General features: G+C 33.0%; 5 protein-coding genes across 5 annotated transcripts; 3 read left to right on the top strand and 2 right to left on the bottom strand.

Annotated features, from left to right (window-relative positions):
- The first annotated feature begins 13,174 nt into the window (after positions 1-13,174).
- On the top strand, positions 13,175-20,167 carry LOC139892635 (uncharacterized). Its single transcript, XM_071875742.1, has 9 exons — positions 13,175-13,426; positions 18,068-18,152; positions 18,255-18,329; positions 18,425-18,461; positions 18,568-18,651; positions 18,751-18,811; positions 18,921-19,027; positions 19,646-19,711; positions 19,813-20,167. Exons 1-9 carry the CDS (start codon positions 13,342-13,344, stop codon positions 19,906-19,908), a joined length of 696 nt encoding a protein of 231 aa, XP_071731843.1. The 5' UTR covers positions 13,175-13,341; the 3' UTR covers positions 19,909-20,167.
- A 1,696-nt stretch (positions 20,168-21,863) lies between these two features.
- LOC139892633 (deSI-like protein At4g17486) lies at positions 21,864-22,893 on the bottom strand. The gene is made up of 3 exons (XM_071875741.1): positions 22,744-22,893; positions 22,306-22,593; positions 21,864-22,211 (listed from the first exon to the last, which is right to left on the bottom strand). Exons 1-3 carry the CDS (start codon positions 22,877-22,879, stop codon positions 21,955-21,957), a joined length of 681 nt encoding a protein of 226 aa, XP_071731842.1. The 5' UTR covers positions 22,880-22,893; the 3' UTR covers positions 21,864-21,954.
- Positions 22,894-56,297: 33,404 nt separating this feature from the next.
- Positions 56,298-61,106, bottom strand: LOC139892632 (inositol transporter 4-like). Its single transcript, XM_071875740.1, has 6 exons — positions 60,903-61,106; positions 60,724-60,794; positions 58,435-58,770; positions 58,246-58,353; positions 56,869-57,480; positions 56,298-56,778 (listed from the first exon to the last, which is right to left on the bottom strand). The coding sequence occupies exons 1-6, from the start codon at positions 61,036-61,038 to the stop codon at positions 56,305-56,307; spliced, it is 1,737 nt and encodes a 578-aa protein (XP_071731841.1). The 5' UTR covers positions 61,039-61,106; the 3' UTR covers positions 56,298-56,304.
- A 920-nt stretch (positions 61,107-62,026) lies between these two features.
- On the top strand, positions 62,027-64,531 carry LOC139892631 (uncharacterized). Its single transcript, XM_071875739.1, has 4 exons — positions 62,027-62,304; positions 63,562-63,611; positions 63,706-63,758; positions 63,838-64,531. Exons 1-4 carry the CDS (start codon positions 62,051-62,053, stop codon positions 64,156-64,158), a joined length of 678 nt encoding a protein of 225 aa, XP_071731840.1. The 5' UTR covers positions 62,027-62,050; the 3' UTR covers positions 64,159-64,531.
- A 4,238-nt stretch (positions 64,532-68,769) lies between these two features.
- Positions 68,770-70,448, top strand: LOC139889425 (uncharacterized). The gene is made up of 2 exons (XM_071872379.1): positions 68,770-69,138; positions 69,436-70,448. The coding sequence occupies exon 1, from the start codon at positions 68,770-68,772 to the stop codon at positions 69,097-69,099; it is 330 nt and encodes a 109-aa protein (XP_071728480.1). The 3' UTR covers positions 69,100-69,138; positions 69,436-70,448.
- The last annotated feature ends 1,641 nt before the right edge of the window (positions 70,449-72,089 follow it).

Below are 72,089 nucleotides of genomic sequence, written 5' to 3'. Positions count from 1 at the left end.
GCTATTTTTAATCATTGTAAGTTATGTTCAACCTTTTTACATTAATGTCTCGTAGCTAAGTTATTATTATGCTTATTTAAAACGAAGTAATCATGATGTTGGGCTAATTACTAAAATTGGGTAATTGGGCTTTGTACCATAATTGGGGTTTGGACAAAAGAACGACACTTGTGGAAACTAGACTATGGGCTATTAATGGGCTTTATATTTGTTTAACTAAATGAAAGTTTGTTAATGTTAATATAAAGATTTACAATTGGGCGTCCCTATAAATTACCATATACACTCGATCGGACACGATGGGCGGGGTATTTATTTGTACGAATAATCGTTCATTTAACCGGACACGGGAATGGATTAATAGCCACTAGAATAATTAAAACAGGGGTGAAATTACATTCAAGGGTAATTGGTGTAATTGTTAACAAAGTAGTAAAACCTTGGTTTACACGCAGTCGATAACCTGGTGTATTCATTAAACAAAGTATTAAAACCTTGTTACAATTCGAATCCCCAATTAGTTGGAATATTTAACTTCGGGTATAATAATAATTTGACAAGGACACTTGCAATTTATATTTATGACTGATGGACTGTTATGGACAAAAACCAGACGGACATATTGAATAATCCAGGGCAAAGGACAATTAACCCATGGGCATAAAACTAAAATCAACACGTCAAACATCATGATTACGGAAGTTTAAATAAGCATAATTCTTTTATTTCATATTTAATTTCCTTTATTTTATATTTAATTGCACTTCTAATTATCGCACTTTTATTTATTGTTATTTAATCGCATTTTTAATTATCGTACTTTTTAATTATCGCAATTTTATTTTATCGCACTTTTATTATTCGCAATTTCATTATCGTTATTTACTTTACGCTTTAATTTTAGTCTTGTATTTATATTTTACATTAGGTTTTAACTGCGACTAAAGTTTTAAAATTGACAAACCGGTCATTAAACGGTAAAAACCCCCCTTTATAATAATAATATTACCTATATATATATTTGTATTTTTATAAAAGTAAACTAATATAGCGTTGAGCTTTGTTTAAAGATTTCCCTGTGGAACGAACCGGACTTACTAAAAACTACACTACTGTACGATTAGGTACACTGCCTATAAGTGTTGTAGCAAGGTTTAAGTATATCCATTCTATAAATAAATAAATATCTTGTGTAAAATTTTATCGTATTTAATAGTATTTCCTAGTAAAATAATAACTATTTTATATACACCTCGCTTCGCATCACCTTTATTGATGAAATAAATGTTATGGTTTGTTTTAAAATGAATGCAGTCTTTGAAAAACGTCTCATATAGAGGTCAAAACCTCGCAACGAAATCAATTAATATGGAACGTTTTTAATCAATAAGAATGGGACATTTCATTTTAGGGCTCCAAAACGGCCTAAGAAAGCAGCTCTCTCCACCAAAAACCTCAAAAATCATTTAAATAGTCGAGCTGAGTTTTTAGCTGAATACAGGCCTGGAACGACGTTCCGGAAGGTGGAACGACGTTCCGGATAGTGGAACTATGTTCCTGAAACCCTCCAGAAAGTCTGAAAACTTTATGACTTTGATTTCCCAATTTCTAGTGCTGCGGAACGACGTTCTGGCCATTTGAAACGCCGTTCTTGCTTGAAACTTGGCCTTTTAACCCCAAAACTTCACTTGATTCATTCCTTAACCCTAATAGTTGATTTCTCATGTATAAATATGATCTTTTAGACCACTTATGCCCCGAAATGACCATATACCATAAACCGCTCACTAGTCATCGCAAATTGTATCGAAACGCCACGAATGTAAGGAGATATTGCGAAGATAAATATGTATATTTTGAACAATATCACGGATCTCCACCGGGTTTGAGAAACTTAGTGAAGAAAACTCTTGATAAGGTGTATTGAGGAGTGGATTAAGGAGGATTAGTTAATATCCTCCCGAACCACTATAAATCCTTATGTTTGTGAACTTACATTCTTTACATACTTGCATTAACAAACACAAATGCTTCCACACTTAAAACATACATTTTGATTGTTAAATATTTCGAAAAAGTTTTAAGAAACCACTAAGTAACTATTCACCCCCATCTAGTTACTTAAAATTTGTATCAGAGCGGTTGCTCTAATCTTTGCTCAAAAAACGTTTTTGTCATGTCGAGAAACTATTTTGTGCAAAAACCCGAGTTAAAGATCTTGGAACTAAGCTCTACTTCTTTGGAGAACTCAAAAGAGATTTTGGATGAGTTAGTTTTGAATCACGATGAAAATTTTCATATAAGAAGTAACTTCAAGACACTCGCTTGATGTGGAGTCAAGGATCGAACCCGAATGTTCAAACTTACATCCATTACATTGAGGAAAAAAATACAACCATTCACATGGTGAGGTAAGCTTGCTTGTTTTTAGTAAAAGTTTATTTAACATTTGCACTCTAAATTTTGTGATAATTAACAAAACATTGATTGAAAAGAAAAGCTTTAACAAAGAAACATTCTTTGAATAAACCAAGTTAATTTTTGAAAAGTAACGTATGTAAAGAAAAATGTGGGGTTGGGTCAAAATCACAACTATAGTGTACACAATAGAAGCACCTTGAAACTTGCCATGAAACTTAGGTTAATGCAATGTATGTGATAATTGAAATTACTTGTGCCTTGAATCCTTGCATAAAAAATGACACGAGTTATTGTTTGATGTGTGCTTGATTAATTGATCTTACATGCTAGAATACGTAGGTTGTCATACATCTTAGCCTTAAGTGATAGACATAATATCTAAGATTAGACTCTAAGCATCTAAATAAGTATTCTCGAAACTCATATAGTCAAACAAAAAGATACTTATGGTTAATAATAACTTGAAACCAAAAATCACTAGCTTGTGACTATTTTGAACAAGAAAAAGAATTATCTTACTTCGAAAATGATAAAAAGTGGTGATATAGTAAAATTGATTTTTAAAGTCAAAGATACCAAATGATAAACCAATACTTGGCTATAAAAAACACCTTGAGTAAATCTATCACAAGCTTTTCGAAAACACACTTTATAAAAATCAACATAGTACCAAATATGTTGGCGGTCGAACCTACGGTCGACCATGGATCAACCGCATAGGCTCTGATCAAAATGTGTTTTTGCAATTTTAATATCGGCCGTGGTTTGACACTTTTAGATTTTGAATCATTTTAAAATGTTTGTAATATTAGTTTTACAATGTTTATTGGGAAAAAATTAAACATTTTCTAATGTGAAGCTAATTATTGTCTTTAAAAGACACTCGTTTAAAAGGTACAAAGATGAGTTATGGTGAGAATATTTGATACTAACAATCTCGGACCCAACAAACATTAGCTACCATGTTTTGTGTCTTTAACAAGTTGTAGGTTTGTTAACAAGTGTGGTAGAAGATGATGTAATCACAAGTACTCAAAACACATGTCCATGATAAATATATCACATCGAGCATAAAGAACATGATGACGGTGATGTAATGTTTGATGGACATATTTGAAGGACCATTATCGGTAGAGGTAACATTTCTTGCAAATAATTGTGCTACTTGAATTCTAGCTTGTTATGTGCATATATCTTAACATGCTAGTTATGTCACAACTTATTTGAAAGTAAAAACATGTTATGCATACAATTAGATAGAATGTCTTATATGCTTGAAAGCGAAATTGGTGAAAAGATAAGAACATGTCAATATGTGCGTTGCATCAATACATGTTTTTTTAATTTGATGGCATATAAGATTAGATCACACGACCATGAAACTAATCATTAGAGATCTACCTAAAAGTAATATATGATGATCACTAAGTGAGCTAAAGTGTTTCAATAAAGTAAATATTTGAGAAACGATGGTAAAAAAGAGAGTTTGAATGAAATAATCACGAAGAGAATCATGTCAAACATTTCTTATTAGACATCAATAGGATACAAATTAGAATTTAAGTGTGTAGTCTAAGTTCTCCGTTTTCTAGGTATAGTATAGATTTTCAAAGTTCAACTTTGTAGTCTTACTAAAGGGGTTGTATGTGATTTTCATTATCTATGCTTAAGGAGATATATTTGTGATGATAGAACTCATTCTAGGCTCATACCTAAATTACAAAAAGAAAATGATATGATTCTTGTCTAAATTGCTAGAGTAGTAGTCATTAATAAAAATTGTGAGTTAAACGCAATAGCGTTTGTTGAGTTGTTAAATTGTCTAAAACACACTTAGACATATTAGGATGGATGATTGTTAATCTTTGAGGTTAGAAAACTTTAAGAATAACTAATGCTCTTAACTTCTAAACTAGGATTAGATTTGCGTTAAACGAACGCCTAGAAGTGAAAAGTTTCACTAACCTTTTAGATAAGTGCTAAGGCATTAGACACACCTATGGAAATCAATGCTAGATTATCACTCAAATGTGTAGGTGTGACTCTAAAGGTAGGTACGTCTCTAGGATACTCTTTAGAAATCAAAACCTTAAAAGGTCTCAATAGACATCCTAGTAGGCTAAAGGAATAATCAAACATAACACATGAAAAATTCAACACAATGTGATTAATAGTTAAGAATGTCCTTAAACTAGAAACTAGAACTAAACCATTTCAATTATGTAGTTTAATAAAAGCTAATCACATTGAAAAGAAAAAGGAAGTTGTTGAAACTAATTATAATAAAAGAATCTCAAGAATGCAAGATATCATCTTATGTATGATCTTAACATAAGAATAAATGTCAAGAATGCATATCTACCACCACAACTTGAAATTTTTGATAGACTTAGGGCATTGTTACTTGGTCATGCATAAAAAATGGTAAAAAGTTTACAATACATTATTTTCTAAGAAGTATTAGAATGAAATCTTAATTATGCAAATAGATGTTCATGACTTGGTTATTGATCCAATTAACCATTTTTCTTGTGAAAAGTTCTTTGCACTCGTGAATGATAAGTTTGAAATATACTTGATAGAGAAATTTGAATGCTTTATGTATGCCTTACACTCTAGGATTCCGCTCATTATACACTAGGTGTAAACTGCATAATCTTTCTCTTTATCTCTCATATGTGCCATATATGTGTTCATTGCTTGTATAAGTGTGTGTGCAACATCAACCTGCCATATTTGTATGCTTATATGTTCTTATATGTGCAAATCACATGTCATACTCGCATGCTCATATGATCCTCATGCTTGACAACTTGAGTTATCTCTTTCGAACCTATATTGCTTAAAATCACCTTGAAAGATGTTACCCTACACACTTAAGGATCATTAAATTGCTAATTAAATTTTATTTGTGAGGGCATTATGCTTATATTTACGACATCCAACATGCCATATACTTTTCATCATGCTTATGTGCTTACATGCTTATGATTTATTAACATGTTGAAAATTATGCTAAAATGTTTTTATGCTCGTGATCTAATAGTATGTTGACATGATGATAATTGTCTTAGATCATAATTGTTGAGTACCTGATAAGTAATTTGATATTAGCTTGCTTACCATGAGTTCTGTGATTGCTTGTTACGTTATATCATTTAAGTGCACTCTGGGGCTATATTTAAAAAGATAACTAAATAAGTAGTGATTTAACGTATATCATATTTTGATATTAATTTGGGAGTTAAATGCCTACATGATCTAGCTATTTAGGACATGCTCATCAATATGCATGTCATGGAACATGCCTTTCTTTGATTATAATGATTACCTGCGTATTATAATTGAGTTTATTATGCATGATTGCTTGTTTTGATGTGATATATGCTTACCATAATGAAAATTATTCTTAAGTTCTATGTATGCATGTATTTCTAACAATGCATGTGAGACTTCAAACGCACTGTTATGCTCATCACCCATGCAAAGGAAAGTCCAATTATGTCACACTTTCGAGCTGTTAAAAGGATCTTTCGAGAAATCTAAAGGGCTCTATCCATCATGTATATCATGTGCCTTGGAGATTTGGATGATGGTGGATCGCTACTGTTTAGAAGAGTGGTGTATGTGCATTAGTTGGTTAATGCATAACCTCATGGTTCCTAAAAGAACAAACACATGTAGCTCTCTCTACTACCAAAGTTGAGTATATAGCGATTGAAAGATCATGTGCTCAAGGCTTATGGATGAAACAAAATTTCCGCGATTAAGGTACCACTTCTTCCGAAACTCATATATATGCATTTCCTTGCTAAAATTGGACTAGTCAACCTACTAAGTGATTTTTTGAACACCAATTTTGCCTTAATCATTACATGATAAGTGAAATATTAACATGCTTTATCTGTTTAGGTTATACATATGTTCATCACTAAGTATGCAAAGAGATATGCTCTTAATTGAATAACCTGAAACTTAGTGTATGATTTTTCATGTGGATAACGTTTCAACTTATCATATCTGCCTTATTGATCACTATCACTTGACATGCTTCGACTAGTATGCTCATAATGTTGAATAGATGTGCCTCATGCATGTTTTAAGCTTATATATAATTTAGATCGTTATGCGTGATTACGTATAATAGCTTCGGCATGCTACTCTTACTTGTATTCTTACATGTATGCTTATATTATGTGCAATATGTTTGACATGCTATGCTTATGATATGTGCCATATGTATGTCATACTTGCGTCCTTACATGCTTGTTTAAAAATACTATGATGGTATCTATAGTGTTGCATGATATTATTACGTGAGCTACTCTTACTTGTTTGCCATGCTATGTTATGCTTGTATTTTAACATGCTTGTTTGAACCTACTTTCTTTCATACATGCTCTAGAATCTAAGCTTATAAATATGATTGTTATGCATGAATATTTGATTGATAATTGATCTCATGTATATTAGCTTTTGCATGCTACTACTCAGTTATGTTTCCATATTGTGCTATGTGCAATATGTATACCATGCTATGCTATGTGGTTCTACATGCTTGTTTAAACCTACTTGCTTCTATACGTGCCTGAAATTTGTAGAACTAGTAGAGTAATGTTGATGCTTTATGATAATGTTGCATTATATACTAAGGCATCTGCTCACTACATGTTATATCGCACATTCATGCTATAATATTCTTTAACTCTGATATGTGGTGGTTCATACGCACTTTTAATCTTACATGCTCTCTAACGATCACATATATTGGTCAAAGTGCTCGGTCCACTATCTTAGTTATGTATGACACACAATGATTTTTATGCTTGCCATATATTATTATGTGTATGCACTAACCCTTGATTAAAGGTTTATTAAGTGTATGACACACAAGGGAGAGCATTACTCTAGGGCACGCTTAGTTCCAGTGGGAGCTAACCTTTTTGCTTCGACAAAAGGGCGAGAAAGTGTATGGTAAGTGACGTTAGCACATGTGTTGTATTGTACGCTTAAGCACACTTACGTAGGTTTGTCATTATCAAAAAGGGGGAGAATATTGGTTAGTGATCCAATGATAATATTCCAAATATTAAACCACTTTGTTTTGATGATGACAACAAGTTTTATGTGCTTAAACAACGTATAGAACAACACAAGTTCGCAAGCCTACACAATCTATAGCAAACGACCACTACACAAAATAGACAAGTCAAAAGAGTCATTTGAAAAATACTGGAGGAGCACGGTTGGGTCCACGGTCGACCGCGGCTGAGACCGTGGATGCCCTGTATCTTGGTTCTACGAAACAAGGTACACGGTCGACTCCACGATCAGCCGTGGGTCGACTACAGTTTTCACTGTTTGAATTTTTGATCGAAAAATGTTTGACTACTTCGGGGCATCTATAATTTACAAAACTCTTTTAAACATGCTTAGAATAGTTGCCTCCTTCATATCAAAATGAGTTTTGGTCACTAAAATACTAATCTTGGTTAATCACACTTAATAACGCCGTAATGACACTTTTAGCTTGTGATTAATGTTAAACACACAAGTATGGCTAAAAGTTCTTTTGTCAAAAGTTATCTTGTTAAATGTAAATTAAAAGTAATGAAATACTTAAGATGGTCATTAAGTCCCAATGATTAACCATTAAGCATTACTTACATGCTTAAGTATGTTTATCTCTTTATGATTAATGTAATTCCCTAGAAGTCTTCATGTAAATCAAATGGGTCTTAGTTGGAGGGTTGCAAGTAACCAATGAATGCATATACTTGCAATCAAATATTGACAAATAGTTTAAAGACATGGGATATGGTGTTTGGCTTGTTGTGGTTTGTCAAAGGATATATGCAACTCCCAAAGAGTCTTTACAAGATTCAAATTAGTCTCATTTGACTTGTTGCAAGCAACAAATGAGGTAAGATACATCCATCAAAGTATTAACAAATTGTTAAAGACATGGGGTATGGTGTTTGGAGTGTTGTGGGTTGTCAAAGCATAAAAAATCTGCATTTTCCATAATGAGAAATCAATGACACAAAAGAATACTATGTGACTTTCCTCTTTAGCAAGCTCATGTCCACTTCAATGAATGCATCCAAAAGTATAAAATGAAGGTTAAGGACTTCTAGGTGTATTAAGCATCTTTTGAAAGCTCTATATTGGGTAAAGAAGCCAAAATTTCAAAGAAAAAATAGCTCCAACTGATATATTGAAAAACTGTCCAGCAGGAGCACGGTCGATGCACGGTCGACCGTGAAGTCATCCGTGCACCATCTGAGAGAAATGTTACTTTCCTATAAATACCAACATTTGTCAAACTTGAAGACCACCTCTTTTCAACATTCTTTCAAAGTCATATCAACTGATCTCCCAAGCCTCAACCACATATCTATGGAGAGATTATAAGAGAGAAAGAGAGATTCTACTTACACTAAGTAGAATTACATTGTAAACTTTATGCTTATCATTTATATCTTCAAGTTTACTTTGTAAGATACTTCCTTAGGGGGTCAAGGAAGTTAAATAGTTCTTGTGATAGGAAACACCATCTTACTTTGTGATTCAACTTCCTTAAATGGATCTCGGAAGTTGATTAATTCCAATTGGAATTAATACTTATCCAAGGTGAATACAAGTTTGATCTAAGTAAGGTTGGTGTGACCTATTGAAGAACTATGGGAGTTTGAGTTAGTAGAATCATTGTGTAAACTTAATTGTAAGTTTATTTGCGCTCTATCTTCTTAAAGGGGTCCAGAAGGTAGTTGTTGTTCTTGTGGTAAGAACATTTGGTGATTGTGAATTCTTCAAAAGGATGTAAGAATTCACAAGAGCGGCTTATTGAAGATCAATTGATATAAACGAAACTCCACCGAGTTTGAAGAAACTTAGTGAAGAAAACTCTTGATAAGGTGTATCGAGGAGTGGATTAAGGAGGATTAGTTAACATCCTCCCGAACCACTATAAATCCTTGTGTTTGTGCACTTACATTCTTTACATACTTGCATTAACAAACACAAACGCTTCCACACTTAAAACTTACGTTTTGATTGTTAAAGATTTCGAAAAAGTTTTAAGAAATCACTAAGTAACTATTCACCCCCTCTAGTTACTTACAATATCTAAAGCTGAGATTGATAACCTTGCTAAATGGCTTGGATGTGTGGTGGGATCCCTCTCGTTATCTTACATGGAACTCCCTATTGGTGCATATATGAAAAATTCTAAAGAATGGTCCCCGATATTTGAGAAATTTCAAAAAAGGCTCGTGGATTGGAAAGCAATATCGCTGTCTTACGGTGGCAGGCTAACGCTCATAAAATCGGTATTATCTAGTCTACCTCCTTGTTTTATTTCCCTTTTTATCGCTCAATCTTGTGTTATTAATAATCTAGAGGGTCTTAAACGTCAACTCTTTTGGAGTGGGATGAACGATTCATCCAAAATTTCTAGGATTAAGTGGGACACCACTATTCTTCATTATGATCAGTTTGGTTTGAATATCGGATCATTAGTGTCCAAAAACCAGGCAATTTTGGGAAAATGGTATTGGAGATTATAATTCGAAACTAACTTGTAATGAGTCGGGTCATAAAGAGTATATATGGACCAGGAGTTGGACTCGAATCGAATTACCAAATTAACCAAAAATATAAAAATACATCTTGGTCAAATATAATTAAATCGGGTCAAATCATAAATGTTCATGGATTAACTTTTGCTAATTCATTCATTAAATAGATTGTGGATGGTAAATCCACACATTTTTGGGAAGAAGCTTCGTTGAACATTTTAAAACTTAAAGAAAATACAACATGCTATATAGGCTAGATTTGATCAAATGCTCTCATCCATGATTTGGCTCGTTGGAATAATGATGTTCTTGTTTTTTATTAGTGTTGGTCCCATGAAATCTCTGGGAGATTATCCGGTGACCTCGCCAATCTCACTAAAGATTTATATATATTAGTGTTAAGTAACATGAACATAGAAGAATAGACTTGGGCTGGGGATGCTAATAGATTGTTCTCGGATAAAAAGATGGCGAGCATATTGGATCAAGCAAAATATACCAACGATGTCAACAACCTTACAACTTTAACCAATAAATTTATCCCACTTAAAGTGGGCTTGTTTATTTGGAAAGCAAGAAGAAAAAGGCTTCTGGTTCGTGTTATAAAGGATTTGATTTTTTTAAGCTTGCATAATTTTTATTTATAACATCATTATTATAGAAATTTATTATATACTATAAATTTAGTAATATTAAATAGAGCTAGAATTAAATTCACGTATATATGAACTTTATATTTTTCGAAAAAGTAAATATAAACTTTATAACATACAAGTATGAATGGTTCAACATTGAATGATAAACCCTGCAGAACTAGCTATGAACGTTAAATCCTTTAGCACTATATGTCATTCTAAGATTAGAAACAAACATGCTTAATGTCAAATAATTCGACATTCAGTGATAAACCATTCAGTTAAGAACTAATCAAACGAACCCCAATTCTTATTAATACTTAATGAAACAGACATTTAATGTGTTTATTTTGCTACTTATTTTAAATTTATTTACATTTGTACTTAAAATCTTTAACTTAAATAACACTAATATAGTAAATCATAGCTAATTGTTTAATTATTTTTATTGGCCATATATTGTACGGGCTTAATGATTTAATGAATGTGATTTATCGTAACTAATAAAGCGATAATAATCAATACGGATCAACTGATTAAAACATTTACAACATAAAAAGAAGATTAATTGATAGTTACGTATCAGTCATTCATAGAGCAGTGACGAAGGTTTTTCTGTATCAAGCGTTATAATTATAGCCCATATTAAACAACACAACAAACAAAATATACATTTAATTAGTAGAAGATACATGCTTTTATAATGTCATACCTGGTGAGAAGTATGTGAAGACCTGTGAAATGAAGTCTTTAATTCTTTCTTTTTCAATTACTCATCATAATCTCTCGTTATTAAAGAATCGGAAGGAACCTGAAAATAGTCAAAAAAATACATGTTTTATTAAAGTAATAGCAGTAGTTCTACTGCAAAAAAAAAAAAAATTGATGAAAAGATTGTTTTTTCAATTTCGTACCAATTAACATAAAAGATTTCAAAGATCCCAATAATATGACAGTCCTCTACATAGAGTATCATTAGGAAACATCCAGTAATATTAATTTGAAATAAAAGTGGATCAAACATAAAATAATAATGCCAGGTCTTAAACTCACAAATGACAACTCTAGTAATTCAATCATGTTGTGTTTTCTGCTCCCCAAAACTTGAAATAAACATACTAACAAACAATTCGTATGAAAATCTGAGACAAATTGAAAGAACCACTTACTAATAGAGCAATCAGACAGTGGAAATAATGGCAAGCTTAACCATGGCGGCTACAATTGCGTCGGTCGTCGGCAACCCTAGGGCCACCAGCAACGAAGCTGACAAAAATAGCCACCGGAGGTACCGGTTGTCTCAACAATGATAAGGCGACGATGGAGAAGAGCAATGCCAAAACCCTCAGCAAATGGAGGGGTGGAAATCGAGAACCGCTACCATCGCCACAACTTACCGTGAAAAAGCCCTAGGCAAGATGGAGTTGATAAGGCGACGATGGAGAAAGCGGTGGAAATCGCCACATCTTACCATCCCAAAAACCCAGGTAAAATGGATAGGTAGACAATTTCCAGAAATTAAGCAGCTAATATACCAAAGGTGCAAAAAGATGAAACTACCCTTTTAGCATTTAAATATTCTCGTGAACACTAAAACAAATTTGCTCAAATGTAATAGTATTAATTCTTTTTATTGATTTTTTCACGATCTCGCATCTAATCTATAGTTTATATTAAAATCCTATAATGATGATGTCATTATTAGGCTAATTTTTTTGTTAAAAATAAATTAAAAAAAATAAAAGAAAAAAATCTAAGCATGGTGGGTGATGTCATTAATCTAAATAATTTTAAATTAAAATTAAATCTTATTAATTAATTATTTTTTATTAATCTATAGTTTCTATTAAAATCCTATAATGATGATTTCATTATTAGACTAATTCTTTTGTTAAAAAGAAATTAAAAAAATAAAAGAGAAAAAATCTAAGCATTGTGGGTGATGTCATTAATTTAAATAATTTTAAATTAAAATTAAATCTTATTAATTAATTATTTTTTATTAAATTATATTAATAATAATTATTTTAATTATTAAAATTAAATAATTTTGAATTATTTTAATTAATAACGAACTTGTCCAGATATGGCTTGCATACACGATTCATGAGATCCATGAGTACGAGAATGTATAAAAGCTAGGAAGAAAACTAATTCTAAATTTATATTTTAATTTACAATTTTAAAATAATATAACAACCAATATTATCTCTTACTATTATTTAATTTGAACTGTTTAATATGCATTTTAGGTGTTTGATGAAATGTTCAGCTGACGAGTTTCTTAGTCGAACTGTGTGGTTCCATGGGTCATTAAACTAAATGACTTTAGCATTTACGTTCACTTAATACCTAAAACATATCATTAAACTGTTACGTTTAAAAAACTCGTGATTTTACGGGTCATTTCACTATCTAATATCTCATTTCACTAGTATCTAATATCTAATATCTAATATAACTTATAAATCCAAAAAAATAAAAATAAATAAATAATACTGATGCAGTGAGTAATTTTCAAAACCTTGACAACGACCATCGTATCTCACCAGTCAAAACCATCCGCACCCATCGATCTTCGTTATCCCGATCATCTCCTTATTCAACAATCCCTTCTTTTTTTTCTTATCAAATTTATCGATTTCAATTATATTTAATATTCCCCTGACTGATTACTCCAACCTCAATTTATATTGAAGAAGAAGATGCGTCGTGGTTCTTCCAAAAGAGGCCCTGCTAATTCTACCACCTCCTCCACCAATTCCTCCGCCATGGATCTCTTCCGCTCTGGTATTTGTCTAATTTCAGTTTTACGATAACTAGGTTATTATATGCTATTGTTATTACTGTTATTTTATAACTGTATTTTTAAATTTAATTTGATTTGATTTGATGATTTCATACGGTTTGAAGTAAAATTAAGGTGCATGTTATCTTTAAAAACCCTTTAGTTAAGTTATAATGGAGCTTTTGTCTTTAATTCAATGATTTACCGCCTGAGTAAGTGATAATTATATTTCGAACTTACTTATGTAACTAAAGCTAGGTCTTTGTTGAGATTTTAATTAAACTGCTCTTCTATAAGCTCAATTTGATATTTAAAAAATATATATTTAAATATGTGTATTCGAAAACAACAACAATACCAAATCCCACCTATAATAAAAAGAGAAGTCCTTTCTCCACAAGCAAGAGGAGAATCACGTTTCTCCACCCATGGTTTAAAAAAGTCACCCCTCCCTCTATTCCCTCTATTCGAGAATAGAGAGACTGCTTAGAGAAGGACCTCCGACCAAAGTAGCAAAACAGAAACGTGGAAAAAAGTGTGAGAGAAATCGATACATATATGTAAGATGTTGTTCAAGCTTCATAGAAGATATATATAACGCATAGCATTAAGATAAGTACAGTAAGGGTAGAAGAACACGATCAAAAATATAATTTGAGACCTAAGAACCCTAGACTTCTATATAAAAGGCTACCTAACACACTCATCTACTCTAAAACTACCGAAGACACCAAGCCTACCTGCCAGAACGAATGTACCTATAAATCCAAAAGAAACTAGACTAGTCAAAGAAACATATATATATATATATATATATATATATATATATATATATATATATATATATATATAGGGGCAGGATCAATGGGGAAGTAACCAATCGGGGGGAAGCAAATTTTTTTTATTTTTTTCGTTTTTTTTGAAATTTTTTTTTTCCGGCATCAAGATCACACGAAAATATGAACATTTAGAAGAGACACTTCGTGATGAATGTTATTATTTAGGCGGAAAAATGATCGACAAAAATAACATTCAAGATAATATTGTTCGTGAAGAATATGAACGTTTTTTTTTTTTTCATGTTTTGTGAAGTAAACCAAACCCTAAACCCTAAACTCTAAACCGTTCGTGTTAAAAACTCAATCTAAATCCTAAATCTAAACCCTAAATCTAAACCCTAAACCCTAAATTTCTAAACCCTAATATCTAAACCCTATAAACCCTAATATCTAAACCCTAATATCTAAACCCCAATAGCTAAAACCTCAAAATACGCTCGAAAAACACGATAATTGTTATATATTACTTCTTCGAGCGTTTTCCCGCCAAAATAAAAACATTTATCACAAAGTGTCTCTACTAAATGTTCATATTTTCATCTCATCTATAATGTTCCTGAACAAAGTTTTTTCAAAATACGAAAAAGAAAAAAAAAGTTTTTGCTTCCCCCCGCTTCCCCCCGAATGGTTACTTCCCTCTTGATCCTACCACTATATATATATATATATATATATATATATATATATAGTGGTAGGATCAAGGGGAAGTAACCAATCGGGGGGAAGCAAAAACTTTTTTTTTTCTTTTCGTTTTTTGAAAAAACTTTGTTCACGAACATTATAGATTGGATGAAAATATGAACATTTAGTAGAGACACTTTGTGATAAATGTTTTTATTTTGGCTGAAAAACGCCCGAAGAAGTAATATATAACAATTATCGTGTTTTTCGAGCGTATGTTGAGGTTTTAGATATTAGGGTTTAGATATTAGGGTTTAGGGTTTAGATTTAGGGTTCTTTTTTTTGGGGGGGGGGGGGGGGGGGGGGGGTAATCAAGCCCCCCGAGCGCGAGACCTGGTACCGGGTGAATTGCGCATTATGTGCACCCTCTAGTCACACTCCCTTTATGAACAATTTGGCATAGCCAGGAATTGAACCCGGGTGATGTGCTTCATTGGGCAACTCGGTGGCCACTCAGGCAAGCCTGAATGGTTAAAAAAGGATTTAGATTGAGTTTTCAACACGAACGGTTTGGGGTTTTGGGTTTAAGGACTAAACCCAAAACCCTAAACTCTAAATCGGGCTAAATTTTACTTCACAAAACATGAAGAAAAAAAACGTTAACATTCTTCACGATCAATATTATCTTGAATGTTATTTTTGTCGATCTTTTTCCCGCCTAAATAATAACATTCATCACGAAGTGTCTTTTTTAAATGTTCATATTTTCGTGTGATCTTGATGCCTGAAAAAAAATTCCAAAAAAATGAATTTTTGTTTTTTTTTTGCTTCCCCCGCTTCCCCCGATTGGTTACTTCCCCCATTGATCCTGCCCATATATATATATATATATATATATATATATATATATATATATATATATATATATATATATATATGGGCAGGATCAATGGGGAAGTAACCAATCGGGGGGAAGCAAAAACTTTTTTTTTTTCTTCATTTTTTGAAAAAACTTTGTTCACGAACATTATAGATGAGATGAAAATATGAACATTTAGTAGAGACACTTTGTGATAAATGTTTTTATTTTGGCGGAAAAACGTTCGAAGAAGTAATATATAACAATTATCGTGTTTTTCGAGCGTATTTTGAGGTTTTAGCTATTGGGGTTTATATATTAGGGTTTAGATATTAGGGTTTAGATATTAGGGTTTAGATTTAGAATTTAGATTGAGTTTTTAACACGAACGGTTTAGAGTTTAGGGTTTAGGGTTTAGGGTTTGGTGTTTTGGGTTTATGGAATAAACCCAAAACACCAAACCCTAAACCCTAAACTCTAAATCGGGCTAAATTTTACTTCACAAAACATGAAGAAAAAAAAACGTTCATATTCTTCACGAACAATATTATCTTGAATGTTATTTTTGTCGATCGTTTTCCCGCCTAAATAATAACATTCATCACGAAGTTTCTCTTCTAAATGTTCATATTTTCGTGTGATCTTGATGCCGGAAAAAAAAATTTCATAAAAAAAACGGAAAAAAAAAAAAAATTTGCTTCCCCCCGCTTCCCCCCGATTGGTTACTTCCCCATTGATCTTGCCCCTATATATATATATATATATATATATATATATATATATATATATATATATATATATATATACACACACACACGTGTGTACATAAAACAAGGGGATTATAAATGACCATATACATACGTATGTACATAACTATGTGCAATTTAAAAGTAAGCAAAAAGTACATATAAATACATATACTATGAGCATGCTAGTAAATATGAATAAAAAAAGCGTAAAATGTGATATATGAATAGTAACTAACAAGTAATAAGGGGACAAACAAATAAACACAAAAAAAAAAAAGACAATCTAACTATAACTAAAATATTTAAAACCAAAGACAAGCTCCATATAGATAGATAGGTAGGTAGAAGTGAGGGAAAAAAACAAAAACTTTCTACATAAAAAAAAAAAAAAATCCTATTCGTCCTAATTCTAGTCCTCATGCATTCCTATTAGAAGTCATGTCCTCGGTTAATAAAAGTTACCTCATGTCGAGCTTTAGTCTACCCGCCCACCTACGTGTAGACCTACCCTTTCTCTTTACGCCGTCTACCCCTTCTCCTTATGCGTCAACCGTGAGTGTGTCGACTTTCTTAACAGGAGCTATACGTGGCTGTCTCATCACATGCCCAAACCATCGAAACCGTTCTTCTCTAAGCTTGTCGATGATGCTTCTAACTCCAAGGTACTCCCTAAAAATACCATTTGGTATCATCTCTAATATGGTTTTACCACACATCCACCTAAGCATCCTTATTTCCGCTACCTCCATTCTTCTCTCTTAAGCCTTCTTCATTGGCCAACATTCTGATCCGTACAACATGGCAGGTCTAATTGCCCGCTTATAGAATTTCCCTAGTTTAAGGGGTATCATGTCGCACAAGACCATATCGCTGCTCTCCACTTCAACCAACCTACTTTAATACGGTGAGTCACGTCCTCATCTATCCTCAAAGATTTGTGGAGCATTGAGCCTAGGTATCTAAACGAATCTTGTGTCTGGTCCCCAATGCATGGTCCCCAATGCAGATATTCACTCCATCATCTTGTACATCTCCGTTCCGGTTGAAATCACACCTAAGATATTATGTCTTTTTGTCTAATGATCTGCTGCAGACTATTTCATTCTAGGGTCTGCTCTAGTCTTCTATTAAGCTTCTCCTTGGATTCTGATACAACCACAATATCATCGGCGAAAATCAAGCACCAACGGACTCTCCCGTATCCCTCGAGACAGCTCGTCCAGATCAAAGCGTAAGACTATTTAAATACGTGTATGTGTATGTATAATTAATTCAGAATATGCATGCTACTGATCCCTCCCTCACAAGACATGCAAGTATCAGTTGACCATAAAGTACGTAAATTAGTTTGTTACAACTTGTATCTAAATTGTATTCAGGCACCGAAACAATATTGAATAAGGTCTCAACTCATTGTATATGATAGTTTAATATGCATCATATAATGTGCAATGTATCATATATGTGCAATGCATCAATGTTTGATTGTTTTGTATTTTTATCATATAATTATTATCAGTAGCCATTGATATCTGATTCAACCTTTACTTCTAGAATTAATCATTTTTTCTTCAGCTTCAGGTAAAGCTGCGACTAAGGAGTTGGAACGCATTGATCAGCTATTCTATTCATATGCAAATGAGTCTTCTGGAATGATTGAGTAGTCTATTTATTTATTTATTTATTTACGGATTATTTCAATATTTCTTTCTTTTACGTAAATATCATTTTGTATCTGACACATTCGTCTTTCTGTGAACAGCCCTGAAGGAATAGAGTTTCTCTGTTCTGACTTAGAAGTCAAACATACAGATGTACGAATATTGATGCTTGCTTGGTATGTTATGTCGACGATAAGTTTACAACAGTTATTATCATTTTTAATAATAACAAACCGTCACTTATGTTACTGGTTTGTTTTGTAACTTCCAGGAAAATGCAGTCAGAAAGGCAGGGATACTTCACCCTGGTAATATGATATTCCTAGCTATTATAATTATAATTTTAGTAGTGGCATAAAATAAATACATAAGAGTTGGCAATCAATGAATTTGTAAATGGGTAACGATTTATAGGAAGAGTGGCGGAAAGGTCTTAAAGCATTGCGGGCTGATACTATAGTTAAATTAAAGAAGGCATTACCTGAGCTGGAGAACGAGGTATTTTGAGATATAGTTCATTTTATGCAAGCTTTTTGGGTAAAAATAAGATGTATGCTTGTATTTTTAACATGTTTGTTTGTTTACTTTTCTTTAAAGGTCCGCAGGCCGTCAAATTATGTCGAGTTTTATTCTTATGCATTTCGATATTGCCTAACAGGTATAATAAGTGTATGATAACATTTTGTCTAATGTTTTATATAAACTTGTCAACATCGAGTTTTATCGCTTATGGATATTGCTTATTTTTTATTTTTATGTTTATGTAGAGGAGAAGCAAAAGAGCATAGATATTGAAAGCATATGTGAATTATTAGAACTTGTTTTGGGCTCGCAGTTTCCTCAACAGGTTGATTTGTTCGTTCACTATTTAAAGGTGAGACTTAAGTTCCTTTAATATCTTATGAATGTATATGTCTATGATCCAATAAGTCGGCTATAAGAACACACTTTTTTTGGTCATTTTCATTTACTCGACGAACCGGCACAAAAAGATGATTAAGATGGTTTTTTTGATTAGGTGGATTTTTGATTTTTCATTCTGGAATTAATTATCTGATTATTGCCTCCTGAAGTTGCAATAATCAGTTATCATGTTTGGATAAACGAATTCTGTTTGTGACTATCGTATTATTTAGGGGTCAAATAATTACTTTCGGTCCATTTGCATTCATCGGCAACTCAACTGTTTACACACTATACATATTGTTTCCCCCAAAAATTATACTTTTTGGTCATATATCTAATTGTGGCTTAAATTACCCTAAGTTGCTATATATTAAAACATTTGATTAATACAACTTCTCAATAGATGCACTTCTACATACCACTATCTTTTATAGCGTATTTCATATCACATAAAATGCTAGACTTTTAAATATTACCGTGAGAACAGGAGGATTAAAAAGGATAGTAGCATGAAGGCAAGTGTAGCAAATATGAAATTACGAAGTATGAACCATGACATGTGTTGTCTTCGAGTCATTTTTTGCAGACACAGATTGATTACAAGGTCATAAACATGGATCAGTGGATGGGGTTCTATAGATTTTGCCATGAGGTAATCAAACCGTAGGTTACAATTTGGTCGTTTGTGTTTTATAGTTTTTTAGTACATGTTGATTAAGGTAAAGGTTGAGCCGAATCTCATCTGTTTTACAGATAAGTTTTCCAGATTTCAGCAATTATGACGAAGAACTTGCTTGGCCGTTGATCCTAGACAACTTTGTTGAATGGGTGAAGTCGAAACATCGCTGATCAAGTTTTGTCAGACAAACATGGGCCTGCTATCTCAGCGTTCAGATATAAAGTCGAATACTTGTGCAGGTATTTTTGTTGTTGCAAAGGGAAGCTGACTTCTTTTGACGGCTTCATTAATTTTATCGTCTCAATTATTGTCAGTATTCTGCTGAAACAAGTAAACAACACATATGTTGCATGAAAAACATCCCCTGTGTTTATCAACATTTTGTATTTTTTTACATTTAGAGGTAAAGAGTGTTCTTTTATACACAAATATTGAGTACAAGAATCAACAATTACCCATTTACTTGTGTATAGATAGATTCTAGTTATGTTTTACCTTCAAACACATGAAACAAGTAAAAATCATAAGAACTAGATGAAAATAAAATGGTACAAAAAATCTATAATTTCTACCGAAAATCTCTATAGATTTTTGCCAAAATCTATAATTTCTACCGAAAACCTCATACGTCATTTTATATTAAATATTATATCTAATGATATAGTCGTTCCATGCCCCGTATGGGATTGGTGCGGGTTTCCTCTTGGGCACATAGCTGGGGGCGGGTATAGCAACTGCGGGAGATGATCGCGTGGGTGGTTAAGCTCTCTGGGTGATCCCAACTAACTGCTGTCCAAAATAAATGGGACTTGTACATTCAGCATGTGTAGTCTATTTAGAATTGAATTAATATTGACTGTATCTTGCAAGACAACCCTCAATTTGTTTTAGTGACTTGCCATTGATCATGACTCATGAGGCATGTGGACCAAAAGAATCCTATGTTGAATACAATTAGGAGTGGAGTGGGTCCTGTTGCAGGTATTGCTGGGGACCTCCAGGCTCTAGTGGGGCCAGTTACATATAGTATTTGAATTTGCAGAACAATTAAAAGCAAGAAAAAAAGGAGCCAAATCAGTTAAGTGGTGGGTAACCTAAAAAACATGTTATCTTTCATGATCAAATATTGTTCTTTCTTAAAAGCTCTTATTCTCTGCTATTATTATGTCCTTTGTCCCTGCCTGAAGGAATAACATCCATTCTTCATGATTCTTTCCAATAGTGGGTGAAATTCATTGTTTTTTTTTTAACAGTAGTTCACCTAAGAGGACTACACCACCCACACGATCATCTCCTGCAGTTGCATAATCCGCCCTCAAGTGTTGCCCCGGAGGAATAATCCGCCCTCAAGTGTTGCCCCGGAAGAAACCCGGATCAATCCGAGGGCATTGCTTGTAGTTATATATATATATATATATATATATATATATATATATATATATATATATATATATATATATACCCAAAATTCCGTATTTTAGTATCATCAATGAAGAATGACCAAACGACAATGCGCACCGTTAAAGGAGACCATCTAAATAGGTCTAGTTTCTTAAAAGTAGTTAGTCGTCTAGCCAAAGTTGACATTAAAATCGACGTGTCAACTTGTGAAACTTTATACAAGAGTCTATCATACACGTTAACATGTTTAAACTTGTATTCGAAGTCACATTTGTTACTGGTGCACCATAACTAGATTGGACCTACATTTCTTTTCGAAACACAACTAACCCATCACAACAATAATGCCTGACCATATGACATGGGCTAATGAACAACCCAAGAGAGTTGAGTCGACGTAAAGCCGTAAAGGGCAATCTAGTCCAAATCATGTGTCTTGTTTGCCGTAAAGGGCAATCTAGTCCAAATCATGTGTCTTGTTTCGTCATTTTTCGCTTCATGTGCCTTCCCAACGACATTCACGCAAGTTGTCAATAGGATAATGAGACATCTACCTAAGGATCAGGTAAACTGAACTACCACACAATATGCATAGCAAAATTAGGCACATTAAATAGTGCAAACATCAATGCTTAACTAAAATTCTTGAAACAAATTGAAACTTCAACTCTTGTTAGGTGAGGCATTTGCAATAAATGATTATTACACACAACTAGAAAGCCTTTTTGTGAGAACCAAATTAATACATCACAAGAGTATGCCAAAGACTCAAATAAACAACAATTTAGTTGCATAAAAAAAGCATTAAAATTTTGCTATGATGTAAAAGAATCAAGAATCAAAGGTGAAGGTGGAGGTAGAGAACTTGTGGCCTTATGACCTTTAGGCCGACCAACCGTAGGTGATGTCAATGACGATTTCTCATAATCCGGTGAACCACTAGACGATGAGGTTGACCTGCTTGACCGACTAGTCAACTTCTTCATCTCACCTTCATTATGCACCGTGTTATCTTCAATTCCAACTTTAATTGAACTTATACTCGCCGGAATTATACAATTGCACAAAAAACCTACATACATCATAAAAGCCTTTTTAATTTTAAAAAACTTAATGACATAATCTATTCAGTAATCATTATCATACAATGTAATAAGTTTGCTTACCAATTTTGGCAAGACGATTAATCCAACTAGGGATTGAGTTTCCAGTTAGTCTAACACAAACATCGTTACAAAAATGGTTACAATTTTTGGTAATGAGATTATATGAAATCCCTTTGTATTCTTCAGCAAGTTCTTCCATAATTCCTCTAACGTCTCTTAGATTCTTATCGGTCCACCCGATTAAAATTTGTTTTCTGAACGTAAACCCTTCACATTGTTTCGGTTCTCCTTCAAATATTCCTGTTGTTGCTTGTTCATGACATCCAAATGCATACTCAACTCCATGAACTAAAACCAAAAAAAAAAAAAAAAAAAAAAAAATCATAATTAAAACAATAATTCCGATAACAACAGCTTTAAGGGCTATCATTAACAGCTTCGAATAACATCAAGATTGATATTGTTTGAATTAATGATGTGTGATTGAGAGATGTGAACCTTGGACACCAGAATGGTAGACACCAAGACCGAGCCAATAAGCGTAACCGTTCATGGAGGTGAGATCGTATACATTGAGGTATACCGGAACTGATCCGTGTTTTGGATACTTTTTTGAGTTTCCTCTGCATAACATTCTTTTTGAGTTTTTTTTTTTCTTCTGTTGAAACTTATGATAAGTCTTCTTTTTATTTATTTTTTAAAGTTTGGTAAGTATAAGTATTTGGATAGAAATATTGAAATAGATATAGTGGCGGCATATAAGTAGCGCATCTTCTACTTTTATGGCGGGACACCACCACCACCATTGCTCTTTCAATTTCTGTTTCTTTACTGATAATTTTTTGAAAGTAGTTTATGTTGGAAATATGTTCTCGGGTTGGCTATGGTTCGATCGTGGTTTGACCGTGGTACATATATTCCGAAGATATGCCCATGACATTAAATAATAAAAGTCCATTTATCCTATTCGGTTACACACAAAGGCCACTCGTAAATTGTTTGATATACCTTCTAATCGGAAATTAATTTATTAATCATTAGTTAATGGTTTAATAAATTAAGTAAGTTTTTTTTTTTATGTGTGTACATATACTTACAAATCTAAATATGTAGAGATTTGATTAGATTTTGCAAATCATATTTTATATAATATATAAGATTTGATTTGATATAAATAAGATTTGATTTGATTTATAAATCTTATTTTATATAAAGATTTGTACTATAATCATATTTTATATAATATATAAGATTTGATTTGATATAAATAAGATTTGATTTGAGTTGTAAATCTTATTTTATATAAAGTATCTTAGGAGGACCAAAGAGATGTTCTTGGTCTATGGTGGGAATGACGAGCTGAGCGTCAAAGGATACTCATACGCTAGTTTCCAATCAGATAGAGATGATTGCTCTTCACAATCAGGATTTGTATTTATGTTGAACGGTGGAGCCGTCATATGGAGAAGTGGCAAGCAAAGTACTATTGCTGATTCTACGACAGAAGCCGAGTATATAGCGGTAAATGAAGCTGCTAAAGAGGCCATGTGGATAAAGAAATTCATCGGGGATCTAGGAGTGGTTCCTACAATCCATGATCCTGTTGAGATTTTCTGCGACAATGTGAGTGCGGTTGTCTTGGCTCAAGAACCGAGGTCACAAAAGCGCACACGGCATATACTCAGAAAGTACCATTACATCCGTCAACTTGTAGCAGAAAATGACATATTATTAAGTAGAGTAGACACGACTAAGAACTTGGCTGATCCTTTCACCAATCCTTTGCCACAGACTAAGCATGATGCTCATAACATGTCTATTGGCATTCGTGTCATTGATGATAAAGTTTGATTGTATTTATTATGTTAAGTTTGAAACTTTAAACATTGGGCAATAATATATGTTGCAATTGATCTGATGATTAATATATTGAGATTATATTATACGCACGATGCGATCATTTCATTGTATATTGCCATGTTTCATTTTGCATGTTTTAACTTCCAATGAATACTATTTCATAAACTTCCAAAGTCGGTCATTCTCTAAGGAAGAGAGAATTGAATTAAGGCTGCTATGAAGTGTAGTAATATAGGCTTATATGAAACTACATTCATGAGGAACTTGATAGTTGATTCAAGGTTCTGGAATGACCACACTTAGATGATACTTCATGGTTTTAAGTCACAAGTAAGCTCTAAGATGGCAATATCATTTATCCTAGAGTGGATATGTATGAGGAATCCTGACACAAACTATATTCTACTTTGACCTGTATTTAACGCTGTGCGTAAATGCCAGTCATAAGGGTGCAGATCAGGTACAATATGGGATGTGGTGGATGTCTATACAGTTGAAGCAATTTGTTCCTTCTTCTCATAGCAAGTTGAAGCGATATCTCTGGGCCCCTCATTGATTTGTGCTGCATTAAATGCATGGCCATGCTACGACTGAATTGATGCAATAGCAGTCTATTTGATCACCACAAATCTCTATCGGGAAATATAATCTTGAACGATGATAATTGACACTTAACCATGTCACACGTTGATGTGCGAAAAGTGGTATATGAATTGTTGTTCGTTTTTCTCGTTGGTTTGGTTTATATTTGTGACAAGCTGAGTTTGTGATGTAATTAACTTTTCCAACATACTCTCTAAATTTGACTTTTTCTCTTCCTGTTGGGGTTTTTGGTAAAAACCCGGAGTTTGTTGTTGGAACCCACTACTTGACCCTTGTTGAAAATTGGAAGTTTGACCTTGAGGGTTGTAGGGGTTGTTAAAGTTCCGGTTAAATTGGGCTCTTCCCTGAAACTGGTTATTATTTCTTTGGCTTATGAAAGCCACTTCTTCTTTTTGAGCCATGGTTAACCCGGCATCACAATCTTTTCCTAAGTGGAGACCTCCACAGTATTCACAACCTACTTTCATACTATGGATTTCCTTGGTGATTTTGTCCATGTTTCGGACAACACCATCTATTTTTACACCTAGGGAGCTTAAGTCATCATAAGCACCGGCGCTTTGGACTTGAGCATTTCGAGTAATTGGGCGTTCTTGATGCCACTCATGAGAATAATCGGCTAGTTTCTCGATTATTTCATAAGCCTCTTGCTCGGTTTTGTCCATAAGAGAACCACCGGCCGCTTGGTCAATTGAAATTCGGGTTGCTACATCACAACCTTTGTAAAAGATTTGGACCTTTTGAAAGGTATCCAAACCATGGTTTGGACAACCTCTTAGCATTTTGGAAAATTGATTCCATGCTTCGTACAGGGTTTCCATCGGCTTTTGACAGAATTGGGTAATTTCGTGTTGGAGTCTCGCTGACTTGGATGCTGGAAAATATTTCTTAAGAAATTTTTCCAACATACCATCCCACGTTTCTATCGTAGCCTCGGCCAATGAATCTAACCAACTTCGTGCTTCCCCTTGGAGTGTCCAAGGGAAAAGTCTTAATAATATGGCCTGGTCACTTTCTGGTTTAAGTTTAAATAGAAGACATATCTCTTGAAAGAGACGAATATGTTCGTTTGCATCTTCATTCGGACCACCACCAAATTGACACCTGTTATTAATCATTTGAAGAATAGGTCCTTTTATTTCAAAAGTTACCTCACCAGTAGGTGGAGTAATAGCACTACCTTGTCCGGTCCGGGTTGCTTTCATCTTTGCTGCCATTGATTGTCGTGGTACCAACGGTCTTTCTCCTTCCATTTCAAAATTTGGGGGTTGAACGGGTTTACCAAAGTCTGAATATCGAGGCTTGGTCGTACTTGATTCTGAATCAAAGGTTTCTTGCTTTGATGAAGATTCAAAAATTTCAAGTACTTCTTTTGAAATCCTACCAAGCTTTCTATCAGGTTCTGTAAACGGTGTAAGTAATGGAGATTCTGAACTTCGGGTATGTGTCATATGCGACCTATAAACTGTCAATCACACAACTAACAAAAATTATTAAACATACCGATTCTATAAGTTTAAAAATCAAAGATTATTAAAAATTTAAAATAATTAAGAAACTACTTAATCACAAATCAGTTAATAATTCTATTTTGACACAAAACTGTCCCCGGCAGCGGCGCCAAAAACTTGATGTGCGAAAAGTGGTATATGAATTGTTGTATGGAAAATACCGGTTTTAAAGATTGCTACACACTAACGGGCAGTGTACCAGATCGTGTAGTAGTATAGTAACTGGTTTAGTTCCGTGTATCGTTCCAAGGACAGTTATATCAGTCAAACTAGAATTAGAAGCTATATTATGATTAACTAAGTAAATTAAAGTTAAAAGTACAAGTTTATGTTTTGGTGGCTATTTAACGATTTAGCCAAATCAAAGAAGGTTAAATGTAAAAACAATATATTTTTTTGTCTTTTAAGTTTATGAAATGATAATAAATGCAAATAAAGCAAGTAAGATAGTTTTGAATTAAATCAAAGAGATGAAATGTTTATCTAGATATTTTACCCTAGGTATTGGATGTAAGTTTAGATATTAAGTCCTGATTGAATAATTACGTGTGTAGTTATCTAATAGGTTCACTAAGAGTTCTCTCGGATAAACACGCAAATACAATAACAAGATCAAGGGTTCCCTTTTCACTATGGTTCTTGTATTTGTAATCAAATAACTATAAGCATGCTAATCACCTAAATCGACTCGCCAAGAATTCTCTTTAGCAAGTACTCAAACTAGAATTACTAAGCGAGGGTTCCCTATTACTTAGATCTTTTCGTTTGTGACTAGTTGATCAACAAGATCAAAGACTTGAATAACAATTGTCTTTGCGTTCGCTCTACACAATTCATTCCTATTTTGTTTAACCGTTTTAATCTAGTTTACCCCCTTGGTCCGGTTTAGCAAACAATCAATCTAAGACAAGTTGATTGTAAATCAATATGATACATCAACAAGAGTTCTCTTTATCAACAACATATCAATTAACTAGATACAAATGATTTTAACAACAATAAGCATGGTTCTTAATTCAAGCTTCAATCTATCACGCATAATACATTCAATCAATAAGATTACATCCAATACCTTGGTTATTAATCTAGACAAACATTATAGAAACTAGCCAATAATCATGGTAACAGATACCAATACAATCAAATTATTAACTGAAATCATTGCTGAGAAACAAGGAAATAACCTACAAGAACAAGAGTTCTTGGATGAAGAAGGATTTGACCTTTGATTCCTTGATGTTTTAACTTCTTCCAAGAGCTTGGAGTTCTCCAATTTGCTCTTCAAAAATCGTCTCTAGACTCTCTGGTTCGTAATGATCCTCTTTTACAGTCCCTCAAAAACTGAAGTTTTAAAGTGGAGAAATTAGGTAAAAAGCCAAAAAGTCGGCCACACCTACTACGGGACGTCGTCCCAAAATTCAGGACGGCTGTCATAACCCGTCCTTAACCATAAGAACGTGTTAGATAACGTATGATTTCATTGCGAGGTATTGACCTCTATATGCGACATTTTTAAAAGAAAAACTGCATATATTTCACATTACAAACCACAACCATTATTTTTGTTACAAGCTTTAGACAATAAAAAGATGATTATCGTTTAGCGATAATATTCGACTTACAAACTTTACAAATAATGATAACAACACGGTTTCTAGCGTATTTCACAACACAAATCCTCGGATATGCAGTTTTATTTTTGACACAAATATGAGTACGCAAGATCCTGCTTAGGTTCAACATGATGCAGCGGAAGCTTCTAATTATCACCTGAGAATTGTAGCGACCCCGACAAATCGTCAAGTGACGGCATCGTCTACGTAGGTCCCATTGCCTGGTCAGAAGTCTTTATGACAACGTTTGACCAAAATATGTCGCCTTCATTTCAACATAAAGATTGTTTCCAAAGTTTAAAAGGATTGTTCAACCAAAAGTTAAGTTACAAGGTTATAAGTACAAATGAAATCTAGGCGACACGGTTTAAAGTAAAGTCATAAGACGCTCCATGAAATGCATGTATACTCGACATCCAATGCAAGTATCAAATAATGAGCGGAAGCATGTTTCACATATCGTGTAAGACCTGAGAAAAACATAGAAATCTGTCAACGAAAACGTTGGTGAAATCATAGGTTTAAGTAAGTATGTGAGTAAAAGTAAAGTAAGCCGAACCACAAGATTTGTAAAGTTGAAATAATAGTAATACATTCTAAAGTTAATATTCACGAGCACCCAATTATCAAAGCTTAACATTCCGTCCGTTGAATACCCCATTAATTAGTGCTAGAACAACACTGTTTCCCGAAAATATATTTCATCCGTAGACGGTAGCGAACCGTCAAAGATGAGGGTTGTCAATGTGATGACCCGGGAATTTACGACCAAATTTAAACTTTAATCTTTATATGTTCCCGACACGATAAGCAAAGTATGTAATGTTGAGTCTAGAAAATTTTGAAACGATGTTCATATATTCATTTGACCTTCGACTGCTATCGATGATTCACGAACAATTAATTGTAAATAGATATGTGTGTATGTATATATAAATAATAATTTGAAATATAATTTGAAGTATTATATGTTGTTGTTATTAAAAATTAATAAGATAAAAATAGGATATTATAATGATTATTATTTAAAATATATCTGTATATATAAATAAGGTATATTAAAAATAAATATTAAATGATTGTAATACTCGTTAGACGTTTCGATTATTAATTAGAGAAACTTAATTCGAACTTATGTGATTTTAAAATAAACGGTGATCCGAAAATGAGTTCTATAAATTTTAGGCTTACTAAAAATGTAATTAGGATCTAGTTATTTAATTTTAACATTTTTTATATTTTACCCGTAAATGAGAGGGACAGTTGATGTAATTTTTATTTAATAGTTAATGACTGAATTTTATACCATAATGATAAAAAAAAAAATAAATAAATATAGTTAATTTAAAAATATGGGATTTTTCTGAACACTTTTATCCGCCACCGATTTCGCATGATACACAGTCTGACAATCACCATTCCATTCATTTTTGTTTGTAAGTATTAAACTTTTAATTATTATTTTTCTTTCTTTCCAATACCATCGACCACTACATGCTTGTACTACTACTAATGCAATTTGTTTGATCTCTAACATCTAACTTTTATATTTATTGACCACTATAACATATAAATATCTTACATATATATACAAACAACATGCATGCTTGATGATACACCACTCACCTCATACTTAACTTTACAGCTGCTATTTCTTTGTTTTCTATCTCAACACATCGAATTGATGATGTGTTTAATTTGTCAATTCTAAACTAAAACTCAAGTTGTGCATGAGCTGGAATGTAAGGATTATTAATTTTGATTGTATATTATATATGTATATATATATATATTATTTCTTTTCACCTGCTTGTACGATCTGTCTTCATTTTTTGGTTATACGTCAAAATCAACTACTAATACAAACAATTAACTTTCACAAGTTTCATAGAATATGAGTGAGCATTATTTTCTTTTTGACTTCTCCACCAAATCATTCATGTAAGTATATAGATATATATACATACACGATATGTACATATATATAACTCTTTCCATTTGATAACTTCCATCACCATCCGAAACTCCATAACTTGAACCTTCACACATCACCATCTCTCTGTCTCTCTCTTTATATCTCTCCTATTTTTATTTGAAAACTTATCACATTACCATAAACCATTAAACGATCACTGTTGTTGCTTTCGGTGGTAACACACTCAAACAACCACCAATACAACAAATCAAACATCACCAAAACACCACCATTGACAACTATTCAAACACAAAATAATCATCTCCTAGCTCGCCACCATTTTTCCTGTTTCTTGTTTAGTTTGAGAACCACCAAAAACCCACCAAACAAACACCACCTTGAGATCCACAACACACCGTGTTTTCTTCTGTAATTACTGCAGACGAACATTTTACAAGCTCCAAGCGTTAGGAAGCCATCAAAACGCACACAATCGAGAAGAATAATGACTAAAAGAGCCGTGAGGATGGGAATGTTATTAGATTAATACGCAAGTTTAATATCTCTACCTCTTCATGGGTAGTATATATTTATAAATTAAAGTTGGTCATATATCTTACTATAATATGCATTAATAAAGGGATTGCAAATGGGAATTGATAGAGTTGTGATGGCCGACAAAGATAAGTGGATTATGGAATTGAATTAGCCACTTGCATTATAAAAAAAAAAAAAAAAAAAAAAAAAAAAAAAAAAAAAAACCGATGCTTGCGAATTGAATAAATCATGGGGGAGCTGTATATCTATATAATTGTCGGGCCATGTTCTAATTTAACATTGGGCCGAAATTTAGTAATTTTATTAGGACCGAAAGCTAAATAAATTGTTGGGCCGGTACATGGTTGATGCATTGATACGAGATAAAGCATGATGGAGGATGATACATAATCGTGATGATGATGTTAAGAGATGAGTCGTTGATATTGATGATAAAAGTTAACTAGTTCCATACGCATTATATATATTATTGGGCGAATTAAAACATAAATAAATGAATGGTTCGGTGGTGGAGTGTGTTTGCATTATTCGAGTGGTTGCGGGTTCGAGACCCGTCCCGGGCACTTTAAGTCTTTTTAATCCTACAAAGGTATAACTTATTGTTATTATTATTTTACTAGTTATTATCTACAATTAAGATTACTAGCATTAACACTATTATTATTATTTGAATTATTATTATTGTAACATTATTGTTATTACTAGTATCACCCATATTATTATTATTATTATTATTATTATTATTATTATTATTATTATTATTATTATTATTATTATTATTATTAATATAAGTATTATGATAAAATTCTCATGTAATATGATTATAAATACAAGTATGAGAATTATTATTATTATCACTAATAGTTGTATTTTTGTTATTATTATAACTATGATTAGGATTATTATTAGTATTATTATTATTATTATGAAAATAATATAAGTGATCATTAATTTTATTAATAATAGTATTAGTAACACTTTTGTAACTACTAGTATTATTATGTTTATTATTAAACAAATGTATCAATAATAACAATATCATTATTATTAAAAGTTTTACTTTTACTAAAACTATCTTTTTAGTAAAATTACTATCATTACTATTATTATTAATAAAATTATAAGTATCATTAAAAATTAGTATGTTCATTTTTGTTATTGGTATTATCATTAATTTAACAAGTAAATGATATTTATATAAAAAGGTATTTAATACACATAACTTAACTATATTAATACTATTGTACAAAAATGAAAATATATAATTAAATAATGAAATTTATACATTAATAAATATAACAAATTACATCATTAATAACAATATATATAGATTTATTCGATTATGAGTATATGTTTTAATATATATACAAATAATATAGGTTCGTGAATCCGAGGCCAACCCTACATTGTTAGTTGTTCAATGTCGTTATATGTATTTTTACTACAAAATACATTAGCTGAGTTTCATTAATCCCTTTTTAAATGCTTTTGCAATATATATTTTTGGGACTGAGAATACATGCTTTGCTTTTATAAATGCTTTACGAAATAGACACAAGTAATCGAAACTACATTCTATGGTTGGATTATCTAATCGAATATGCCCTTTTTATTAAGTCTGGTAATCTAAGAATTAGGGAACAGATACCCTAATTGACGCGAACTCTAAAGATAGATCTATCGGGCCCAGCAAGCCCCATCCAAAGTACCGGATGCTTTAGTACTTCGAAATTTATATCATGTCCGAAGGAGGATCCCGGAATGATGGGGATATTCTTATATGCATATTGTGAATGTCGGTTACCAGGTGTTCAATCCATATGAATGTTATTTTTGTCTCTATGCATGGGACGTATGTTATTGAGAAATAGAAAATATGAAATCTTGTGGTCTATTAAAAATTATGAAATGATTCTTTATGATAAACTAATGAACTCACCAACCTTTTGGTTGACACTTTAAAGCATGTTTATTCTCAGGTATGAAAGAAACGTTCCGCTGTGCATTTGCTCATTTTAAAGGCAGTATTTGGAGTCGATCATCGCAATGGAACCAGTTGTTGGTGACTTCGTCCAGATGGATTAGGACGGGTCCTTTCAGTTGGTATCAGAGCGGTGGTCGTAGCGAACCAGGTCTGCATTAGTGTGTCTAACTGATAAGTCGTTAGGATGCTTTAGTGAGTCTGGACTTCGACCGTGTCTGCATGTCCAAAGTTTTGCTTATCATTTTGTGTCGAAAATCATCTGCTTATCATCCTTAGGAAATTACCTACTTATTATTCTTAGTCTAGACACGTTTTACTGCATTGACTGCATGAATAGTGTATAGACAAAATTCATATCTTAGCGTATCTGACAATTCATATCTTAGCGTATCTGACAATTCATATTTTAGCGTATCTGACAATTCATATCTTGGCGTATCTGTTACTGTAGACCTTGCCTGATATCTCTCGTAAATTTCTCCTCAATTTAAGGGATCCTGGTACTATATATATCTATGTAAATTATGCATTGAGAATACCATCCAACTATCAATTACTATCACTAAACTCTTCATATCAAAAATCTTTCCTGAGATCGCGTAAGATGGCCTCTACGAATCGATCAAATTCCTCTGACTCCGAAGACAGCGTGACAGGAGCACATCAATCAATCAACTATCGTGATTACTGGAGAAAATGGGGGTGGGTTCGTGACATACTCACTCTATGGAGAAGGGAAGAAGGTACTCCATATCATGAATCGAATCTACCACCTAACCTTGGAGTACTCGACCCGCTCACTGGCGAACCTGTTCGCAACACCGTTTATACCCTTTTTGCCAGAATTTTTCGTCTTGAGACTACCATTAATGGAACTAGAAAAGATATCCAATCTCTACCTCACATTGATAACCAACCAGGGTTAGTAGAAGAAGTTAAAGAACTCCGAGCTCGAGTGTTAACTTTAGAGAGCACGGTACAAAGTCTGCAAACACCAGCAGTATCACCAACACCAGTCACATCACCAACCTTAGCACCAACAACACTAGTACCACCAACAACAACATCCGCATCACCAGCTTCGACATCTCATTCTATACCTCAAGTATAATCATCGTTCTATGTATCGTTCTATCTATTTTATTTTCGTTCGACATGACGATTATGTAATCTCTAATGTTTTAGAAATTATATATTCTTGCTCTAATGATAAATCAAATGAGATCAATATCACATTAACTCATTAAATTCATGATTACATCTGAAGAAAATATATACGTATATATGTTTTCATAAAGATTGTAATTAAAAATTCTTTTGTACAAACTATTAATGGTAAAAATATTTTAACGGGTAGGTAATACCCGAGGAGTATTTAGATTTCACATTAATAAGTAACACTGTACATTCTTCGGAATTGATTCAACGATCATTTACTATCCTATTTACAACCACCGATTGACATATCCGTTCACCAAAGAATAACTATTTTCATTCAAATTCAATTTCATATTTGAATTTTGACCTATCAGAATCCAACAAGTGGCATAATGAAGAAATAATGGACACAATAAAAATTGATTAGAAACAGACTAATTAACAATATTAAATTTTATTAAGAAACCACGCTAACAAAATCCTAGCTAACTGTTAATTCTGTATTACATTTTATTTATCGCAATTTATTTATCGCAATTTATTTTATCGCAATTTATATTCTCGCAATTTTATTTATTGTCATTTAATTTCTGTTATTTACTTTACGCACTTTATTTATCGTCATTTAATTTCTGTTATTTATTTTACGCACTTTAAATATCGGGACACGTATACAAGGTTTTGACATATCATATCGACACATCTATATATATTATTTGGAATCACCATAGACACTCTATATGCAGTAATGATCGAGTTCTCTATACAGGGTTGAGGTTGATTCTATAATAATATATATACTTTGAGTTGTGATCGAGTCTGAGACGTATACGGGTCACGACACATATTAATTAATTCGAATATTGTATATTAAACTATATGAATTATTGGACTGTTACTGTGGACTATCGACTGTGGACTAATAACATTGGACAATTAAAATGAATTAAAATATTGATTATAATATATGAAACTAAACAATTCTTCAAGTTGCCACTTGATTTCGTCTTAAACATCATTTGTATCTTCACGACTACATTCTGCGTTCAAACCTTTCATGATTCTTGAAAACACCTCAATCAAGAGGATGAACCAACCGCACTTCATCTGTAGAAGAAAAGATAGATACATATAGTTATGCACCTGAAAACACTCAGAATCTGAGTAAACATTTAACACATATCTGTGCTAATTCCTTTAGCTTTATTATTACCGAAAATAACTTTGCAATCTCTTTCCAAATTAGCCAATTTTGTCACAGCTTCATCAAGTCAACTTCAATTTTTTCGTTCTAAACTACCTTATTATAACCTTGATATATATGCGTGCTCTTTTATTGTTACCAGGGAACCTTTCATATTCCACCATATTACCATCAGCGTTTAATCATCTAAAAACACAATTCTCCTGAAAGCACCTCGGATTAATAACCGGTGATTCAGATGTCATAGAATTAAATGCAGAGGAAACAGAAAAATGATAGATGGTCTAAACGGCCAAAAGTTTGATGATAAAGAAAGGAGTGTTAGGAACGCTCGATGGAAAATTGGGTATTGAAAAACAGATTGAGCTACCCATGAAGGAGACCAAGGACAAATCCAAGGATCAAACCCTATATTCAAAGGATTCAGGTAATTCTGGATCCGTTGAAATCTTTAGAGAATATCTTGCTCCAAAGTCATGTTAAAATCTTGCGGAAAATCTTTCTCCATCAACCATCGAACTTAGAAATTCCAAAATATCATCATCAATATCTTCGATATTTCTGAGGATATTTTCATAAATATTCTCGTCCGAAATTATATACCTCCTCGTGCTTCCTGTGTATCATTATATTGGAAACATTCAATAGAAAAATTTAGTACCGAAAAGCAGATTATGCGAAACTAGGAAGAAAGTCGTGGACAAATCACAAAGAATAAGTTTGACTTCAAAGAATCCAAATGATTCAATGTCTACTAAAGTCTTTAGTGAATATCTTGCTCCTTACTCTAAACCCTTGCAGACAATAGTTTCTATCATCCTCTGATCTTAGAAATTCCAATATATCATCGTATCTTTCATTATAAATATCCTCCATATTTCTGAAGATATTTTCGTAAGTATTCTTATCTGAAATCATTAATCTCTTCATGATATCAGTGTTACATCATATAGAAACTGTAAGTTTCTATATTCTGTAAACTTTCGAGCTTAAAATATAAATGTTATTGAAGTAATGTTGGGAACTGATGCATGAGTGAGTATAATATAATGACACTTGATCAACGTGATTATATTACAGTAAGTCTTGCTGAGTTCTAATGGGACATGATGGTTCACAGTAGATCATACCACCATCTTGTGTCATGTTACATAACTCTTTCATTCTAATTAACTTCAGAACATATCAAGAAAGTATATTCTTGATAGCTCTATTCTCAATGATTCTGGTAATTTGATGAATCAAATCGTGCTATTACGTTCTTTCTTAATTATAACATTAAATTAATTCGAAACTCCATACTTACAAATTCTAGATCATTACTCGTTTTTCTAGAGATCGGGAGGAGATTAAAAAGACAAAGAGCTCCGAAACATAAAGGAAGATATAAAACTCGACAACAACACTGAGATTACAATAATTAAAAATTAAAACATCACGACAATTAAAAATTAAAAGATTATAATCAAACTAATCGTCGTCATCAATTGTCATCTGCAAAGTAGCGTTCACCAGTCATTTCACCATCCGTAAGGTACTCTGGAGACATCGGTATTTCTCTTGATGCCTCAACTGCTGCTTCAGCTGATTCATCGAGGTAACGATAACCCAACGTCTCTTCATCTTCAAGAACCACATACAAAGAAATGCGTTTACCGCGATCTTCAATGGTATCTTTTATAAAGTACCATTGATCATCGGTACACAGAAAACTTGCCCTACAATCCGCATCATAATCGTCGTTATAAAAGAACACAGACGTGAATTCACACGGAACTTTTTCCTTCAGAAAGGATAGCAAGTCTTGTAAACCAACATCACGAATGTCGATATCTTCAAACGAAATATTGTCGCCCCACTTATATTCTTTCATCTGATTACGGAAATCACCTCCATAATGAACATCGAATGAAACAATCATTGGGGGAAGTGTTAACATTTTGCAGTTTGGGAGTGTTAAATTTTGATTTTTGAGAAAAGGGGAAATATAAAAGAAATATATGTTTGAGTGTTTAAAATGAAGTATATGGTTGGTGTTTTTATAGTGTAAAAATGACCGTTGGGATAGCCGTTGGAAATTTTTTTATTACTAACGGCTAAAAATTTGGGCAAGTTTTTGGGCGAAGGTGGACGATGCCCGTTGGGACCTCTCTCATGATAGTTTCATTCGTGCTCTTCAAATAATCAAATTATTTTATCTATATTAATCAATAATGATAGAACTCTATTTAACAATTCATATTCGTCATAAAAATACTTTTATTGTTAGCCATGACCACCTCACTCAAATTTCGGGACGAAATTTCTTTAACGGGTAGGTACTGTGATGACCCGGGAATTTACGACCAAATTTAAACTTTAATCTTTATATGTTCCCGACACGATAAGCAAAGTATGTAATGTTGAGTCTAGAAAATTTTGAAACGATGTTCATATATTCATTTGACCTTCGACTGCTATCGATGATTCACGAACAATTAATTGTAAATAGATATGTGTGTATGTATATATAAATAATAATTTGAAATATAATTTGAAGTATTATATGTTGTTGTTATTAAAAATTAATAAGATAAAAATAGGATATTATAATGATTATTATTTAAAATATATCTGTATATATAAATAAGGTATATTAAAAATAAATATTAAATGATTGTAATACTCGTTAGACGTTTCGATTATTAATTAGAGAAACTTAATTCGAACTTATGTGATTTTAAAATAAACGGTGATCCGAAAATGAGTTCTATAAATTTTAGGCTTACTAAAAATGTAATTAGGATCTAGTTATTTAATTTTAACATTTTTTATATTTTACCCGTAAATGAGAGGGACAGTTGATGTAATTTTTATTTAATAGTTAATGACTGAATTTTATACCATAATGATAAAAAAAAAAATAAATAAATATAGTTAATTTAAAAATATGGGATTTTTCTGAACACTTTTATCCGCCACCGATTTCGCATGATACACAGTCTGACAATCACCATTCCATTCATTTTTGTTTGTAAGTATTAAACTTTTAATTATTATTTTTCTTTCTTTCCAATACCATCGACCACTACATGCTTGTACTACTACTAATGCAATTTGTTTGATCTCTAACATCTAACTTTTATATTTATTGACCACTATAACATATAAATATCTTACATATATATACAAACAACATGCATGCTTGATGATACACCACTCACCTCATACTTAACTTTACAGCTGCTATTTCTTTGTTTTCTATCTCAACACATCGAATTGATGATGTGTTTAATTTGTCAATTCTAAACTAAAACTCAAGTTGTGCATGAGCTGGAATGTAAGGATTATTAATTTTGATTGTATATTATATATGTATATATATATATATTATTTCTTTTCACCTGCTTGTACGATCTGTCTTCATTTTTTGGTTATACGTCAAAATCAACTACTAATACAAACAATTAACTTTCACAAGTTTCATAGAATATGAGTGAGCATTATTTTCTTTTTGACTTCTCCACCAAATCATTCATGTAAGTATATAGATATATATACATACACGATATGTACATATATATAACTCTTTCCATTTGATAACTTCCATCACCATCCGAAACTCCATAACTTGAACCTTCACACATCACCATCTCTCTGTCTCTCTCTTTATATCTCTCCTATTTTTATTTGAAAACTTATCACATTACCATAAACCATTAAACGATCACTGTTGTTGCTTTCGGTGGTAACACACTCAAACAACCACCAATACAACAAATCAAACATCACCAAAACACCACCATTGACAACTATTCAAACACAAAATAATCATCTCCTAGCTCGCCACCATTTTTCCTGTTTCTTGTTTAGTTTGAGAACCACCAAAAACCCACCAAACAAACACCACCTTGAGATCCACAACACACCGTGTTTTCTTCTGTAATTACTGCAGACGAACATTTTACAAGCTCCAAGCGTTAGGAAGCCATCAAAACGCACACAATCGAGAAGAATAATGACTAAAAGAGCCGTGAGGATGGGAATGTTATTAGATTAATACGCAAGTTTAATATCTCTACCTCTTCATGGGTAGTATATATTTATAAATTAAAGTTGGTCATATATCTTACTATAATATGCATTAATAAAGGGATTGCAAATGGGAATTGATAGAGTTGTGATGGCCGACAAAGATAAGTGGATTATGGAATTGAATTAGCCACTTGCATTATAAAAAAAAAAAAAAAAAAAAAAAAAAAAAAAAAAAAAAAAAAAAAACCGATGCTTGCGAATTGAATAAATCATGGGGGAGCTGTATATCTATATAATTGTCGGGCCATGTTCTAATTTAACATTGGGCCGAAATTTAGTAATTTTATTAGGACCGAAAGCTAAATAAATTGTTGGGCCGGTACATGGTTGATGCATTGATACGAGATAAAGCATGATGGAGGATGATACATAATCGTGATGATGATGTTAAGAGATGAGTCGTTGATATTGATGATAAAAGTTAACTAGTTCCATACGCATTATATATATTATTGGGCGAATTAAAACATAAATAAATGAATGGTTCGGTGGTGGAGTGTGTTTGCATTATTCGAGTGGTTGCGGGTTCGAGACCCGTCCCGGGCACTTTAAGTCTTTTTAATCCTACAAAGGTATAACTTATTGTTATTATTATTTTACTAGTTATTATCTACAATTAAGATTACTAGCATTAACACTATTATTATTATTTGAATTATTATTATTGTAACATTATTGTTATTACTAGTATCACCCATATTATTATTATTATTATTATTATTATTATTATTATTATTATTATTATTATTATTATTATTATTATTATTAATATAAGTATTATGATAAAATTCTCATGTAATATGATTATAAATACAAGTATGAGAATTATTATTATTATCACTAATAGTTGTATTTTTGTTATTATTATAACTATGATTAGGATTATTATTAGTATTATTATTATTATTATGAAAATAATATAAGTGATCATTAATTTTATTAATAATAGTATTAGTAACACTTTTGTAACTACTAGTATTATTATGTTTATTATTAAACAAATGTATCAATAATAACAATATCATTATTATTAAAAGTTTTACTTTTACTAAAACTATCTTTTTAGTAAAATTACTATCATTACTATTATTATTAATAAAATTATAAGTATCATTAAAAATTAGTATGTTCATTTTTGTTATTGGTATTATCATTAATTTAACAAGTAAATGATATTTATATAAAAAGGTATTTAATACACATAACTTAACTATATTAATACTATTGTACAAAAATGAAAATATATAATTAAATAATGAAATTTATACATTAATAAATATAACAAATTACATCATTAATAACAATATATATAGATTTATTCGATTATGAGTATATGTTTTAATATATATACAAATAATATAGGTTCGTGAATCCGAGGCCAACCCTACATTGTTAGTTGTTCAATGTCGTTATATGTATTTTTACTACAAAATACATTAGGTGAGTTTCATTAATCCCTTTTTAAATGCTTTTGCAATATATATTTTTGGGACTGAGAATACATGCTTTGCTTTTATAAATGCTTTACGAAATAGACACAAGTAATCGAAACTACATTCTATGGTTGGATTATCTAATCGAATATGCCCTTTTTATTAAGTCTGGTAATCTAAGAATTAGGGAACAGATACCCTAATTGACGCGAACTCTAAAGATAGATCTATCGGGCCCAACAAGCCCCATCCAAAGTACCGGATGCTTTAGTACTTCGAAATTTATATCATGTCCGAAGGAGGATCCCGGAATGATGGGGATATTCTTATATGCATATTGTGAATGTCGGTTACCAGGTGTTCAATCCATATGAATGTTATTTTTGTCTCTATGCATGGGACGTATGTTATTGAGAAATAGAAAATATGAAATCTTGTGGTCTATTAAAAATTATGAAATGATTCTTTATGATAAACTAATGAACTCACCAACCTTTTGGTTGACACTTTAAAGCATGTTTATTCTCAGGTATGAAAGAAACGTTCCGCTGTGCATTTGCTCATTTTAAAGGCAGTATTTGGAGTCGATCATCGCAATGGAACCAGTTGTTGGTGACTTCGTCCAGATGGATTAGGACGGGTCCTTTCAGTCAAACCCATATGGCCATACAACATAAGTTCACGCCTACACTTACACCCTGCAAATGTAACTAATGATAATTGAATTGAGGATTTTGTTCTAAACTCGTATGTAGAATGTTTGTTTTCCCGTTCTTGTGTTCACTTAGTTCAAAAGAATCATTTATGTTTTCTCATCCCAAAAGTAAGTTCAAATGAGTAAAAAGTGGGACTATGATCTCACCTTGAGTGCAAGAGTTAATAAAGTACTTCAACAAGTAAACGCGTGCAAAGACAAAGCTAGTCTTGACCTAAACATATAGGTTGTATCAATAACGATAGTCACGAAGGGTCAAAGATGTTCAATTAGTCCTATGGCTCGTTACAACTCGATTATGTAGCATGTGAATCAATTTGTCAAGTTTCATGCACGACACAAGTAGTTAAGCATGTTAGAACGATTGTATAATCGTTTGGTTAAGTTTGACTAAAAGTCAAACTTGGTCAAAGTCAACGGGGTCGGGTCGGGTGTCCGACAATTTTCTCATGATGAGAAGTCATATACGAGCATAATAGTCAAGTTTCATGGTAAACGGGGTTATAGTAAAGCGGGAAACATTTTTGTGACATGAAAAACAAAGACAAATGAGCTGGGCAGTATGCGCGGCGCGCTATGGGTTGCGCGGCGCGCACCCAAGTGTAAATCCTGGTCAGAACTTAACCACGAAGGCAAACATCTGGGATTTCTAATTCTGCGCGGCGCGCGGGTATATGCGCGGTGCGCAATACCTGGGAAACATGCAGTTTGCAGAAAAATGGTCCAAGTCACGAACTAAAATACAATTTAACACATCTCATGCACCGAAAACACTTAAAACGCATATCATATATCATTAGAGAGGTAATTTGACAAGGAGAATAACTAAACGCATTTACTCAATCAAAACCAAACAAACTCATATCGAAATCACCATTAATGATCCGCAAACAATCAAGACAAGTATCTTATACCGTTGGGAAGGTAATTTGACGAGGAAAACTAATAAACACATCTCATCAATCAATCTACCTATTACAACAACCAAAACCGTATCTAATGCTTAACATTAACCGCATACAAGTTCATAAATGCAATTCAATGATTCGGGCAACCAATTTACGTGAATGATATGCTGTTTCGAAGGTAATCAAGCATACAATCCAACTAAACACTTACCAATAATAATCCATGGCATTCAATGCATCAAAAGTCCATTTCAAGTTCATCAAACCCTAACCCAAATTCACCAAAATCAATAATCAAGTTCATGAAGTTTTCTAAGGCAACCTACACATCAAATTGAAGCTAGTGATGCTGGTAACACAATTAAAACATCAACTTTTAACATCTAACAACATATGATCATCCTAAATTCAAGAACAACGCACCAAAATTCAAGTTCATGCTAGTTACACTAAAACAACGAGATCGAGCATATAAATTACACACACGACATCACAATGAGCCATAGACACTAACTAACACCATTTCAAGTCAAAAACACGAATTTAGAGAAATCTAGAGTTTTAGAAATGTTACCCAAACTTGATGATATTGGTATCAAAATGTAGAGGATGAAGAGAGGATCACGAAAATGTAATTTGTTTTGATGTTTGCTTCTCCAATCGGATTTAGATGATGATTTTATGTTTGAGGGTTTTGAGTTCAAAAATGGGAAGTAGAGAGAAAGAGGAGGATGAAGGTGGGAGGTGGAGATGAAATGAATGGATGTGGTAAGTGGGTTGACTAGTTGACCTAGTCAACTAGTTTGCCCATTTGGCAATCTCGGTCCCTCGAGTTTCAAAGCGGGTGCGGGAATTAACCCAACGAATATTTTAAAAACGTTCGAGTAACGGATGACTTTATAATTAAATAACGAGGATATTATGAACGTTAGTTAACGAAAGATGCCAAATTAAATGACGAAAGATATTATTTAAAAAAAAAAGACGGTGTTAAAATAAATTTAACGGAAAAACGCGGGATGTTACAAGAATAAACATGTTTAAAACGTCAACATAAAGTTGGTGAGATATAGGTTTAGTGCCGGCAGCAATATATATATAGACCACAAGATTTCGTATATAAACAGTTTAACAAAAATATTCTAAGTGGTTGAGCACTTGATAACCATACTTAACATTTAATCACGTCGCATATTCCCTTTATTATGAAATCTTACTACACCGTACCAAGTGTAGTCACAAAACGAAGTACTGTGCAACCGTTGAATACTGGTCGTCCAGTCCGGTTGGGGTTGTCAGGCCCGATAGATCTATCAACAGGATTCGCGTTTACAATACCGCTGTAAATATTAGTTACCAAGCTACAGGGAAGTATGCCAGTGGTACAACTCAACGTAGAATATATTTTTCAGTTACTTGTGTCCATAGCGTAAAACATAAAATACATGTATTCTCATCCCGAAATATTTAGAGTTTAAAAGTGGGACTATATACTCACTTTCGCCTTGAAGATATATATAATTTGACTTGGTCTCCGGTTGATATCACGAACCTATCCATATATAATATATCAATACCTTTTCTTTTTAAACAAACATCACATATATATACTTGTTATACTTTTAATACTTTGAATAATTCCTTAGTCCGTAGTTAGCAGTTCGTTGTTAGTAATTCAATTTTAATGGTTCATTTTTAGATGTTTAATATACCCGCAATGAAATAAATAAAACCCCCATCGTATATGTATTGGTCGAGATTAATCTTGACCCACGGTACCGGTGTTGTCAAATGACGTGTTGCGTACATAAAGTACCGGTGTTGTCAAATGACGTGTTGCGTACAAACATGGGATCTTATGATTAATCTTCTCGTAATGTTTACGGGTGATCCTAAACCATATAAAATTGAATTATAAGTACATATATATAAAATATCATGTTATCTTAGAAATATGTGATTTTATTTAATTTTTCCCAATTAATCCCGAAGTTAAACAAGTCTTGGATAACCAATTTTGTTTCGGTCATAGTTTCTTCGTTACAAATCCGTTTTCGTTGATTCAACTTGCCATCTCCTTGGATCGAGTTCCTCTTTAAGACTATGAACTGTAAATACCTTAGTTTGTATTCAAAATCACACGGCATAGGTGAAACTTTAGTGAAACCTATGAAGTTAAACATTTTCCTTTATTTAAACAACCTTAAATGATTATTTTTCTAAAAATACTTATACTTTGAATTAAATCATGAAATTTTTATGTGTTATCATATTCATAGTAAAAATCATTTTTCCAGAAAATAAACCTCCAATTCAAAGTTTAAGATGGTTTTTAATTATCCAACCCAAAACAGTCCCCGGTTACACTCCGACGTCGTAAAAACAGTTTTTAAGGTATTCTTTGAAAAACCAAGTTATACCTTGTTAAATTAGCATATACTTAAGTTATATTACAGGTCTTGAAGTATTTTAAAAGTTAAGTTAGAAGGATCTATTTAGTTTGCAAACAAGTTTGAAAACATTCAAACTATGTTCTTGTTGTTAAATTTTTATACCACAAAATAAGATAGCTATATATATATGAATCGAATAAGGTTATGAACATAGTTACTACCTCAAGTTCCTTGGACAAGATTGCTGTGAAAGAGGAGTAAGAAGCTAGAATCAAAAGGGTGATGGAAGTGGATGAAAGATTGGAAGTAAGTTTGTGTTCTTGGAAGGATTTCTTGAAGTGTTTTTGTATGGTTTTCTTATGGTGTTTAAGTAAGGTTTTTATGGCTAGATCTTTAAGGTTTCTTGCTGGATTGTTATGGAGTTCAAAGGTTAAGAAATAGTGTGTGTTTAGCTTAAGAAATTTGAAGTTAAAATGAATGAAAATGATGATACATATATACTACATAAAAACGTGTTTCATAAGGATACATGGACAAAATTTTAGTTTGTATTTTTGTAATTAGTCTTACAATCATTCAAAAGCAATTACCTTATACCTAGGGTAGTAACAAGGGCTGGTTAGGTGGTGATTTGATGTGTATATACCAATAGTAAATACGTATAGAAGCTAGGTATGATACGAGTACAAATACTCTAGGTATACGTATAGAAATTTTGTGAAAAATGGAATGAGGATTCAAATATAGCTATCTTTTGTGAATACACTTATATGATTTTATGTATTTAAGTCTTTAAAAGTGATTAAATACATTACTTATACGATATATGTATAAACATTATATGTTATAAGTATTTATGTCAAATAACGTTACGTATGGTTATCGTTTTGAAAACTTAAGTTAGTAGTTTCAAAATATACTTATAACTTATTGTTATTAATACAAAATAAGATATTAAAACATTCTTAGATCATGTTAAATATGTATATATACATATATATACACAAACGTATAATTATCATATATTGTACAGTTCGTGATATCATCGGTCAAACTAGACGGTCAAACGTTGTGTAAAACTCTTTTCGAAAACATAAGTCTCAACAATTTGGATTGCTTATCATGTTGGTAAGGTTTAATTTATATAAATATTAATCTTATAAGTATAGAACGATCGAAAAAGTGCGGGTCATTACAGTACCTACCCGTTAAATAAATTTCGTCCCGAAATTTTAAAATTGTACCTATTTTGCGTCATCGAGAAACAAGTGTGGATACTTTTGTTTCATCTGATCCTCTCGTTCCCAAGTAAACTCGGGACCTCTTCTAGCATTCCAACGAACCTTAACAATCGGTATGTTGCTCTGTTTGAGCTGTTTAACTTCACGGTCCATGATTTCGATTGGTTCTTCGACGAATTGTAGTTTCTCGTCGATATGGATTTCTTCAAGAGGAATGGTGAGATCTTCCTTTGCAAGACACTTCTTAAGGTTTGAGACGTGAAAGGTATTATGTACTCCAGCGAGTTGTTACGGTAACTCGAGTCGATAAGCTACCGGTCCAATGCGTTCGATGATCTTGAACGGGCCTACGTACCTTGGGTTCAGTTTACCCCTTTTGCCGAAACGTATTACACCTTTCCAAGGTGACACCTTTAGCATAACCATGTCCCCGACCTGAAACTCTAATGGTTTCCTTCGGACATCGGCGTAGCTCTTTTGGCGACTACGGGCTGTTTTCAATCTCTCCTTGATTTGCACTATCTTCTCAGTCGTTTCATGTATGATCTCGGGACCAGTTAATTGTCGATCTCCTACTTCATTCCAACAGATAGGAGATCTACACTTCCTTCCATACAATGCTTCGAATGGCGCAGCTCCAATGCTCGCATGATAACTATTATTATACGAGAATTCTGCTAACGGTAGATATTTATCCCATCCGTTTCCAAAATCGATCACACATGCCCTGAGCATGTCTTCAAGAGTCTGAATTGTTCTTTCACTCTGCCCGTCGGTTTGCGGATTATATGCGGTACTCATATCTAAACGAGTTCCTAGTGCCTCCTGTAGTGCTTGCCAGAACTTTGAGGTAAATCTACTATCACGATCAGATATAATGGAAATAGGTATTCCATGCCTTGAAACAACTTCCTTTATATACAATCGTAATAGTTTCTCCATTCTATCTGTTTCCTTTATAGGCAAGAAATGTGCAGATTTGGTAAGACGATCAACAATTACCCAAATGGTGTCGTATCCCCAAGCAGTCTTTGGTAACTTCGTGATGAAATCCATGGTAATACCGTCCCATTTCCATTCTGGAATTTCTGGTTGTTGAAGTAACCCTGACGGCTTCTGGTGTTCTGCTTTGACTTTGGAACAAGTTAAACATTCCCCAACATATGTTGCAAAGTCTGTCTTCAAATTAGGCCACCAATAATGCGTCTTAAGATCTTGGTACATCTTTCCAACTCCAGGATGTATCGAATATCTTGTCTTATGTGCCTCGTTCAATATCAACTTCCTTAATCCACCCAACTTCGGTACCCAAATACGATTTGCAAAATATCGAATTCCATCTTCCCGCATAACGAGTTGCTTCTCATACTTCTTCATTATTTCATTTCCTATATTTTCTTTAGTAAGTGCTTCTCGTTGAACTTCTTTGATTTGTGAGTTGAGATTCATGCGAATTTTTATGTTCATCGCTCGTACTCGAATTGGTTCTCGTTCCTTTCTGCTTAGAGCGTCGGCCACCACGTTCGCTTTTCCGGGATGATAACGAATTTCACAATCATAGTCATTTATTAACTCAACCCACCTACGTTGCCTCATGTTCAGCTGTTTTTGATCGAAAATATGTTGAAGGCTTTTATGATCAGTAAACACAGTGCATTTAACCCCATACAAGTAGTGTCTCCATATCTTCAATGCAAACACGACTGCTCCCAGTTCTAGATCATGCGTCGTATAATTCCGCTCGTGAATCTTCAATTGTCGGGATGCGTATGCAATAACTTTCTTTCGTTGCATAAGAACGCAACCAAAACCTTGTCGCGAAGCGTCACAATATATTTCAAAATCATCGTTCCCTTCTGGTAACGATAAAATAGGCGCCGTAGTCAACTTCTTTTTCAGTAATTGAAATGCACTCTCCTGCTCAGAAGTCCATTCATATTTCTTCCCTTTTTGCGTTAACGCTGTCAACGGCTTAGCTATTCGGGAAAAATCTTGAATAAACCTTCTATAATAACCGGCTAAACCCAAAAATTGGCGTATCTGCATTGGTGTCTTAGGAGTCTCCCATTTTTCAATGGCTTCAATTTTTGCTGGATCAACCTGAATTCCTTTGCTACTAACAACGTGGCCAAGAAATTGCACTTCTTTCAACCAGAAAGCACATTTAGAAAATTTAGCATATAGCTGTTCTTTTCTCAACAACTCTAATATCAACCTTAAATGCTGCTCATGCTCTTGCTCACTCTTGGAATAGATAAGAATATCATCAATGAAAACGATAACAAACTTATCTAGATATGGACTACAAACTCGATTCATGAGGTCCATGAATACAGCTGGTGCATTCGTCAATCCAAACGGCATGACCAAAAATTTGTAATGACCGTAGCGTGTCCGAAAAGCAGTTTTCGGTATATCTTCTTCTTTGACGCGTAGTTGATGATAGCCCGATCTTAGGTCGATTTTCGAATAAACACATGATCCTTGCAGTTGATCAAATAAGTCATCAATTCTCGGTAGTGGATACCGATTCTTGATAGTTAACTTATTTAATTCACGATAATCTATACACATCCTAAAAGATCCATCTTTCTTTTTAACAAATAGAATCGGAGCCCCCCACGGTGAAGTACTTGGTCGTATAAATCCACGATCCAGTAATTCTTTTAACTGACTCTGAAGTTCTTTTAACTCGGATGGTGCAAGTCTATATGGAGCACGGGCAACTGGTGCAGCTCCTGGTACTAAATCTATTTGAAATTCTACAGATCTAAATGGAGGTAATCCCGGCAACTCTTCCGGAAAGACTTCAGGAAAATCTCTTGCCACAGGCACGTCATTGATGCTCTTCACTTTTTCCTTCGTTTCGACTTTATTAACATGTGCTAAGATAGCATAGCACCCTTTCTTCAAGCACTTTTGAGCTTTCAAATAACTAATGAGTTTTAGCTTTGAGTTACCCTTCTCTCCATAAATCATTACTGGCGTTTTATCCTTACGAGGAATGCGAATTGCCTTCTTGGCACACACAACTTCAGCTCCTATTTTGGACATCCAGTCCTTGCCGACTATTACATCAAAACTTCCTAATTCTACGGGTATTAAGTCAATTTTAAACGTTTCTCCGGCTAAATTTATTTTACAATCACGGCAAATTTTATCGGCTTTAATTAGTTTACCATTAGCTAACTCAATCATGTACTTAGCATCTAGAGGTAATGATGAACAATTCAATTTAGCGTGAAAGTCTCTACACACGTAACTTCTATCAGCACCAGTATCAAATATAATAGATGCGGATAAGTTATTAATGGTAAACGTACCCGTAACAAGCTCCGGGTCTTCACACGCCTCTCTAGCATTAATAACAAATGCTCTCCCTCGTGCAGGTCCGATATTCTTCTCTGGATTCGGGCACTGGCTCTTATAGTGACCTTGTTTTCCACACCCATAACAAGTAATGGTAGCCAAAGCAGTTCTATTTGCATTGGTGGCAGGAGTCTTGGTACCATTTGTATTTGTAACGAGAGCCCTACAATCTTCAGCAAGATGACCCTTTCGATTACATTTGTTGCATACCACATTACAGTAGCCAGAGTGATGTTTGTGGCATCGGTTGCATAAAGGATTTTGTCCTTTGTAACCAAAGCTTGAACCACTACCTGCACCTTGCGTGGTTTCTTGTTTCTTAAAAGATTGTTGTTGGTTACCTCGATCATAATTTCCATTCCACTTTCTTTTGTTACCTGATACCTTCACATCAGTATTGGATGCTTTCTTATCCATGATGACCTGATCCATTAGCTCGTTTGCCATGGTTATAGCTTCATGAATTATCTTAGGTTTCGATGCTGTAACGTTTGCCTTGACCTTTTTGGGCAAACCATCTTTGTACATTTCAATCTTCCGTTCTTCGGTTGGAACCAATTCAGGACATAGCAAAACTAATTCCATGAATCGCTGATTGTAGTTGGTGATTTCAGTACCAACAACCTTCAGACTTCGTAATTCATCTTCCAACTTCCTAACCTCGTTCCTTGGACAATATTCGTTGATTAACATTGTTTTGAATTCTTCCCATGGAGTATCATAAGCTACATCTCCTCCTACAGCCTTCACATAATTTTTCCACCACGTGAGTGCACTATCTTGTAAAGTGCATGATGCATACTTGGTCATGTCCTTTTCAACACAACCACTGATTTTAAACACAGTCTCCATCTTTTCTATCCATCGGGTTAAACCGATCGGTCCTTCTGTTCCACTGAATGATGAGGGCTTGCAAGCTTGAAAAGTTTTGTAAGTGCACCCCACACGAGGATTTGGGTTAACTGCAGCACCTCTTGCAGCCTCGACCCATAACATTCTGTCGTTCACTCGCTGATTGATGAGTTCCTGGATTTCTTGTTCCGTCATTCGGTTCAATCGCGCCATATTCTTCTATAAGAATGAAAAGAAAATAATTATTCACATGGAATATTATAGATGTAGTGTATATTTACAGTACATTATAGCTTATTAATAATATGAACCAGGTATTATTATAAAAGCCTTTTCTTCTTATTAGCGTTTTATAATTATATCTAGGGTAGTACCTACCCGTTAATGTCCATACTTAATAGCTTAGTACAGAATCAATTACTACCATCTAAATAATACTTAACCATGGAAAATTATTGCATTTCACACTTCACTATTTTACATATGCTTATCTTACATCGAACATTAAGCAAACCACACTAATAATATTATACAAAACATTATATGATCCCATGGTTTAATACGGTAGCGCATCTTTTGGTCTATTTTCTAGGACGTTTAGGTTCAAAGAATCGCTTAACGCTTATCCTGGCTGTCTGCCTATATTTTGGCTGTGGGACTGAAGAACTGGATGCCGGGATAGAACGAATAGGAATAGCGGGAATAGGGGTGGTAGTGTCTAGTGGAGTTGGTGCCACATCATCCTTATTAAACTCAGGATTTGAATTTTCTAATTCATTAGCCTTTCGTTTCTTTCCTAGTTCGAACTCTTCTTTTGTAATTTCCTGTATTTCTTCCTCGGGTTCACTTTCCTCCTCGGGTTCACTTTCCTCCTCGGGTTCACTTTCCTCCTCGGGTTCACTTTCCGGGTTCTCTATAGTCGGTTCATCCGGAATTTGTGAGTCTTCCCCAAAGATATTATTTTCGTCATCGGATAGGTTAATGACTGGAACACCATCTGAAGATTCTGGTTCGGAGTCGCTGAATGTGATAACAAGTTTTGAGCCCGACATCTATCACACAACAACTAACCCATTAGTACTACATAATATTTACATATAAATTTTAACCAACAATGATAAGCAATGGTTTTTTTAAATCAGACCCGGTCAAAGTCCAGACTTACTAATGTATCCTAACGACTTATCAGTTAGACACACTAATGCAAACCTGGTTCGCTAAGACCACCGCTCTGATACCACATGTCATAACCCGTCCTTAACCATAAGAACGTGTTAGATAACGTATGATTTCATTGCGAGGTATTGACCTCTATATGCGACATTTTTAAAAGAAAAACTGCATATATTTCACATTACAAACCACAACCATTATTTTTGTTACAAGCTTTAGACAATAAAAAGATGATTATCGTTTAGCGATAATCTTCGACTTACAAACTTTACAAATAATGATAACAACACGGTTTCTAGCGTATTTCACAACACAAATCCTCGGATATGCAGTTTTATTTTTGACACAAATATGAGTACGCAAGATCCTGCTTAGGTTCAACATGATGCAGCGGAAGCTTCTAATTATCACCTGAGAATAAACATGTTTAAAACGTCAACATAAAGTTGGTGAGATATAGGTTTAGTGCCGGCAGCAATATATATATAGACCACAAGATTTCGTATATAAACAGTTTAATAAAAATATTCTAAGTGGTTGAGCACTTGATAACCATACTTAACATTTAATCACGTCGCATATTCCCTTTATTATGAAATCTTACTACACCGTACCAAGTGTAGTCACAAAACGAAGTACTGTGCAACCGTTGAATACTGGTCGTCCAGTCCGGTTGGGGTTGTCAGGCCCGATAGATCTATCAACAGGATTCGCGTTTACAATACCGCTGTAAATATTAGTTACCAAGCTACAGGGAAGTATGCCAGTGGTACAACTCAACGTAGAATATATTTTTCAGTTACTTGTGTCCATAACGTAAAACATAAAATACATGTATTCTCATCCCGAAATATTTAGAGTTTAAAAGTGGGACTATATACTCACTTTCGCCTTGAAGATATATATAATTTGACTTGGTCTCCGGTTGATATCACGAACCTATCCATATATAATATATCAATACCTTTTCTTTTTAAACAAACGTCACATATATATACTTGTTATACTTTTAATACTTTGAATAATTCCTTAGTCCGTAGTTAGCAGTTCGTTGTTAGTAATTCAATTTTAATGGTTCATTTTTAGATGTTTAATATACCCGCAATGAAATAAATAAAACCCCCATCGTATATGTATTGGTCGAGATTAATCTTGACCCACGGTACCGGTGTTGTCAAATGACGTGTTGCGTACATAAAGTACCGGTGTTGTCAAATGACGTGTTGCGTACAAACATGGGATCTTATGATTAATCTTCTCGTAATGTTTACGGGTGATCCTAAACCATATAAAATTGAATTATAAGTACATATATATAAAATATCATGTTATCTTAGAAATATGTGATTTTATTTAATTTTTCCCAATTAATCCCGAAGTTAAACAAGTCTTGGATAACCAATTTTGTTTCGGTCATAGTTTCTTCGTTACAAATCCGTTTTCGTTGATTCAACTTGCCATCTCCTTGGATCGAGTTCCTCTTTAAGACTATGAACTGTAAATACCTTAGTTTGTATTCAAAATCACACGGCATAGGTGAAACTTTAGTGAAACCTATGAAGTTAAACATTTTCCTTTATTTAAACAACCTTAAATGATTATTTTTCTAAAAATACTTATACTTTGAATTAAATCATGAAATTTTTATGTGTTATCATATTCATAGTAAAAATCATTTTTCTAGAAAATAAACCTCCAATTCAAAGTTTAAGATGGTTTTTAATTATCCAACCCAAAACAGTCCCCGGTTACACTCCGACGTCGTAAAAACAGTTTTTAAGGTATTCTTTGAAAAACCAAGTTATACCTTGTTAAATTAGCATATACTTAAGTTATATTACAGGTCTTGAAGTATTTTAAAAGTTAAGTTAGAAGGATCTATTTAGTTTGCAAACAAGTTTGAAAACATTCAAACTATGTTCTTGTTGTTAAATTTTTATACCACAAAATAAGATAGCTATATATATATGAATCGAATAAGGTTATGAACATAGTTACTACCTCAAGTTCCTTGGACAAGATTGCTGTAAAAGAGGAGTAAGAAGCTAGAATCAAAAGGGTGATGGAAGTGGATGAAAGATTGGAAGTAAGTTTGTGTTCTTGGAAGGATTTCTTGAAGTGTTTTTGTATGGTTTTCTTATGGTGTTTAAGTAAGGTTTTTATGGCTAGATCTTTAAGGTTTCTTGCTGGATTGTTATGGAGTTCAAAGGTTAAGAAAGAGTGTGTGTTTAGCTTAAGAAATTTGAAGTTAAAATGAATGAAAATGATGATACATATATACTACATAAAAACGTGTTTCATAAGGATACATGGACAAAATTTTAGTTTGTATTTTTGTAATTAGTCTTACAATCATTCAAAAGCAATTACCTTATACCTAGGGTAGTAACAAGGGCTGGTTAGGTGGTGATTTGATGTGTATATACCAATAGTAAATACGTATAGAAGCTAGGTATGATACGAGTACAAATACTCTAGGTATACGTATAGAAATTTTGTGAAAAATGGAATGAGGATTCAAATATAGCTATCTTTTGTGAATACACTTATATGATTTTATGTATTTAAGTCTTTAAAAGTGATTAAATACATTACTTATACGATATATGTATAAACATTATATGTTATAAGTATTTATGTCAAATAACGTTACGTATGGTTATCGTTTTGAAAACTTAAGTTAGTAGTTTCAAAATATACTTATAACTTATTGTTATTAATACAAAATAAGATATTAAAACATTCTTAGATCATGTTAAATATGTATATATACATATATATACACAAACGTATAATTATCATATATTGTACAGTTCGTGATATCATCGGTCAAACTAGACGGTCAAACGTTGTGTAAAACTCTTTTCGAAAACATAAGTCTCAACAATTTGGATTGCTTATCATGTTGGTAAGGTTTAATTTATATAAATATTAATCTTATAAGTATAGAACGATCGAAAAAGTGCGGGTCATTACAACGGCGTCCCACTAAACAGAGCTAGACGGCGTCCCGTTAACCCTAGACGGCGTCCCAGAACAAAGGGCAGGACGTCGTCCCACCTTATAGGACGGCGTCCTGTTGTGCCAATTTTGACTGTTACGTTTTCTTTTCAATAATACTTCATTTGGACGAACCCTAACATATCGGAAGCCTTGTTTTATCATTTTAGAGTGCTATCTTGACCCTAACTCGTATCGGGATCAACCAATGTCATAAATCATCAAAACTCTTTGCAAATCATTCTTCCGATACAAATTTGCGCATCTTGGCTTATCACTTGTAGATCACCTTCATTATCTTCGATTCTAGAGCGTTTTTAGTGATATTGCGATAGATATATATGATGTTATTGAGCAATATCACACGTTCATAAAGATATCTAGAACAAAAGGATGATTGATATAAATAAAAATATAGGAGTGTAACGTAGCAGACTAGTTGTTACACATGGTGTGTCTTTAAGACTAGCCAATATTATTAATGTCAGTGCAAGTGAGAGTCTGTTGAAAATATGTTCTCGGGTTGGCTATGGTTCGATCGTGGTTTGACCGTGGTACATATATTCCGAAGATATGCCCATGACATTAAATAATAAAAGTCCATTTATCCTATTCGGTCACACACAAAGGCCAATCGTAAATTGTTTGATATACCTTCTAATCGAAAATTAATTTATTAATCATTAGTTAATGGTTTAATAAATTAAGTAAGTTTTTTTTTTATGTGTGTACATATACTTACAAATCTAAATATGTAGAGATTTGATTAGATTTTGCAAATCATATTTTATATAATATATAAGATTTGATTTGATATAAATAAGATTTGATTTGATTTATAAATCTTATTTTATATAAAGATTTTTACTATAATCATATTTTATATAATATATAAGATTTGATTTGATATAAATAAGATTTAATTTGAGCTGTAAATCTTATTTTATATAAAGATTTGATTTTGCAAATCTTTCAAAATCTTTATATTTGTATTATATGTATTATTGTATCAATTTTAATTCTATATAATACCAAATCTTGGTATTGAAAAGATATAGAAACTTGAGATACAAAAACACACATACAAAATGATATTTCTCTCTCTTTTTCAAGTAACCAAAATACTTGAGATCTATAATTGGGTTCGGTTTTGGTGGAAATAAGGAAAAAGAAAAGATCCGTTAAGTAGAAGGTATAGATTGAAACAAGGTTGGAACTTTGGGTGTCTACCGTTTAGAGGAACTCTTCTTTGGGTTTTTCAGATTCGATCTTCAAAAGGCTACAAAGGTTGTATTCTAATCTTCTCTTGTTTAATTTCGTTAATTTTGTTTTGTTTGCTAAAGTTTTGTACAATGATCCGTGGAAGAGTATGATTTTGTAAAGTTTTAAAAATGCTTCCGCTCGTTTTGAATTTGTATCATACTCCAACAGTTTACTATAAAATTTAATTACTTTTTGAAAACTTTTTTATTAATATACTACAATTAGAGGCGTCTTCGACCACGGGCAAGATGGACAACCGCACAGGACTCAAATATTTAGTAGGGCTCAAAAATTTAAATATATATATTCTCGAAGTATTCAATTAAACTAAACAAAAGAGGATAAATATTTGGGGGAAAAAAAACACTTTGGTACGTCTGTCTTGAATTTTTTTTTTTCGCATTGATATATTTTAGTATCATCTTTTCGTCTGAATTAAATTCTTTTATATGTATAAGGGCCTATACTTATTTTCGCTCACGTCCTTTCAAATTGTTGAGACGGCTCTGACTACAACGTAATTAATTATAAAATCAAACGGTCAAACCATCACAAATGGCGTATTGTTTGCATATCCGCTAAAGATATTTCACGTTCAAAATTGACTAACAATACTGTCTTAGACATGGTCAGGAAACATTCACGAAATAACTCAGACTCGTATTTAATGTATAGTCTAAACGGAGAAATCTTTATTAGTAACCAATTTTAATGTTAAAATTATCTTTTCGAAATATTGAATTGATTAAAGAAATTACAGATTAATCAAACTTAATGAGGTTTATTAAGCAAAAAGTAAGATTGAGGATCATTATTATTTGTAGTGGAGAGATGTGTTGTTAATCATGGCAAGGTGGAACTAAGTGTTCTTTATTAATAATTGAGTATGCTATGATGACATGTGATTTACCTTAATTTTGTCTCTTAAAAAATATATATACATTGTATTGCTTGACAAAAGTACTAGGTTACATAAGTTAGCTACATATGTAACATTAGGTTCCAATATCAAATCAAATGTTTATGAACCAAACACCAAAGTAAACCACACAATATATACACAAATTTAAAAAGAAACATATGTCCAATTCATCAACCAAAATCCAGGAATTGGAAATAAAGAAACAAAAATCCCTAAAATTAGAGCCCCCTAACAAACAGAACTGTAACACCCATAATTTGATAAGTAGCAATTGACAGTTTAAAATAAGGTACGATGAAAACATATAACTTCAGGTGGCAGGTTTGGTATTTTGTTCCTCAGTGCAACATAACCCAGGTCGAAAACCTTTGTCCAACATCTTCTCTACCTCCTCAAACTGCAATCCTTTAGTCTCCGGTACCAAAAAGTATATCGCTATAAGTCCCAAAACCGAAAACCCTGCAAATAAAAGAAACGTTCCGGCTGTCCCTAATGTTTCCGTAAGGGTTAAGAAAGTTTGACTCACGATCAAATTTGACGTCCAGTTAGCAACAGCCGCTACCCCACCACCAAACCCCCGATATCTCAACGGATAAATCTCCGAATTCACAATCCATGGCACAGTTCCCATCCCGGGAGCGTACATGATAATGTACAACGCCATAAAAAAGATAGCGTACATACCATACTTGCTTGGACAACCTTTAGTGTACCAACTACGATGTTCTGCTTTACAACTTCCTTGTGTTATCGCGTCTAGAGCCAAACAAGCCCCGGGATTAAACTGTGTAATCAAAGTTAAACTTTAGTTAGCAAAACTACACGAGCCACATATTAAAAGAAAAAGAAAAAAAAAATTGTGAGTGAAACTTACTTTGTTTGCTCCATTGGCACAAAAGCCGCAGCTAGACGAGGCTTTCAAGCAAGTCATGCAGTTCCACGACGACGGGTTTTGAGCCCTAGTGAAATCCAAACAAGTCGAGTTGGCTCCAAAATGATTCGACTCGATAATGCTTAATCCAGGAGCATGGACCGAAGCTTGAAAGAACATTACAGATAAAATGACTAGACAACTAATAATCCCAAACATTGAAACGATCATGAATCTACGCCTCCCACATCTATCGACAAACAACATGCTAATGATAGTACCAAGGGCATTTAGACCAGCCGTGATCAATGATAAAGCTAAAGCCGTTTTGTTAGAAGCATAACCCGCGAGTTGTACAATAGTGGGACTGTAGTACAACACGGTGTTGATTCCAACAAATTGTTGCGCAACTTGGACAGCGATACCAGCATGAAGTCCTCGACGAACCATCTTATTCCCCCATGCGTGCTTAATTTTCGAGAAGATGCCATATTTCATATCTTCTTCCGCTTGCTTTTCTTCCTCAATAGATATTTGCAATGCTTTCATCTCTTTTTCAACTTCTCCTTCTGGATAGATCTTTTCTAGGATATCTCTTGCTTCTTTCACTTTGTTCTGTAATAAAAACATATATAAACTAATCAGAAACTCATAAAAAAATGTCGATAACTTGTACATAAGGATTAAAAGTTCACACACTCCACTTCAAGGACAACATTAGTAGGACTTAAAACATAACAGTTTTATATCTAGTTTGCATCATAGTTCACCTATCTAAAAAAAAGAACATTTTGCATTGTAGAAGTACTAAAAATCAGAACAGTTTGCATATTAGAAGGACTAAAAAAACAGAACAATTTCCATATTAGCAAGGTTGTAAAAGACGAGATGCGGGGTCGAAACGGTCGGGATTTTGGAGCGTCGCAACGATGAACACGGGATCGAGACGGATGTTGACTAACGTTGACTTTTTATATACATATTTCAGACTTAAATATTTCAAACATAAATATGTAAAATTAAAGGCAAATATCTATGTTTAATTTGAAATATTTGCCTTTAATTTAAATAATGTTTATGTATAAAATATATATAAAAAGTCAACGTTTGAAATCCGTCTCAGCCGTTTTTAAGGTTTTTAGCTGCTTTTACCACTGTTGACCGTTTTTTCCGTTGTTTTAATCGTTCCGTTTCTTTACCCGTTTTCAGAAATGTTGCGACGGTATACAAACAACAGTGCATATTAGAAGGACTAAAAAACAGAACAGTTTGAATTGTAGGACTTAAAAACAGAACAGTGGCGTTTGCAAATTAGGACTAGAAAACAGAACAGTTTGCGTATTAGGACTAAAAAGCAGAACAGTTTGCATCGTAGTTTACCTGCCTATAAAGCCATCTAGGCGACTCGGGAAGAAACCACATCAAGATAAACTGAATCAAGGGTGGAATACCAGCAACTCCAAGCATCCAACGCCATGTTCCGGGCGTCTAAAAGATTAACATTATTATTAGATAAAAAAAAAAACTTAGAAATAACAAAGTTCCTTAGACAAAAACATAGGAACATACCCGAGTAAATGCTAAATTAATAAGGTAGGATAAAAACTGTCCGCCGGTAATGAGTAAACCATTTGTGCTAACGAGTGCACCTCTAATTCTAGCAGGAGAAGCTTCGGATATGTATAAAGGTGCCGTCATAGAAGCCATTCCAACACCAAAACCAACAAGAAGTCGACCGATTATTATAACCCATGGAGTTGGAGCAAGAGCCATTACAACTGCACCAATGCAGAAAACAACATCGGCTGACATGATTGATCTCTTCCTCCCAAATCTATCGTTCACCCATCCACCAATTGCAGCACCAAAAATAGCTCCAGCAACAGCCATACTAACAATAGTTTCCTGAAAGTGAATGGAAAATGGTGTATAACTTAAAGTTTGAACAGAGAATTAGCAATGTTTCAACACTTAAAATATGTCAAATCAAACTTAAAAAAGTTATAAAAAGGATTGGCAAATGCCTACTACTATACTTGAGTCTCCTAGTTTCTGTTTTTCTCAAAGACTTTCATGCATTCACAGTAGTTTATGGTTTTGACAAGCACTTGGTGATCACCAAGCAGCATACACAAAACACTTTTAAAGTCAATTTACATTTTTTGAGTTTCTATTAATAAGCATAGCGTTAGTATTAGTATCAATTTTAGTATTAGTATTAGTATGAGTATGATCGGTATTGATATCAGTATGAGTATTAGTATACTTTGTTTCTCTTATGTATTAAGATTAGTTATTCATTTGATTAGCATAGTCTTTAAATACCCAAGAAGATTTTCTTTAACAAGATACATGCATTAACAGTTAAACATACAAAATCTCTAACACATGTTTCTGCAAAGGAAAGGATGATGATTCGTATACCACAATTGTTTAGCAATACATCACCAATATGCAGAGGGTGTGCTAACATGTGCAATCGAAGTTTAGTGCTAACATGACCTCTAGGGGTGTCAAAGTTCTTTGCATTATTTCAACGACTCTATGGTTGCTTTGGAGAACCCGAAACGACATTCTTTTTGCCTCTAATCTTATTAGAAAGGAGGATCTTTTTGATCTCGTTAGATTGTTTTCCTTCTCTTGGTTAAAAAGTAGAAGTAAACATGCTCCCACGTGGAACACTTGGCTATGTAATCCCTTATAATTTTCCTAGCTCCTTGCTAGTTTAGTAATAATATATAATTTTCAGCTGTTCAAAAAAAAAACATGTGCAATCGAAGAGGGTCTAAAATTTCGAAAGGGCCCAAAATTTTGAAAACAGTGGTATATATACTTGTTTTTCTTATCGGTCTGGAAAGAATTTATAGCAGCAAAACAAAAAAAAATTATTTGCTGTTTTCAAAAAGTTTACAAAACCAGATATATGTATTGAAATTTTTAGCCATTATAAGAGACCATATTTTATATTTTGTATTGAAATTATTTGCCTTACCAATATGCATTGTAAAGTACAATACTCTTAAGCATGTTTACCATATATTAGCCATAGATCAACTAAAAAATATCGGTGTATCAAGATATCTAAAACTGATGTTGGGGGCAATGGATCAAAATATATAAAACTGATAATTACTACGGAGTACATTATAATGTAGCCCAAATAGTTATCAAAGAACACTTATAATTAACATGATCATAGCAAAATAGTACTTAAACAAAAATAACAAGCACACTATAACAACAAAAGGTAGATACCATGTATTACTACATTAGTGATCCTGTTCAACACTATGTCCGGTTAGCCTAAGACCACTCCCTATCTTAAGACTCTTCAAAACAGAATTTCTCTCCTCACATCAGCACCACATTATCACAAAAAACTTTAACATTCCTTTAACTAAACTCTCGTTATCTTTCATTATATTGAATAATACCCACAAATATACCTATAATATATAATATGTACAAGTAATCAAACACAACGTACAATAATAAAAAAAAAAATATGGGACCAACAGCCATTTCACGGATTGCTCCTTACCTTTGTTATCTGTTGGCATCCGTTAAACGAGGCATTTCACTCCCGGATAGGGAGTGGCCTAAGCAGGTTTAGTCGTAATAAAATTTGAATAAATAAAGTAGTAGTGTGCAAGATAGCCCAGTTTCATTGTAACCAGAAGAATATCAAAACAAACTCTATATGAACTAATAATGTATATGACCTAACAAACAAGTTACAAACAAATACCAGTAAACCATATTAGCAGCATGTCAAAAACGATCACATAACAGGTTAAGCCGCATTAATCTAAGTAAAAAATAACCTCCCTGACAGTTAATAAAATTTTCTTTATTTACCTGCAACCACGTATGCTTTTGAACTTCCTTAAAATCATCTCGAATGTATAGTAAAGCACCCGAAATAACACCTATTTTCATTAAAATCAATCAACGTGAACACAATAAACCACGAAAATTATAAATTATAATAATCACAACAACTAGAAAACAAAACAAAGATTTAACAGAAATATTACCAGTGTCATAACCAAATAATAGACCACCAATTCCGGCACTGATAGCAAGCCTCATAATATAAGGCGTACGCCAAATCGTGCTGAAGCATTCTGTGAACTCTGTTTTATCAGCCTTAATAACACCTCCTTCCACCATCTTTGAGTTTCAAAATCAAAGATTAGACGGAACAATTTATGAACAATTTATGGTAATGCAATAACTAAATCAGTGTGACACACGTGATCGATAACTTTATAGTGGACGTCGTAGAATTATGAAAAAGTAACGATTTATGTATAGTTTGTTACCGTAATTTGACGTAGAAATTAACAACCCGTCGCTTTCATAAGTTGAAGTAGTTAGGTATGGATATCACGGTATATATAACTGTAGATTAGAGATTTTTGGTATGATTTGGCGTTATCCAGTCTCTCGATTTTAAAGTAGATAGTTATATTTATCTTTTAACAACCTTAAAGATGTACAAGGATTGTTTATTTTGGATTTGTATTTGTATTAATTATTAATTATGTTTATATATGGAGTAATTGATAATTATTAGTAATTAATTGAATATAAATTAGTAGTAAGGTTCATCTTGATAAGTTTGTATTTAACAACAAAAGGAAAGTTTCAACATTACGATTCTAATTATTCGATAATTGAGAAGATTTTTTCGGAAGAGACTTCTTTTTGATAAGGTAACTATTTAAATTATTTAATTTAGATGGATATTTAAGATATAACCATAAACAGATTACCTATCCAAATAACAGTACAATTGTATAGTTATCTACTTATCTGGATAATAATTATATAATTATCTATTTAGGAATGTAGGGATTTTACTCATCCAAACGCGCAAGACACAGTCTAATTAACTAATTATCACATCTAATTTTAAAATTAAGTTTTATTTTAATTTAATTAATTTTAATTTCTCTCTCGTTTGGGCCGGTTATTAGGCCTAATTAGTCTAGAACTCGCTCCCTTAAGTGGGCTAAATAGCCCATACTCAAAGATTCAGTCCACCATTTGTTACTCCAGTTGACAGTCTGGATTTGCCATTTGTATTTTGACTTTTTCATGATCAAAATCAAAATTACAATTAAAGCCAGTCATGTAAAAAAAAAAAAAAAAAAAAAAAAAAAAAATTTGTTGTTTAAAAATGATGTTGGGAAAGATTTGCAGAAGAATAAGCATCGGAACGTCTGAAAGATTCAGACTTTGTGTACGCAAACGTTTTTCTACCACCACCAACAATAACAACAACAACAACAACAAACCGAAAATGGAACCAAATGGAGAGAAGAATAACGAATCATTAAGTCACTATGACTCATATCGAGACCTAGATAAGCTTGATTTCATGACTGCTTCAAAGATCCTCTTTACCACTCCGCCTAAACAGAAAAAATTCGGGTACGCATTACATCGAACACCTGGCGTGCATTTCATCATATATGAACTCTGACTATGTTAAATATCTAGTTTTTGTGTGTGTGCTAAAGTCATTCTTATATGTGTGCCGCTTATGAATTAACTTGTGTTATTGTGTTATTGAGACAGCTACTATGCAATTAAATTTGGACTTTGTATATTAGCAATTAGCAATAATCAGGTTGAAACGGTTAAAAGTATGATCAACCTTATGATAATGTAATGCCATTCGGTTATTCAGTTTCCTTTTGCAATGTGAAGAATAGGCTTTATAGCTTGTTTTCAGTGATAATGTAGTTTATATACTAAATATAAACTACATTTTATCATGTACTTAAAAAAAAATTACCCATTTTAGTGTTCCACCTTGGACGCCCTCATGTTTCTGAGTAATAAAACAGCAAATTTAGAACCACGAAACTTAACTTGTAGAATCACCTCAAGACTGTCTCCATGGAAAGCTACTGTTCTTAGAATATAAAAGGGATTATATATCTCGAGGCTACTCAAGTTTAGTAAATAAAACGAACTTGGGTGAGCACTTTTATGTCAAACGCGTCGAATGGGTTACTTAGTAAATTTTATTTACTGAAGAATTGAATGGGGCTAAAGTCACCCAAGCTGTACCTTTAATGTCTTATGTCCGATATATCAGTTTATTATATATTGGTGTTAGTATTGAAATAATTTAAATTCTGTAAACATACTTGAAATTCTAAATTTTGTTTAAAAAGTTGATAAGCTTTATAAAACAACAAAAAGCATCTTGAATGGTTTTGTATTGAACCCATAATCTAAGGAAAACACGGCGACATATTTTTGGGAAACTAGAATGACAGTCTGAATACATTTTTTGAAAATATGTTTCCTTTGTTTTACATTTTTTTATGGTCTAGTTTAAATTGTATATGACTATTTGATTAGTATTCTGAATTCAATTGTATAAGACAAAAGTAAGTAGCAACTTTACCTGTTTAATGCATCCGTGAACATGTTGTTTTTTGGTTTATTGCCACGTGTAAGACTACTGACTATAGCAAGCAAGACTCGAGAACGCTGACCAGTAAACAATTGAAATGATTTATTTTTAAGGATAAACCGTAGTTAATATGTATCAAAATTGTTATCGATATACAGTGTTCAGCAACACTTTTGCTATTAATATCATTGGTAATCTGTTTTTATATTACATTAATGTATACATTTAAATGTGTGCTTATAAGCCGTTCTAATCTCCAGGCTTGATTTTCATCTGGTTCAGCTCTTCTTTGTTTGTCTGCCTTCACTCGGTATTTCTATTTTATTTATATACGTATATATTCACTCCAAAAAGTGAAAAATATCTACAATATGTCATCTAATGGCTCGTTCTTCTTGTATCAGCTGTCTATTTGGTTGCACAATATGCGCGCCATGAAATGAAGAAAATGGATGCGGTAACGAAACCACTTATTTGTTGCACTTGTTGACAATTATTTATTATTTTTGGTGTTTAAATTTTATGATCTTCTTCAGGAGTTGGAAAGGATGAAGATTGAAGAAGCCAAGAAGATTAAAGAAACCGAAGAAGATGTGTTAAAGTCAAATCCACAACTATTAGAAGTCAAAGAGAGATTAGAAAACTTGGAAAAAACCGTAAAGGAAATTGTGACAGAATCTAAAAACCAACGAAGCACAAAAGTTTCAGAGCAACATGAAGGTGACAAAACACAGCTTACAAAAAAACCTTTAGTTGAAGAAGACCACTCGAATAAACAAGCTTCCAATAAGAAAGAAACACGTTGTGTCGATAATCAGAGTGCTACGCAAGGAGGCTCGTCTAGTGATAAGAAGTAAACAGAAATCAAGTTCTTGCGGCTCGTTGTAAGCAAAAGTGGGACCAGCAGATACATTTGAATGAATTTTTTATTTTCCGATTAGAATGATGGAAGATGAAACAATGAGAGATATGAACTGGCGATTTAGATGACTAATGTTTATGCTTCCCGACTCTACGTAACATGTAGAAGGATATTGTGTTAATTTTTCATGACTTCTACAGACTACTGGTAGCAAATTTCAAACTCGGTAGTTGGTCAAGACAGACAACTATTCTGGTATGGTTCGAGATGCAAACAATATACTCCGAATTTGTTAGTGTTTTGAATTATGTATGTAGTTAAGGTAATATGTATGATACTTGAATTATCCTTAATTCGAGCATTTTGCAATGAAATTATTATAGTAGTCTTCTAATGTTATTGGATCAAGATCGATTTTATAAACAAAATCAAAAGTGATCTCTTTATGCTAACTTGAATGATCGTTGTCAGGTATTTTGTCCGGCAAAAACAATCCGAAAGCAGCATCACTTATGCATTTGGTTGGGGTGACACTTTGCTTTGTTCTACTGACTTCATGTTTCGTAAAACGATTTTGAACAGTTCAGATGGAACGCCAAACACACACATTTTGTCAACGACGAGACTTAACTCGTAAACTCAAGGCTAATGTTACTCTTTGAAATCGCTAGGCCGGAAATGCTTTGATAGTTCAGAGATTTTATAATAATCGATCTTTTGACTTCATGTTTTGTTCATAAGACGTTAAAGATTTTATGCATTATATATATATATATATATATATATATATATATATATATATATATATATATATATATATATATATATATATATATATATATATTGGTAGGATCAAGAGGGAAGTAACCATTCGGGAGAAGCGGGGGGAAGCAAAAACTTTTATTTTTTTTTTCGTTTTTTGAAAAAACTTTGTTCACGAACATTATAGATAAGATGAAAATATGAACATTTAGTAGAGACACTTTGTGATAAATGTTTTTATTTTGGCGGGAAAACGCTCAAAGAAGTAATATATAACAATTATCGTGTTTTTCGAGCGTATTTTGAGGTTTTAGCTATTGGGGTTTAGATATTAGGGTTTATAGAGTTTAGATATTAGGGTTTAGAAATTTAGGGTTTAGGGTTTAGATTTAGGATTTAGATTGAGTTTTTTAACACGAACGGTTTAGAGTTTAGGGTTTAGGGTTTTTAGGGTTTGGTGTTTTGTGTTTATGGAATAAACCCAAAACACCAAACCCTAAACCCTAAACTCTAAATCGGGCTAAATTTTACTTCACAAAACATGAAGAAAAAAAACGTTCATATTCTTCACGAACAATATTATCTTGAATGTTATTTTTGTCGATCGTTTTCCCGCCTAAATAATAACATTCATCACAAAGTGTCTCTTCTAAATGTTTATATTTTCGTGTGATCTTGATGCCGGAAAAAAAAATTCAAAAAAAACGAAAAAAAAAAAAAATTTTGCTTCCCCCCGATTTGTTACTTCCCCATTGATCCTGCCCCTATATTTGGAATTTTTTTTCCCGGCATCAAGATCACACAAAAATATGAACATTTAGAAGAGACACTTCGTGATGAATGTTATTATTTAGGCAGGAAAACGATCGACAAAAATAACATTCAAGATAATATTGTTCGTGAAGAATATGAACGTTTTTTTCCTCATGTTTTGTGAAGTAGAATTTAGCCCGATTTAAAGTTTAGGGTTTAGGGTTTGGTGTTTTGAGTTTATTCCATAAACCCAAAACACCAAACCCTAAACCCTAAACTCTAAACCGTTCGTGTTAAAAACTCAATCTAAATTCTAAATCTAAACCCTAAATCTAAACCCTAAGCCCTAAATTTCCAAACCCTAATATCTAAACCCTATAAACCCTAATATCTAAACCCTAATAGCTAAAACCTCAACATACGCTCGAAAAACACGATAATTGTTATATATTACTTCTTCGAGCGTTTTCCCGCCAAAATAAAAACATTTATCACAAAGTGTCTCTACTAAATGTTCATATTTTCATCTCATCTATAATGTTCGTGAACAAAGTTTTTTCAAAAAACGAAGAAAAAAAAAGTTTTTGCTTCCCCCCGATTGGATATACTTCCCTCTTGATCCTACCACTATATATATATATATATATATATATATATATATATATATATATATATATATATATATATATATATTGAAAGGATCTTTAGAGAACTAGAGTATGTAGAGAACTCATATAACTCATAGATTGAACTTCAATCTATGTGGAGATTGAGCTTCAATCTATGAAGAAAAAAAATTTGAAAAAAAACAGTCAATCTGCACAGAAAAAAAAAAGTCAGGCTGCAAAAAAAAAAAAAACTGCAAAAAAAAAAAAACGCAGATTGAGTCAATCTGCACAAAAAAAGGTCAATCTGCACAGAAAAAAAATCAATCTGCAAAAAAAAAAGAACTGCAAAAAAGCGTCAATCTGCACTCAGATTGACTCAATCTGCACAAAAAAAAGTCAATCTGCACAGAAAAAAAAATTGCAAAAAAAAAAAAAAAACGTCAATGTGCAGCAGATTGACTCAATCTGCATGAGTTCCATGGGTTCTCTACTACTTTTGGTTCTCCATGGATCTTCACCCATATATATATATATATATATATATAAAGTATGATTTTACTATTCACACCATTATTATATTATTAAAGGGTATTTTCATCATTAAACATATTGTTGGGTTCACCTCCATTCTACACCCTTCTCATCTTCACTCACCCTTTTCCACCGTCACCGCCTCATCACCATCATCGTCGCAGCCTCCTGCGTGTGTTTTTGGTCTCCCCAAATTCGTCTCTAGCAATTGTTACCACCACCATCCTTCACATATCACAACCAGCGACTTCGTTTTGCGTTTGTTCGTCATTCTCGTTTCTTTTACTTGGAAGATACTAACTTACTAAGCATATGTTTGGTTAGCATTTTTTTTAAGCTTTTAAATTAAAAGATTTTAGTTTCCAGCATTTAATAAGAAGTTCACATATAATAATAATAATAAAATAAAATAAAATAAAAACTCCATTTAGTTTAAAAGAGTTTACAATTTTTAGATGGAGGTAAAAAAATTAAAAAGCTAATGAAACTAACGTTAAAATTCTCTTAGCTTTTGTCAATTTTCATTTTATTTAAATAATTCAAACTACTCTGCCAAACACCTGATATATACAAAAAAATTACCACCGAAGCTTGGTTTGAGGAATACGAGGTGGGATCCAACTTGGGGTACTATCAACACAGGTTTGATTCTCACTCTAAGCAGAGAGTTTTCAACTTTTGATAATACTGCAAACATTAATGCGATTTAGGGAAGGTTTCTGAGGGGTTTTCCTAACCTTCGATGGTACCGCCAACATCGTCGCGAATTGAGTTTCCTCCTAACGCGTGTGTGGGTGACAATTGAGAGCATTCGATGTCGGTATCGCCATTACAAATAAAAACATCTACAAGCTACAAGCTACGATTGAGCAACTATAAACTACCATCTACTTAAGTCAAAAATAATCTAAATTATCACACTAATACTCCCTCCATCTCACTATACTACTTTACTTTAGAATGTCACATTTCAACTGTCATTTATGTATTTGAAATTTTGAACTAACGAGAATAGGTTATTATGAATAGAAAGTTCTGATTGAAATTAGCAAGGAGTATGATTTTTTTAAAATACTAGTGAAATGACCTGTGAAAACACGGATTTGTTTAAACGAAACAGTTTAATGATATGTTTTAGGTATTAAGTGAATGTAAATGTTAAAGTCATTTATATTGTCCCGTTGAACCACGGATTCCGACTAAGAAACTTGTCGTTGATTTTACAAACATAAAGTTCGCTCAAAGTTGAATATTTATATTTATATTTTTAATAATTATTAATTATTAATTATAATAAATCGCCTTGAAATTTTTTTAGAAAAATAAAATTACAATTTAGGAAAAATTAATATTTCCTTTTATAAAAGATTTTGTATTATTTTTTAATTAAATTAATATATAATTATGACATCATCATTATGAAAAGTGAAGGGTAATTTAGCTTAATGATGATGTTATCATTTTAGAGGTTTATTAGACTATATAAATGTGTGAAAAACAGTAAGGCTCCGTTTGTTTTTTATTTTTATTAAGTTCTGTTGTCTGAATGAATTTATAACGTTTGTGAGAAATAAGTGATGAAAAAAATAGGTGTTGTTTGTTTTATGTGCTGAATACTGACTGAATAATAAAAATTACAAATTTAATCATGTACATACGGAAGTTATAGGCAGTTATGTTGGCAGTTTTAAAAGAGTAGGGACAAATATGAGAATTCATATTTTCATGACTTAAATTATTAATACATTATATTTTTATTAAGTTAAAAACAAATACAATACGACTTATTCAATTTTATATCATTAAGTCCATTAAGTTTTAAACAAAAAAGTGTATAAATATTAAATTAAAGTCACTTTTATAACCTCCTCCGTAAACTGTCAAAATCGAGATTTGTCAACTAGGTTTAGAGCCTTAATCAAAAGTCAAAACATGTTTTTAGTTGTTCTGAAATGGAGAATGGAGACGATTGGTTAGCCAACGACAAACTCCAACACTTTCTACTCTGTTTCTTCCTCACCTTTCTTTTCTCTTTTTTCGCATCTCGATTCTCTCTCTTACGCCGCCGCCGCCTCTCAATCGGTTGCATTCTTTCACTCACCGTCGGCGCCGCCAAAGAGTTCGCCGACGAACTTGGTTTCTTCAATTCAGCCGGTGCTTCCGTCAAAGACGCCGTTGCCGATATCCTCGGCGTTCTCGTTGCCGCCATCGCTCTTTATTTTTGGAACTCGATTTGTTCCCGCAATAGATCCGACCTAAATCGTGGATTTGATATAGTTTGATTATCATTCAAATTAGGCCTCCAATCGCTTACATATCAGGTTTTCATCTGCTTCTAGTTAAGATTCTATAATTGTATGTTTATTGATTTTAATACATTACACAAATACACAATAAAGAAACTATATGTTTAACTGAGATTTTATTTTATATCTTATGAATTGAAAAGTTATTGTTCAGACTTCACTTATAGAATTAATCAAATCAGTAAGATTATTAGTGTAATACTCCACCTAATAATAGTGTAAGTCTCTTATATCAAATTTACATTTCACAAACACATTCATGTTTTTGTCTATGTTGACCTCATTTATGTTTTTGTATTGTAAAAAGTGTAGATATGGTGGTGTAGCTCAGCTCAAATTTGCTCAAGTTTAGAAACCGGAAATGGCGAACAATCCGACTCCCCCTTGCAAAAACATAATGGTGAATTGGTGATGCACATTATTCTAGCTTTAGCCATTATCATTGATGGAACATGTATACAAGAAAACGGCAAGAACTGCACATATCCACATTTCTTAGTTTAAATTGGCGCCATGTACATAGGGGCATGAGTCATGACTCATGACCAAGGTTGGAGACTCGAAACTCGATCACAAAATTTTGGGGAGTTCTCGGAAACTCGGGGAGCACCAAGATGTTGACTTACGTTGACTTTTTTTTTTTTTAAAATATAAATATGTATGTTGTAATATAAATATGAATAGACTTTGACTAATTTGCCGAGTTTTTGACCGAATTTCCAAGTTTTTGACCTAGTTGTCGAGTTGGTCGATTTGACCGAGAACTCCCCGAGTTGGGCGAGTTGGGCATCTACTCGGCCAAGTTTACAACATGACCCAAGTTGTACCCACTATGGTATGGACACGCTGAAATGGATGCTGTATGGAGTTCAATGTTGGGTGAAGATTGTCTATCATCGGATTTTGTGGATCCCAAAGAAGATCAACATCTTTATATGGCGGCTAGCAATGGATAAATTGCCAACTAGATCGAATTTGGTGAAGAGGGGGGTGAGTTTGGTTACAGCAAACTGCCCTTTCTGTGATAGTCATCAAGAAGACATAGATCATTTATTCGTGAGTTGCAAGTTCGTTGCACCAATTTGGAGAAGATATCTGTCATGATGGCAATTTCCTGGGTCAATTCCGAATGGAGTATATAATGCTTTTAGCTCGGCTTCTTTTAATACTGGATCAGATACAGCAAACACCTTGTCCCTTGATTCTAGATACGTTCTTATGTGGCTCGTCTGGAAGTGGAGGAACAAGTTGATCCACTCTTCACCGGATCAGCGCCAAGCAATTTTCAAGGATGATTTAATGACCAATCTTCATGTGTTGACGCGCTTGTGGCTATTAAACAGGCGCGGAAAAAATGGTGGTAATTTGGACATGTGGAGCTAAAACCCAAAAGGAGCTATTCACATTTTTTTTTTTTTTTTTTTTTTTTGAGGTCTGGAGGAAATATCTCATAGTCAGTAGTGGTGGTCATCTTCTTCTGATTTTGGTGTGAAGTCAATAGGTGTTATATTATAAGCTTCTTTTAATACTGGATCAGATACAGCAAACACCTTGTCCCTTGCTTCTAGATACGTTCTTATGTGGCTCGTCTGGAAGTGGAGGAACAAGTTGATCCACTCTTCACCGGATCAGCGCCAAGCAATTTTCAAGGATGATTTAATGACCAATCTTCATGTGTTGACGCGCTTGTGGCTATTAAACAGGCGCGGAAAAATTGGTGGTAATTTGGACATGTGGAGCTAAAACCCAAAAGGAGCTATTCACATTTTTGTTTTTTTTTTTTTTTGAGGTCTGAAGGAAATATCTCATAGTCAGTAGTGGTGGTCATCTTCTTCTGATTTTGGTGTGAAGTCAATAGGTGTTATATTATAAGCTTGGTGATGTTTTTTGGAGGCTTTTCGGTGTCATGTACTTGTTATGGGTCAAATTGTACACGTGCCAAGCACATGACGATGGCAGTTATGTCTTAACAAGATTGGGGACTATTAGCTTTGTAGTATAAATACTTAGTTAGTTCATTAGTAATAGGTAGCTATTGATTTGTAATGTGTGTTAAACACTATCTCTTCTCCCTTTATACTCTGTAATTCTCAGATTGTAATAACAATTCAAATCTAATTGTGTTTTCAATCTTGGTAATCAATTTCGAAGCCGATTCTTCCTGCGAAGCTTCCAGGTTGTTTACTAGATCTTCCTCGATTCATTTGAATCCAAGAAGATCATAACAGTACTCTCCCACATCTTGTGGGTTTTGTTTGGTGTTTGTATGTATTTTTGCTCAGCTTTTCCACACACAAAAAAAAAAAAAAAGGAAAAAAAAAAAAAAAAAAAGGGTGTCTATCATCGGACTCCACTGGGCTAACTTGAGGGTTACATTCCTTTTCATTATTCCTAACTTTTCACATTTATAGATCATCAAAACACTACTAGGAATGTTGTACAAGCATGAAAAAATTTAAAGTAAGAACAGCTATCATCTATTTCAATTTTGGTAGTGTCTGCAACTAATTTCCTAGTATTCTTTCTAAACATGACAATCTGGATCTTTCATATGAAATAGCCGTGAATCTGTGATCTAAATTTACTTGTTTTGACCATTGTAAACATCATAACACAACCATTGAGTTTTTCTTTCATTGTTTTTTTTTTATTATTCCAAAAACTACACAAAACCAGTGGGAATTTCGAGAAACGAAGCACCGCATGCGGCATGACATCCCGAACAGGTAATAATTGAAAAGGTCGGCCTTCTCAGTGAGAATATGTGTAATTACTAGGTGTAAGAAGTCTCAACGATAATCTGTAATTACAAGCTTTAGCTTTAGCTTAAGCTTCAATCAATTCATTGTCAAATACACAATTTTTTGTTAGTTTTGTCTTCTGATTTATTAAGGTCTTATATATCAAGAGAACTTTAGATTGAAATTATGCGTTACACCTTCATCTTCCATACTTTTGTATATGTT

The sequence above is a fragment of the Rutidosis leptorrhynchoides genome, chromosome 2, assembly GCF_046630445.1.
Source record: "Rutidosis leptorrhynchoides isolate AG116_Rl617_1_P2 chromosome 2, CSIRO_AGI_Rlap_v1, whole genome shotgun sequence".
NCBI classification, from domain to species: Eukaryota; Viridiplantae; Streptophyta; class Magnoliopsida; order Asterales; family Asteraceae; genus Rutidosis; species Rutidosis leptorrhynchoides.
This window is presented reverse-complemented; position numbering and strand designations above follow the sequence as displayed.

What these genes read in the sequence shown, in the direction of transcription:
- LOC139892635 (XM_071875742.1), top strand. Translation starts at nt 13,342, where the DNA reads ATGCGTCGTGGTTCTTCCAAAAGAGGCCCTGCTAATTCTACCACCTCC. An exon ending in GGCAGGGATACTTCACCCTG is followed by an intron (nt 18,462 to 18,567) that starts GTAATATGATAT and finishes AACGATTTATAG; the next exon opens with GAAGAGTGGCGGAAAGGTCT. An exon ending in TGTTCGTTCACTATTTAAAG is followed by an intron (nt 19,028 to 19,645) that starts GTGAGACTTAAG and finishes CATTTTTTGCAG; the next exon opens with ACACAGATTGATTACAAGGT.
- LOC139892633 (XM_071875741.1), bottom strand. Translation starts at nt 22,879, where the DNA reads ATGTTATGCAGAGGAAACTCAAAAAAGTATCCAAAACACGGATCAGTT. An exon ending in CTACCATTCTGGTGTCCAAG is followed by an intron (nt 22,594 to 22,743) that starts GTTCACATCTCT and finishes TTTTGGTTTTAG; the next exon opens with TTCATGGAGTTGAGTATGCA. An exon ending in TAATCGTCTTGCCAAAATTG is followed by an intron (nt 22,212 to 22,305) that starts GTAAGCAAACTT and finishes TGATGTATGTAG; the next exon opens with GTTTTTTGTGCAATTGTATA.
- LOC139892632 (XM_071875740.1), bottom strand. Translation starts at nt 61,038, where the DNA reads ATGGTGGAAGGAGGTGTTATTAAGGCTGATAAAACAGAGTTCACAGAA. An exon ending in TTAATTTAGCATTTACTCGG is followed by an intron (nt 58,354 to 58,434) that starts GTATGTTCCTAT and finishes TTAATCTTTTAG; the next exon opens with ACGCCCGGAACATGGCGTTG. An exon ending in GTGCCAATGGAGCAAACAAA is followed by an intron (nt 56,779 to 56,868) that starts GTAAGTTTCACT and finishes TTGATTACACAG; the next exon opens with TTTAATCCCGGGGCTTGTTT.
- LOC139892631 (XM_071875739.1), top strand. Translation starts at nt 62,051, where the DNA reads ATGATGTTGGGAAAGATTTGCAGAAGAATAAGCATCGGAACGTCTGAA. An exon ending in TGTTTGTCTGCCTTCACTCG is followed by an intron (nt 63,612 to 63,705) that starts GTATTTCTATTT and finishes TTCTTGTATCAG; the next exon opens with CTGTCTATTTGGTTGCACAA. An exon ending in AAATGAAGAAAATGGATGCG is followed by an intron (nt 63,759 to 63,837) that starts GTAACGAAACCA and finishes GATCTTCTTCAG; the next exon opens with GAGTTGGAAAGGATGAAGAT.
- LOC139889425 (XM_071872379.1), top strand. Translation starts at nt 68,770, where the DNA reads ATGGAGAATGGAGACGATTGGTTAGCCAACGACAAACTCCAACACTTT.